The 60,948-nt window shown below is 38.5% G+C and overlaps 1 protein-coding gene across 1 annotated transcript; it reads left to right on the top strand.

Moving 5' to 3' along the window:
* The first annotated feature begins 257 nt into the window (after positions 1-257).
* Positions 258-29,298, top strand: LOC140241505 (uncharacterized). The gene is made up of 5 exons (XM_072321233.1): positions 258-381; positions 13,523-13,616; positions 22,347-22,505; positions 23,255-23,441; positions 24,970-29,298. The coding sequence occupies exons 1-5, from the start codon at positions 280-282 to the stop codon at positions 25,670-25,672; spliced, it is 1,245 nt and encodes a 414-aa protein (XP_072177334.1). The 5' UTR covers positions 258-279; the 3' UTR covers positions 25,673-29,298.
* Positions 29,299-60,948: the final 31,650 nt, after the last annotated feature.

The raw sequence follows: 60,948 nt of genomic DNA, 5'->3' as shown, positions 1-60,948 counted from the left end.
CAAGATCTTATCACATTAATTTATTGCTTTATTTGATTCTGAATCTATTGTAAGTGATGTCATGTCCAACTGTAAGGTAATAACTTTGTTTAAATATTCCATGATATTTTGTCCCTCTTTATCATCCCCTATTTTATTATAGTGGACGCGCCCGAAGCCAGGCAGGTCGATTTCGAAACGATCGTTGTGCATGCATAATTTGCTGCGTGAATCCATGCTGCTCTGAGAGCCTAGGAAGCTAACTTTGCTCAGCTAGCTATCAGCTGGCCGTGTGTGAAAATGGCGAGCTCCAGCGATCAGCTGTTTTTGTGCAGGATGCTGGGTGTACAGATCCCAACAGTCTTTCTAGCTGTAATTTTTCAGCTCTTCGAGCTATCTCAGGTAAGTTTATCAGTTTGAGATTATTTCAGTATATTTGCTTTCTTGTAGTGTACACTCAGGAGATTTCTATGGGAATATACTTGGGATTTTCAAACTTCGAGAGGCCTTGTCAAGCCCTTGCCTTGGGCCTTGTACTTGTACAACTCTTGTACCCACGCTCTGTCTTCACAGCTGGGACTAGGAGTAGGATCAGTTTCGGACCGTCTGTTTGGCGTTTGTTCTGAAGATAGCGAGATGTGTCGGCTGAATTTCATTGCAATCTAACTTATTGTACAGGATGATTGCTTTAGATCATGATTTTTTATGAAGTAAGTCACGAACACGGAAGTGACACTACTGACAGCAGCCAGAGCAGAGGGAATAGCAGAGCCAGAGCAGAGGGTCCATTGCAAGAAGGCTGAAGCGGCACTTCAAGGCAGCGATGATTGTAGTGTCTACTAATTATTGCTATTTAAACTCCAACCTCTTTGACATTGTACCTGGCTGAACTGAACAAGTGCGATGCACCCACTAGCTGATGAGCACTTCGTCTCTTATTTGACACTGATGATTCATTTGTAATGTGTGAACTACACTTGTCACTGACAGGGATAATGCCCATCTTAAATTTAAAAACATAGAAAATAGTTTTTTGCATGAGATCAGTGTTCCAGTTAATTTTGGACATTTAGACCTGATTAGTGATACATTTCTGTTTCTATGCCTACTTTGTCAGGAAAATTATATATCAGAACTCTAGCTAGATCTAGATTCTTCTCTCTCTAACGTTAAGACTAAGAGTTCGCGCTCTGTGAAATTGTGACCATAACTGCAGCCTTGGTCTGCATCTGAGACTGAACTCTGTTTCATTTGTTGCCTTTGTCTTCAAGTGTATCAATTTTACATGGCATATCAAGGGGTACCTAATCGAGGATGAAACGGCTGTAGCATACTTCTGGATTTCCATATTCCAACATAAAAAAATATTTATATAGGCCTATCCGACTTTCTGAATGCAAACATTCATAAATATTAAACCTCTATACTATGTACAGATCTACTACGCCTACTAGAAGTACATGTCAGGTGTGGGGGTGGGGAGTGATGATGGTTTGGGGGTGTTGACAAATGTGCATGTCAATGTTCATAGTAGAAACTTGTGTTTAGCAAATGTAACAGTTACATACCACAAGCACATGAACTTCCCATACACTGTATACTAAACTAGATAATCTAGTCATGTACTGTGTAAGCTGTTATTTTTGTGAAAATATACTTTCATGAATGAGGAGGTCAGAGACATTTTTGAAAGATGTTTTTGCGATTTTGATAATATAGGTTACATTTATGTATGTCAAATGCCTTGTCAATTTGAGATATTTTTGTGTGCTTTTCTATTCATGGTCCAACAGTGTTTTGCGAAATTTGTGAAAATAAAACCCTTGCAAAAATAGCAGCTTATAGAAACTCTACAGTATGTAGTACAGAAGTAATGATGCAATCATGATATTATACAGGCATACTTTCAGAGACAAATAAGTTTTTTATTTTTAGACATGAAATTACAATACTTTCCCTGTAGTACCATACCACATAGAATGAAATTGAACAAGTTGCATTGTAAGTAGTCTATATGAAGTCACTGAAATACACTAATTTCATGTGTAAAAACTGATATATATATGTCACAATATCTTTGCCTTTCAAATTTATTCATTGACTTGCTCACAAACCTTCACTTATGTAAAACAACAACAACAAAACATCAATATAGAAAGGTCTCCACAGTAAGTACATGTAGTTGGTGAATTGTGAGCTACTGTTGGACAAAGTAGCAATGATCACATGGGATGGGAAATGTGTTGTAATTGCTGAGTTAAAAACAAATTCTGACATGAATTTTCATAATGATTATGGTGTTAACCAGTAGGACAGTAGAAAAGCTATTAGTAAATGTGTCATCCAAAGTATGTTCATGGTTGTGACCAATAGCATTGTTCTGTGAAGACGGGTGAGATTGAACTGCATCTTTGTCTTATTCTACAAATTTGTATGTTGTGTTGTAGTGGGAATTCAGGCATTTTTGTATTTGAGAAGTTTGAAGGGGATTTTGTTTTGAGTCACACAATGTAATTTTCAAATTAGTCTTTGTTACCTTTCCACCCCAATTCTGTTACGTATAAAGTTCTCATTTAATGTTCTCAAGCTCCAGCTGAAGATTTTGTTCTAATGTTTGTATCAAAGTTCATTCATTGTAAAATACTGGTTCAAAACCAAATATAAAATGATATGTTAATGAAGTGCACCGAGAACCATAAAGTTCCTAATCTACAGTCTATTGGCCCTGAGCAGGCCATGGACTCTGGCCGCAAAGGAGTTTGCACTTGTGATGTACACTTCCCACAACTACATTTACACATGGTATCAAGGTTTTTCCCACCATGCAACATGCTAAGATATCACATTATTGACAGTTCTGTAGATAAAAGACATTCCATTCAAAATAACTTTAAGCCCATTTATTGGGGAGATAAACCAGCTTCCATATTCAGCAAAATGAAAATTGCAGCAGCATGTAAGGGAGAGAAATGGTGATGCATTTGATTAAAAAAAGGGTTCCTGTGTAGGGAGACAGCTTCAAAATGTAAAGATAAAGATTCGAAATACCGGTAGTATGATATTATGCATCTTTCACGTACTGTTCCTGGTCCCTATTTTCAAAATACACTGTTCTCTTAACATGGACCAAATAGGTAGGCCCTATTTTATGAAATGGACAGATGATATACAACCACATAGCAATACAGCCGTACAAATGTATTTCTTGACATGGATATGCCCAAGTTCAGAACCATGATACTTTTAAGTGTGCATCAGAATTGTTCATATATAGTGAGTCAGTGAAAATTTGTGCCCAAATCATACTTGAGGCAGCATATCGAATACATGTAGGTCTACTGTATAGATTATTTCTTATATTAATCAGTCTTTTGCTGGGAAACCTTTTTGACCTTTGAAAATGAAAAACAGGTAGAGAGTAAGTTTATGAAATCAATACATTACAGAGGGGAAAGAATGGGCAGATATTATTTCATGCACCAAGGTTCAAATGTACATTCACAAGAACATCATTTGTGCAGCAGTTTGTCAAACTGTTGTTCTGTACATGTGTTAGAAGTATGGTGTACACATATCCAGCCCAATATCACATTTATGTACATTCAAGAGGTTACAATGTAGTTTCCTTTAGTAAAGGTTTATTTTTCAATCAATTTGACCCAGACCTTAGTCCCTATATTTTTTGAAAGACTGTTAACTGTACTTGGACGGGGTCACAATTACTCAGCTCGTTAGCACTAGAAATCAGATCAGTCACAATAACTCTTTCAATCTTTTCTCTTTGTGAAGCAATTCTATGCCACTCCAAATTCATTCATTGTTTGCTAGAGTGGTGTTTTTAATACTTTTGTTCTGTATGAATGATTCATGCTGTTCTGTAGAGTAGATTTTGTGTGTGTGTGTGTGTGTTTTTTTTTTTGGGGGGGGGGGTAGAGAGGGAAGCATGGGGGGATAGGGAGGAAGGCATTTGTTTTTTCTTTTTTTATTATTTTTTATTTGTAGTGTTTGTACACTATGTATTGCGACTACATGATATTATGTGGTCATACAATGTGCATCTCAGCCTTGCTGACTGCAGGTCTTTTAATCATGATTGAATATTAGTAAATTCAAACTCAATCTCAACATATTGATTATGATGTAGCTGATATCAAGAAAAAGAAAAAATATGTTCTTTCTGTATATACACTGTAGGTGTCAGTGAGTCATCCAGTAGGGCACCTTATTCAAAGGTCAGAATTTGCAAAGGTGATTTAGATTATGTCTATGGATTACAGTAAATGCAGACTTTACACGGTAGCTGTGTAAAAGCATGTGACGTGTCACATGCACCAACAGATGTCCATCAACACAGGTAGATGTGATGTACATAATTGTACAATGTATTGCCATTTCCCGCATCTATGTGTGTAGAGTAATGTTTAGAAATTTAATAAACTGATGTATGTTTTGCTCTGTGAATATGGGTCGCTAAAATCTGCGCATCTTTGTGATGGTGATGACACTTATCAGAGTAGCGTTCGTTATCTGGTTTAATCAAGTAATTTCACAAATTCCATTCCTCACTCCATGACCTTGCTCACAAATTTCGTGAGTTAGGTGCTATTCGCGAAATTAAAGACACAAGAAAATATCGACTCTTTTCCCGATGTGAATGTGACGTACGTGTGTACACGTCTGCATTCAGTACAGGACTCCACAATCGCGAATTTAACCACTTGCGAAATCGTCGGGAATTCCCGATTCGCGAAAATTTAGACTCGCGAAATATATGGCGTATACAGTATATTATGGGTGTCATACTCTTGATTCTCGAAGAAGATGGGGGAATACGATCTTTTCAAATACAGGACTAAACAAAATTATCAAACTACAGTGTACTTTGTCATGTTACTTGTGTATCCCTGCATAAGAAAGGACAGCAATGTCGTGTCAGTAGGGACTATCCTACACAACTATGAAAGCTTATTAATAAGTTTCCATGTGTCCTTAAAATTCACATTGTACTTTCTTTGAAGACCTTCACTGTGATAATTTCATATGCACAACAAGGAGATTCAAACACAAACTGTGAAACATGTAAATGAGGCTAGGTCTTCATGTTTTGAGCTGAATCAAGTGGTGATATCATTGCCTTTTGCTACATTGCATATATTATGAGGATATATGCATATATTCAGTTTCACCATGCCATTTCGTGAAATGATATGATATGATGTGTATTTAATGTTCTATGATTCCCTCATAGCACATTTGATGGACTGCAAGGTGGCATTTATACCAATTGTTTGTATGATCTTTGAATGAGAAGTGGCCTGTACTGTATATATTGTTGTCATGGAAATGCCCCCCCCCCCCCCCAAGAAACAACAACAACAACAAACCAACAACACAAAAACAGGTGCAATGACAGCTTCGTGTCTGAGAGTCTCTGACCCCGTTTACAGTGCGGGGCTGGGCCAAGCCGCGGCCAAGCCCCGCAGTTTTGTCCGTTTACACTGCCAGGCTCGGCCGCGCTTTTAATTCAAACCTTTCAGTATTTTGTCGTAGTGGCGCTCTGCTTGTAAACAAACGCAATTTGGTATAGTCTGGTTTTCAGACCCTTTGCCAACTGGATTCCGTGGCGACGAAGTCGCCGTTCGGGCAAAAGGGTTTGCCGAAGGAAAAATCCTTAGCAGGACAAAACCACCTTAAACTATACTGGTTTTCGACGTTGAGGGGATTAATATCCTGAATAGCGAAATAGTACGGGCAGAGGGTTTGGAAGCCAGACTAAAATTGGCCCCGCATTTGGCCCAGTTTGCGTTTACACTGAGAAAATGCCAGGCTCGGCCGCGGCCGAGACCACCTCCAGAGCGTGGCCAAATGCGCTGCCAATTTTGGCCCCGCATTTGGCCTGTTGCGCATTTACGCTGAAATGAAGGCGGGCTCGGCCGCGGCCGAGCCGCGGCCAAGCCTCGCACTGTAAATGGGGTCTCTTTCTACTCAAGGTTTACTATACTTTGAATGGTATGGCAGCATGTGTAAGATACTTCCCAGGTAACTGGTCACATTTGCCAGTAATAAGCAGGTGCAAAGTTCAAGTGCCCTTTAACAGTCATGCTGCTAGATGTGCCAGATAGTGACCACCACCTCCCAATGTTTGATTGGATTCTTTTCTAATTTCAACATTTCATGCTGGAAACCAGTCACTGAGAGAGGTTAACACATTTTTGTATGAAGTGGACGTAATAATTTGTGAACTTAGGGAATCATAGCACATACAATAGGGCCTTTGTATCTTTCAGTTCTAACAACATTGGATAGTTTTTCATTTTTTTTAGTGTGTGTTTTTTTTTTTTTTAAGACTAAGTGTTTTAAAAAAAATGTTGATGTAGGGATGGTACAATGTACTTTGAATTACATGTGGAATAGGCTGATTTGACAGTTCTGTGTTTTTGTTATCAAGTACAGCATACTGTGTCAAATAAACAGTCATGTTCTCTATGTATGTTAGGTTGGAAGAAATTTCCTGTGAGCAAAGTTCTCTGCTTACACTCAGTTGAAAGATCAAATGTTAGATCTAGAAGGAATTGATTGAAAATATGATAACCATCTAATCCCCCTTCTAAAATATCCTATGTATCGTGTGTGTCATCTTTGGCCCAATGAAGATAATTGTGTGTGTACGTTAATGTTTATGTGTGATTTAGATAGTTTGCATCCTGATGGAACTAGGAAAATCTATTACATTCCAAAGAAAAGAGCCAGTGCTTGTTCAACAACAACAATGAAAAAACAACAACTAAATTATGTAGTTTTATGATACTCTGCTGTTTGCCTATCCTGTGTATAATGTACACTTACAGTACTAACTACTGTTAAACAGTAGTGAGCAGGGCAAATCAAATACTAGTAGACAACTGGAATGCTTGTATGGATATAGGGGGGTGGGACATCAAAACTCCCATTCCTACCACATGCAGAATGTCAGTCACTTGTTCTGGTCTTTGGTGCCAATGGGCAAAGGTGTCCACGTGAGAATGCACAAAGATGTACATCTCAGTTCTCTCATGTTGCTGCATTTGTGGGAGATACATTGTTTCAGGACTGCTTGTTGAAGAAGCCAGGCAGCTGGTAGTGTGGAGACTCCACGTGCGTGCAGTATTGCATCATTATCACTAAGCATGTTGTAATGTCGCACAAGCATGTTTGTGGTTAAAGTGTCACCTTTCTTTCAATATATTACCTTCTCTCTGAACAATAGTTGCCTCTACACAGGATACAGCAGTAGTGTTTATGCCCTGTAGAAAACAGGACCTTTAACGGTCAGTGACTTTTGTCCATTCAAATAATAGGACTCTAAGAAAACGACAACAACAAAAACCCCTGAATAACAGGTTACTGAATTCCCTCTCTACTAAGCCACACCCCCAAGTTGGGAGGCTTGGCCTCATTAGCATACAATCGAGCCCAGCTGTTGCTTGTGAGTGTGCGCAGTAATATCGAATGAACCATGCAAATGGTATGCAGACTTTGTCCAATCAAGTGTGTGCGTTGGTGCTTGACAGTCATTGGCTACGTGGGTTCAGTCATACATTAGCCAGGCATTGAGGAGATAGGCATATGAAGAGGGGGACCCTGGGAAATGATGGTCACATGGAGCTGTCTTGGGAACCTACAGAGGAGTCGGAGGTCAATGCTGTGACCGACATAGGCCTAGCTCCAGGAGTTTGAAGGCCTCTTTTATAAATCTTACAAGATTATTCTGAGAAAACGTTGTTTACTACATGATGTATCAGTTGTTCCCAGTATGACAAATGCATGTGAGCCTATGACAAGACTGAATTGGCTATGGCATCTAGGGGTATAGCTGCAGTGCAAGTATAGAACGTAGCTGTACATAGCGATGTTCCCTTTTGAGAAGCATTGCATGATCACCCAGTCCCATTGCAGTCAGAAGTCAGCCAAAACATTGTATCTTATGAATGAGAAATCCAAAAGACTTCTTTCTTTTTTTTTCACTCCTCACTCCTGCAAGAATAGAGTCCCACACTGTCACCAGATCACAACAGAATAAATCAGATTTAACCAGACAAGTAACATGACATCAGCTGTTATGAGCCAACATACATGTAGGAAGCTCCTCAGTACTTCTTGTTCAAAGATTTGTGCTGTTTCTGTTTTCTAGTTTATGCAACCCCTACAGACAACTTTTAGAATACATGTATTTGCTGTGATAGGAATCATAACAAGGCATAGGCCTACTTGGAGGCCGTCATGCTGCTTTGATAGTTGTTAGTAGACTACTTCATATTTTTTTGGATTTAATGTCTTAGGGCACCCTGTGAGTATCACAAATGTTTCTCAATGAACAACAACCTATGGCACATTATGTTGCGGTACAAACCATTCTGTATGTGAAGTACTTGTATCAAATACACAGCGATCATGTATTCAAGGATTTTAGGTAGTGAGCTGTCAGGACTGCTTGTGATTTACACAGAGAGCTAGGTTACCTTGAGATGCTTAGTGTCTTTTGTGACATGCATTTCAATAGCACCCAGATTTTGAATAATTCTATGTCATTTGAATATAACTGTCAAAAGGACAACAACTTGTCTACAAATAAGCTGCACTAGGAAAGGTCCTCCTCAAGGCCCATTTGGTATGAGGTTGGAAAACTTGCAACAAGATTATGTAAGACCCTTTGGTACAAATCCATTGAGCCAATAAAAGGGGGATAAGGCTAAACACTGGACCCTGTTGCCCTAAGTAGACTTCATGGACAGATCAATAACAGGGTAGCTCCTTTGTGTGAGGACAAGAGCTTGTAGTGGGTGTGCAACCCTGAATCCTGGCAGCTATGGCTTCCTGTCCACTGTATGACCCAGATGCTATCTCTCCAAAGCTTGCATGGGGGCCCCTGGCAGGGTTAGCTTTCTCAACTTGTGTGCAAGCTGTGTTCACCAGTATGCTCTGTACATTGTGCATTTATCCACTGGAACATACCCATGCATTGTTTTTCCCAAGTTGTGACCTCCCAAAGAAAATAAATGAACCATGTTGTGTAAGAGTATTGGATTGTTTGATATGATTGTGCTTCATGTAATTCTGAAACATTAATTTTTTTTTTCATCTTCAGTTGTGATCATTTCATATATGCCAGTGCTGTTCACCCCTAATGCAGTATAAAATTGGTCCCTTTCTCATGACTACTGTATCAGTCTGTACAGTAAGCAGTAGGGGAAAAATGGTAGTAATACAGGGTTTGTTCTTACCACACGCTTTCTGAAGTCTGAACACTGTATTGCAGAAGTATGCTGTTAAACACTCAATACATGTAGGCCTACATTGTATGACCACCTCTCCACCTGAACTCTGTGATAGTGTCATATTGAATACGGTAGGCCTATTTTGCTGAGCAATGCGACTTGTTATTTAAAGTTGATGTGTTTATAACTTCTGAGAGTGTCTTCCGTTGATGATATTGTACTTGTCTGTATCGTGTGAGATGCATACAACTTTGCTTGAGAAGAGTGGGTGAAAAAACAAAACAAAACACACTATAAACCAACCCATGTTGCACGACACAAGAAATTCGAAAAAAAAAAAAAAAGTAATCAGAGAATAGGCAGAATACATGCTGATCAGTGCAGATAAATTCATGGCCTTGTCCATCAGGTCTGGCTGATAATAAACATGTAGAATGTGACCACTGAGCAATTGGCACGTGTATGCTCATGAAGGCTAGCCCAAGTCACACAAGTGCTCAAACCATGTTGTGGAACCAGTGGATTTGAAGAGTGGTATTGAAAAGAGGTCAGATTGAACTAATCTCATGGTGAATTACTTTGCAAACAAAAGAGAGAAATGTGTCCAGTGGAAAAAAAAAAAAATACAAGTACTTCTAGGAAGTTTTCAGTGTCTGACCTTTCACCCAACAAAGGCTTTCCTGTTTTTGTTTTTGCTTTTTTTTTATGGTTGTCATTCCCATTCCTTTGTGTAGTCCGTGACAACCTTTTAACCTTTGATCAACCTACCAGAACCAATAGCCTTTTTGAGGTTGCAAGGATACATTTTGTTGGTAATCATGTTTGCAGTTATAGGCAGTTCATTTGAATTGGCCTTCTTGGCAGGTGCAAACAGCAAACAAAATTCCAAGCAAAGTATGAGTTGCCAATGTTCGATTTGATTAGAAAGCAATTACTGTAAAAGATGATATATTCGCAGAGCTTGAATTTTTTGCGAATTGGAGCCAATGGCCTTTTTTTGCGGCATGAAATTTTCACGAACTGCCACTGGCATTCAATGCAAATAGTGAAGACAAGAACTTTCGCGTGCATTTTAATTTCGCAAATCTTTGCGCTCGCGAAATTCGCAAGATCAAAATGCACGCGAACATTCCTTGTTTTATAGTATTAAGGTCCCTACAAGTTGCAAATGTGTGATTTTTTTTTAGATTGGGATTACAGAAAGTTGTTTGTTGTTCAATATCATTTAAGCTAATTTTAGTTTCACAGTGTACATGTAGGCCTACAGTGCACAATGTAGATCTATGCTTTTACTTTGTTCTGTATAGGCTGAGGGGCCTACAGCAAAGTTAGATTTCTTAAAGGACAAGTTCACCTTCATAAACATAAGGATTGAGAGAATGTAGCAATATTAGTAGAACACATCAGTGAAAGTTTGAGGAAAATTGGACAACGATGCAAAAGTTATGAATTTTTAACATTTTTGTTGTGGAACTGCTGGATGAGGAGACTACTAAGGCTCGTGATGTCATATCAGTACAACAGTATAAAGAAAATGTAAAGAAAATTCAACATATTTTCACTTTTTTCGCATAATAAAAAAGCACTTGACTTGCCTCTTTCTAAAGACAATGGGAATAATATTACCCATAACATATGTCAGTAACGAGTCAAGGGAATGTGTACTTTTTTCAAAATATGAAATTTTGTGAAATTCTCTTTATATTTTCCTTATATTGTTGTACGCATGTGACATCACACACTACAGTAGTCTTCTCATCCAGCGGTGACTGCACAGAAACTTCAAAAATTCATAACTTTTGAATGGATTGTCCGATTTTCCTCAAATTTTCACTAATTTTATTCTACTAATATTGCTGCATTCTCTCAATCCTTATGTTTATGAAGGTGAACTTCTCCTTTAGATGAAGTGGCATGCATCTTGCCAAATTGAAGGACTGAGAAGTGAACCACAAAGGTTTCTTAAAGGGAAGATAAACCCCAAGAACAATGTGGATTGAGTGAAAGCAGCAACATTAGTAGAACACATCAGTGAAAGTTTGAAGAAAATTGGACAATCGATGCAAAAGTTATGAATTTTTAAAGTTTTGGTGTTGGAACCGCTGGATGAGGAGACTACTAGAGGTTATGACGTATGAGTGGACTACAATATCAAGAAAATATAAAGAAAATACTACAAAAATCCATTTTTCATGAAAATTACAAATTCAATCAACTTGATATTGACATATGTTAAGGGTAGCAATTATTCCCCCTGCTTTCTGAAAGCGGTTGGTCCACTGCTCTTTCATAATTCTAGAAAAGTGAATTTTTGTTGAATATCCTTTATATTTTCTTTGTATTGTTGTCCATTCATACGTCATATCCTCTAGTAGTCTCCTCATCCAGCGGTTCCAACACCAAAACTTTAAAAATTCATAACTTTTGCATCGATTGTCCGATTTTTCTCAAACTTTCACTGATGTGCTCTACTAATGTTGCTGCTTTCACTCAATCCACATTGCTCTTTGGGTTTACCTTCCCTTTAACTGTGAATGTAATTTATGGTTGCCCCCGTCCCCTTTTGTTTCCCCCTCTTCCAGTTTCCATGCTGACTGGTGAAATATACAGAGGAAGCAGGGCAGTACTGAAGAACTAGTATTTTGTGTTCTAATGATGTGGATTCACAATAAAACACCAATAACAGTACAAGAGAAGTGGACAAAATGACATTTTCTACCTGAAAAAATGCACAAAAACATCTTGACGATGTTGTGTTTCTCTTGAAACTGGGTAATTTCAGAGATTGTCAAGATAAAAACCGTCTATAGAGTGAGTAATACAAAGTCCAAAAAGGTGTAGACAGTGCTGAAAGTCCAAAAAGCTTTAGACAGTGCTATTTGAAAGTTAAAATACAGAGCATTTGTCAAATTAATGAAGCGCTTGCTAGCATTTGAAATCTGATCAGTCTAAGATAAAACTGATATTTAAAGTTTGGAAGATTTCTTGGGATTTGGATTGCGCTGCTGCGCAGGCAATTTACAATGTAGTGACATTTTTTGACGACCATTCAAGCAAAAATCTCAAGATTTGACTCGTGATGCAAATCTCAAGATATTCCACTAATTGGTGTCAGTGTGTATCCCTAATTTGATGACTAAAAGCATTCTGTGAATGGCATTTTGCAGGCACAGGAATAGTTTATTGTACACTGACGATGCCCTATTTTTCTGTACGAGGAAAAACAGTTGATCAAACAGGTACAGTAGGTCAGTGTGAACCAAGTGTAGTGGTTTCCTGCCATCTGTTAACATCCTCTTTTGTTTTTCACCACCATTGTTTGTGTTCTTTCTTTGTGAAAGTCACACCAAGAAGACACAAAAGGGGTTACCAACCTTTTTATATGTATAGGACGTGTCATATATTTGTATGCATGAATTCTAAACTGTTCAATCATGTAATCAAAATTCATCCCCCAAAATGTGAGTAGTGAGTTTCAACCCTCCTGCAATTTCCCTTTCCTGATCATACCAGTTTGTGGTGATAGGATGGAAGATTGAAGAATAACATAAAAATGAGTAGATTGCACAAGGCTGTTAACCATAATTTGTCTCTGGTTTTATGAGTTTGCTGTTATTGTTGTTTTCGTTTTATGAAGAGCATTGTGGTACAGTTCATTGTAGATACTGCTGGTCAGTAGAAGCCTGGCCAGGCAGCCACAGAAGCCGAAATGATTTCTTAAAATATAAGGCATTTATATCCATGAACTCGAGATGGAGTGTGTGTGCCATGTGACTGTTCGGTACATGTAGCTTGTGACGATAGAGTGCAACTCATGATGTGGTGCTGAATTTCCTTTACAGATTGCTGTAGGAAGTTCCAAAGCTTCTAAAGTTATCATGATATTGAGATGTTCGAGATAAGAAAGAAAATCACTAGTGATCAGTAAGTGTTGGCAAATGTTAATGCTACTGTATAAGCTGTTATTTTCATGTACAGATATTTATGACGAGGTCACAGACATTTTCTTGAGGATGCTGAGATGCTGTTTTCGCGAATTATACCAAAGCTATCGCAAGTGCACTATTACTTTAGCGTATGGTGACATTTTCGCATGTTGTTAAATTTGCGACCCAAGAGTAATTCACAAAATTTGCAAAAATAACAGCTTATACAGCATTACATTAGATTTTGCCAGTTTATTTTGTTATTTTTTTAAATGCTGAACATGTGGGAATGTGTAAAAAATGCATTATGATGTATGGAGTAAAAATGTGTTTTCTGTATTTTGCTCTTTCTGTCCTCTGCAGGCAAGGGAGTTTTGCCAGGCAGAAGGCTACTGGTGCGACACTGGCCACTGCTGTGGAAGCGGAGAGTGCTGTACATATTACTATGAACTATGGTGTAAGTTTTCTCATCTTCTCCACCTAAATCCCACTTGGGTTTCAGCAGAGCTTGACATAAGTTGTGGCCTACGGCCACTAAAATTGGTGTTGGGCCACCAAATGGTGGCCTGAGCAGGCAGCTAAGATAGAAAATGGATTGTTACTTTTGCTGTTATTTCTGGCAACTACATATCTTTTTTTGGGCCATGGCCCTGTTTTATCAGAAGATATACCATCGATTGTAAATTCCCTAACCACATAAGCTGCCATAGACATATATGATAGCAATCAACTATATAATTGTAATCAATTATAATTCTTCATAAAACAGAGCCCTGAAAGTTCAGAAAATGAAATGAGACTTGCTATGCTATCCTTCAAAAATATTCAAATATCATATACCTCAAAACATGCTACATATTATCACAACCATATGAAATGAGTAATTTAGAAAGTGCTGTTACTGCAGTATGATATTAAGAAAATCTCCTGTAGACACAGGGTAATGGACTGGTTTCTGTGCACAAGTTATCACTGTTACTATATCAATGGAGTTTGGAGTCTTCTAGCTCCTAACACTGGACAATATGATGGAAATATGGTTATTTGATCAATAATTACAATGCCATTAAATGTGGAGTGATAATGTGTATGTGAATGTTGTCAAATTATTCATCTGCAATATAAAGGTTTAGTGTCTAAAGATGAAATGAGTGTTGCAGTCCAAGCTGCTACCAAGTGTTCAAATTTTTTGTTAAATGCTAGTGTACAGTGTACGTGTTGTACAATGTGTGGTCAGAATTAAAGGCTTGGGAGACATGATTGGGATACACGAGATGAATTCCTTAACATTAACAGTGAAATTGCAACCCTTCATGCCTGTACCCACTGTCACACACACACACACACACAAACACACGCTCGCTCGCTCCTGATCTACAATGTAGGCAGAATACAATGTTTCATGCCAAGGAAATGTAAAAATGCCATTATGATAAAAATGTCACATAATGCTTTTTTAATAGACTGTACATGACGACTGAAAATGAATGTCTTATCTAAAATGATGCAGTTGATTGCATACTGTGTTCCTTGTCATCATAAATTTGTAGTATCTTTCTCTCCTGTAATACCAGATGTTGTCTTTGTTGTATGATTAATAGTGACAATTTGTGTGGGTTGGGCAGATGCCAATGTGTACAATATAGATATCAAATATTCGTCATTACAGCATTTCTTCTGACAATCAATTGAAATGTTTAAATCAGAATTGAAACGATTGTAACTCATGCATTGTCCTTCAGCATCTGCAGTGAGCTAAAGATGTGTAATCGATGATAGCATATACTGTACATACTTGTAGTCCTTCATGCAAAGCTGCTACTTGGGCTCATTATGTAGCCACACCTTCATTAGAGCATTGACGTAGCAGTGCCAGCGTAAGGGTACCAAAGGGGGAACTAGCAAATGGCTTGAGATCACCACTGGTTAAAGGAAGGATGACATCTGAGACTGAGCATAACATGTTCTGTTGCAAAATAGTCTAATCGAGTATGAAATATATTTGAAGATAGTAAACTTCTCTGTAACTCTACTACAGTTGATTTAAATACACCTATTCCATGATATACCATTGTATACAAATTAAATATATCATTATCTACACTTGTAAGTCTCTTACTAAAGCCAAAGTTGATTTAATTGTAATTGTGTTGTGATACCATGTAGCGGAATAACATTCTAGTCTTAATAAACTTGACAAGCAGGAATGCGACTTATTAAATGATATGAACTTCTTTCAAAGTTTGCCTCCCCCCCCCCAAAAAAAAAAGACAGTGTTTGATGTTAACCTCATTATACAAGTACATGCATAGCCTACAATTTACCCAGTAGTGTGATACATATTCATGCGTATCTGGATTTCATCGCGAATTGAGAACGTCCCAGGGATGCATTGTTGATGGACACTTCCTCTTGAAAGCATTGTTTGTTAATGCACGGAGGATCTTGCTTCCCCAAGACTTCGTTTCTCTACTTCCTCACCTTCGGGCGACAGCAGGGTGAGGCGGTACACTTGGCGCGAAAAGACTGTTGAATGTGAACATGTCGTCTCACACCACCACAGCAGAGTACTGACTTGTATCAGCCTCCCACGATACACAACCATAAATGTAGCAACAAAAATTTGAATAAACTATTTGTGATATTGATGTACACGACTTGTACCAATGTTGCAAAATAAAATCACATTCAGGGAAACTGAAATAAGAGCTTAGGTATTAATGTCAAAGCATCTATCAAAAGTTGCAGAAGATCATATTATTATTTTTTTGTTGTTGTTGCAAGCACAGGAATGAAGCCATTCTGTAATATGTTTGCAGTTGAGGAAACAATAGAATCTCTTCCTCTTTATTCTTTTATTAGTTGCATTCATGAAAAAAAAAAAAAACTTTCATGTCTATGCTCAAAATTGATCAATGTGTACGGATGACAAATAAGCCCATTCTGAAGAAGAACGCAGCCTTTATGACTATGAGTGGATTGTTGTGAAAAGTTCCATGTTATTCGAGACTGCACGAGTGCAGTAGCATCCCTTTTATTCTCCAGATGGGGAGGAAACTTTAGCATGTCATCCAATCCACCAAAAACCAGGATAATATGTGATAGGTCTGATCATAAATCAGGGGCGTAGTTTAAAAATAACTTGGGAGATCGTAAGGGCATAGGCGAACTCCACTCACCTACCATGTTTGTTTCATCCAACAAGCTGGTTGCTAGCTAGGACTTCAGGAGGATCGAAGGTCAACACGGTGTCATTTTTTCTCTCTCCTTTCTCTCTCCCTCTCTCATTTTGTTCCTTTTCTCTCCCTCTTTTTTTCTTCCCCTCTGACTCCTCTGAAGCTAGTCTACCTAAAGGACATCCTGTGCTTTGTGCAAAACAAAATGTATATTTATGACCTTTTTGATGAGGCTTTGTTTTGGGGATATATGCAAAATGCATGTATACATTTGTAGCTCCCTCTGAAATTTGTGCCTAGTTACAGTGATCTTTCTTTCTTTCTTTCTTTCTTTTTTCTCTCTCTTTAAAGTACAGTTGTAGGCCTACATAATCCCTCCTACAGATATGTTTTGCAGTCAGTCCTGTCATTTGATAGGAGAATTTTACCAAAAGTTATTTTTGCAGATGAGACAAAATCTGGGACAAATCCATATTACCATGTACAGTATGTCAACCATCATGTAAAATGCAAATTGTTGTGGACAAAAACATTACAACTACACCTGGTAGTAAGGTTATTAAACATGTTTTGAATTGCAAATACAATGTATACATGTAGATACATGTAGGAAAACATCTTTCATATGAATGTTGCTTTTCCTCTATTGATGTCACCAAAATCAATACTATGTTCACAGTGTTGAGTGGCAAAAGTGTTTCTGCAGAAACCCACACGTGATATATTACTATTTAACAGACCATACTCTGTATAATGCAAGTGGGAGGCCCTTATGTCAGCACACAGTCCATATATGCATAGCTCTGAGACAGAGAGGTCCACTCTGGGAATTCTGATTTGTGTATTCAAACATTTCATGCATGAAAACATCACAGCTAGTGTGTGGACTTGCTGAAATTTCATTTCACCTGCAAACGTTTTGTTCCAGTGATCAATGCATCAACTTCATACAGCACATTCCCCCCCCCCCCATCTTTAATTACCATACTGTAATTAAGTCATTTGAAGAAGAGGAAACTGAGTTGACTCTTTGCAAAAAAACACCCAGTCGTTTACAGTTTGTGCAACAAAATACCTACAATGCACAGAATTGTGATTGTACCTACATGTAGTTTTTATCCTCCTCCTGTGATGATGGTACTGTAACTGTCCAATAGGATGATGGAGAAATAAAGTTTTAGGCCTACAAAGTGATTTGCCTTATAATTAAGACTAAAGATTCTTTTCATAGCATTTGGGGACTCAGTTTCTGAAATGTTTGAACTTCGCTGACTGATGAATTATATCATAACGATCTTCAAATGCAAAAGAAACCTACATTGTAGCATGCACGTGTACACAAGTTTTTAGACGTACAATGTAGGCCTATAGACCCTATATGCTGGCACTATCGAGAGAAGAACTTTCTATTGCCTTGCCAAACCACTAAATGGTGTCTGTATACTTGAATAATGAGCATGATTGTAGTTCTTCACAGATTTTCACTGTAACTTTTGAAGTATTTTGTGTTTATTTTCAGCCATCTATTTTTTTTTTCAAAACTTCATTACTTAGTAGATCTGCACAATACTTCTTTATTAGAGACACTGGTACTTAGTGGTACCAGGTAGCATGGGACCACGTGCCTGTATGTAAAGGTGTACACCCTGTTTATAAATTGTAACTGAGAATGTCTGTACAAGATGCTTCACAATAGGGACTTTTCGATTTGCACGTTGAGCCAGGCGTCACCCTGTTATGACGTAGTTTTTACGTACTGCGCATGCGTGAGTGTCGACCCTCGGCTCATCGCACAAATTTCGAACGCGTTAACCCCGGTTATCACCGTCCACCCAAATCGGTTGCGCCGCGCTCAACCCACCTTGCTATGACGTCACACTCCTCTCGGGTATCGTGCGGAAGAGCACGATGACTCTCGGGAAATCCGTGCTCAGTTCACCTGTTTTCCTATTTCTTTCGAGAGAATATTTATATTCTAATTACATGAAAGCTTATGATCTTGATACGTCACAGCAGCAGCGCTTACATGTATACAAACTACAGCCTCTGGTACCTACTTTATTTGTCCGTAGTCCCACACATGCATTTACACGTAATGCTTTACCCAAACAGATCTTGGTGCTTTTGGCCTAGCTAGTGCAGCAGTGCATTTGCCTAGTAGTCTTACCATGCATCATGTTTTAAAATCCACATAATTCCTCCCAGGATACGCATCTAGTCAAAGACAAAATAAATATTACAAGTACAGAAACGAGTCACAAATTCCGCATACTAGTATATGCACGCAAGGCACAGGTTGCCTCCTGCACACACCACGCACGAGACGTGACGCCGGCGCCCGAAATCGAAATGTGTTTTAGCAGCGGGTCAACGTACAGACGTGACGCCTTGACGTACGGTTGCGCTCGGCGGCACGTCCTTCTCATTCACCCAATCGAAAACTCCCTAATAATGGCAAGTGAAGTGCAGAGTACTTGATATGTACAGTGATGTAGGTACAGTGTATGTCTTGATTTTAGCTGCCCTCAAGTAGCCTAATTTGGGTAATGCCTTTGACATGTTCAGTGCAAGATATAGAAAATAGAATGTCACACTAACATTTTGAGCATACGTAGATGGCTCTCTGTGCTGTCCAGGCATTCCCTGCACTTGGCCTTCACATCCCAGCATATGGCAGTGTGTTGGAATAACAAACATGTTATCCACTTACATACAGCCGAGATGGAACAACCTAGTACCGGTACAGGGTCTACCATTAGAGCCTGTTATACTCTTTAGCATGGATGGGTACAATGTGTACCAAGAGAGGTAAATGTTGTGCCAAGGACTACTGACTGTATCTGCAGGGTTCAAACAGGAACTGAGGAAGGCTAGAGCAGGAATAGGCCCAGGCCATGTTGGTTGAATGTTTGTTGGCTGTTGCACATTGGCAAACATGTGATGTTTTTATATAGTGTTTCTCATATTTTTCAAACATAAATAAGTAGCATACCAGGCACTCTTCTGTTCTACTTCATAAAGATTTAGGGGGAAATGGTGTGTGTTGGGGGGGGGGGGGGGATTTACACACAAAATGGTAGCAGAGATTACCTGGCCAGGTATTGGTAATTCATTTTTTTTTTTCCCTGTGAAATTGTCTGTTGTATGATATATTATATCCTTTGAATAGGAAAAATCATTTAGAGTAGAGCTGTCATGTTCTTATGTTTAAATTTCAGCTTCATACAGTGATCTCAGCAAGTTATAAATGTCTTTCACATAAACATGTAGACCTACTAGTAAGCATACTCCATAGATTGATAATGTATGTAATCCAACTTGTGCTGTTGACAAAAGTAAGGAACAATTGAAAAGCTGTTGGCATAGGCCTACCATTGGCCGCCAATGTACAATTCTATTCAGAGTTTTTGTGGATTCTTATTTTAAAAGAAATTGTTGACACGCTTTCATAGTGCATACCCCCATGCTTACTGTGTGCAAGGAAAAGGGCGATCGCTAGTTCTAGGATTTTGCCCACATGGGAAGGAGAGGGTCATGGCCAAACAGGCTGCCATAGCTCAGCCATTGTTGTTTGATGCAATGCAAGGTGACAAGGAGATGGCATTCACCTCCCCTCTTCCTGCCTTTTAAATTCTTGTAGTCTCCCTGATGCAGTCTCAGTATCTGCCTCACACAGCTGAAGTTCTGTGTTTCTCTGTCATGAAACAAATGTTGCATGCTTTGTTTACCTCGGTACTCTGCTGTGAAACATACAGTGCATCACGAAATTCTCAGAAAAGCCTGTAGGCCTACAGCCAATCAAGTGTTAACTAGCAGTGAAGGTCATTGTGCCAGAGAAGCAAGGGACAAGGCCATAGCAGTGTTGCTTATGACCATCTGCTTTGGTAGGGGCATGAGTAACTATCACAGGTGATTTGATAGCGAATCTAACGAGTAATAGATAGAGGCAATCCTTTGTTTGTGGTTAGAAAGAACACAGCAGTGAGGAGGAGCCCCTGGAGTAAACCTGCTGAAAGTGGTTTCCTGGTTCAGAGACTGCTAGTCTTTAAATGCAGACTCTATTGTAATCCTAGGACTATGCATGCCTTCAAGGAAAGTATGCAGGACACATACAGTATACTGCCCCATCTATACTGGATAACATTCATTTTCTCAGTCCTGTTTGACCATATTTCTTTCCTGTAGGATGCTTTCTCATCACTGAAAATGGCTGTACATTTTTCGTAGTCTGTCACTGGGTGACAATTTGATTGTAGCCATCATCTAGTATTTCAACTGCATTGGAGACTGTATACTAGCTATGTTGAATCATTAATGTGTACTGAACATCTCCATGAGGGGTGACTCACAAAATTTGTTATGTCGTAGTAATGTGGAGACTGTCCTCCATTATTCATTTTGACTGGGTATTTCCTCTGTATAAAGATCAGTACATTGTAGGTGACCTACATGTATCATGCAGAAGAGATCTTGTGTTTCTTCTCAAAATTTTCATTGCTCAGACTCGTAAAGTCAGGATTTGTAGTTTTATCAGCATCTTTTTACTTCATCACAAGCAAATGAACATAACATTACAAAAATTCTGTCTTGATTCTATTTACAAATGTACGTGTATGTATTTTCTTACATAAAGGCACTGCTTTGTGTAATATAATATACCAGGTAGTCCTGTTGGGCATAATGTATAAATATACGAAGAGAAAATGGATTTATTTTCAATGACAGAAACTGATATTAAAGTTATGACGTGCTTCTGAAATCAACACTTACTAGTCAGTGGGCTAACATGGCATAGTTTCCAGTATGCCATACTTTGCACCAAAGTTGATTTTGATGTACATGCTGAATTGCTCACCCATATTTTTGTTGATGTAATTAAAGTAAGATGAACTTTGATTGTTTGTACATTGTACTACTCCCTTTACATCCCATGATTAAATTGCCACGATATGCTTTGCAAGTAGGTGATAAAGATGAGACTGATGTCTGATGTGTATTGGGCATGTTCACTGGAATTGCAAATGGGAGCAAAGTTTGCTTGCCAGGTGTGTTGATTTCTATTTAAGAGCTTGGTAGACATACACATGGAAAAACTTGGCTCTGTTGATAATCATGACGAAGGAAAACATTTAATGTACAGTTTGTACACTGTATGTAGTATTCATTAAAGGACAAGTTCAACTTATATACATGTGGATTGAGTGAAGGCAACAATGTTAGTAGAACACATCACTGAAAGTTTGGGGAAAATCCGACAATCAGTTCAAAAGTTATGAATTTTTAAAATATCTGTGCAATCACTGCTGGGGGAGAAGACTACTACAGTGTATGATGTCACATGCATACAACAATATAAGGAAAATAAAAAGAGAATTTCACAAAACTTGACTTTTTGAATAAAGTGCACATTTCCTCGACTTGTTACTGACTTATGTTAGGGGTAATATTATTTCCCCTGACTTCTGAAAGAGAGAAGTCGAGTGTTCTTTTATTATGTGAGGAAAGTGAGAATATCTTGAATTTTCTTTATACTTTCTTTATATAGTTGTACTCCTATGACATCACAAGCTATAGTAGTCTTCTCATCCAGCCATGACTGAGCAGAAACTTCAAAAATTCATAACTTTTGAACGGATTGTCTGATTTTCCTCAAACTCTCATTGATGTGTTCCACTAATATTGCTGCATTCACTCAACCCACATGTCTATGAAGGTGAACTTGTCCTTTAAGGAGTACAGGTTTGTAGGTATGCAACTGTACCTGATATGGTTTGTAGATGATAATGGTATGATGCCGAAGGGTGGGAGTCGGTATGCAACTGTACCTGATATGATTTGTAGATGATAAAGTGTTATGATGCCGAAGGGTGGGAGTTAACTGCAAACTTCATCACCTTATGAGGGTGAGATGGCATATATATATATATATAATAAATCCTCTCAGTTGCTATTGTTTTGTTTTTTTAAATGTGTAAATCCATCTTTTCTTTGTTGTTTATATGTTTCTGCAGGGTTCTGGCTTGTGTGGTTCCTGATTGTATTCATCATTGGATTTTGTGTGTGGCAGAGGAAACGCTTTCACCCATGGAGAGACAACCGCTGCGAACGCACCTGTTCTATCCAGGACATGTTTCTCGGAAGGGGCTTCAATTTCTCAGACATCACACCGAGTAAGTGACGTGATAAGCTTGCAGCCTAGTGTAGCAAATGGGATTGATGGAACAGTGAGAAACATGAAACATGATTCCCTCAACCATTTAACTGTGTCACCTAAGTACATATGTCATGTGGTTCCCATTGATAGAAATATAACATGTATGATAGTGACATGTTAAAAGAGATAAGAGTTGAACTCTTAATGGTGGTACTGCTGCTGGCAGTGCAACTTCAATTTGTATACATCAGTGCCAAGACACTGTCTACTCACTGATTTTGAATATCTGTAAAATGTTCTAGCCAGTCCTTACTTCCCTCCCCTTGTTTATTAAAAGTTGATTGGAAAAAAAGCTCAAACAAACAAACAAACAAACAAACAAACAAACAAATGACTGAAGGCTGCAATATGGAGAGAATATGAGATGCATATATTGCAACAAAGGTATATTTCAAGATATGATTATTTCACACAGTTTCCTTGGGTAAAAAGTTGTGGAGATTAATTTTATGTTTCAAGAGTGCAAACTTGGAACCAACACTTTTTGCAAAGATGTTAATAACAATTGAACAGCAAAATGAGTATGTCGGAAAAGGGATGCAAACACATTGAGGGGGAAACCTGTAGATATTCATAAGTGAAGATGCTATGTTAATTGGTATAGAATACTGGGGTAGACTTGAAGAACATTTGTTGAATGATGCATGTGAAAAAAAGAGGAGAACAAGTAAATAATAATTGGTTGTAATTGTGATTGATTTGCAGTACCACCGTGCAAGCTCCCGTCATACTCTGAAATTGGAGAGACTGTGTCGTACGACACACCACCACCTCCATACAATGTGGAGTCTGCCCAGCCGGCCTGCTTGGGCGAGGGGCCCAGCACAAGTCTTCCAGCAGGGGAGTGCCACCGATGTCCCCCACTCCACCGTGGCCTACAAGCAATAACTCAGTAAGTAAAGTAACTTTGGAAAGCACAGCACAGGATGTGTGACCCGTGAGGGAGCTAGGAGCAAGTGAAGACGAACTTATTGTGTAATCAAAGTGTTCAGCTAATGGGAAGTGGGAGGTTGGTGAAGACGTGACTGATATATTTTCACAAGTTACTAGCCTAATGAGCAGTCTTCCTTGATGCTCACTAAGCAGCATCTGCACATGGCCATGAATTCGGGGGGGGGGGGGGGAAACACGTTGGTGACAGAATCTGTATTACTTCGCTCCTAACTAATCGAGCATGCTCTAGTTTTTGTGAAACCTGCAGGAGTGTTTTGTAGAATAGAGCAGAAATCCTGCACAGTGTCTCCATGTGTACACGAGTGTTGTGAATCGTTATGACTTCCACAGCCAGCTGTTTACCGTGACACCTGTTTCCTCCTTCAAAGAGCAGTCCAATAGTTTGTGACGCTTCCTGGGTCTTTCCCCACTCTTTGCAACAGTTTCAGTGGGTAGTTACACTCGGAAGACTAGCTGTTAGATAATGCTAACACATTTTGACAGGTTTTTGTTTTGTTTTGTTTTGTTTTGTTTTGTTTTATTTTTTGGGGGGGGGGGTGATGGGGAGGAGATTTTGTCAGCTGATAGTAAGTTATCTACGTTGATTTATCTGCAACCTATGTTTAGTGTTAAGTAAATACCTACAGAGGTATTGGCACAGGCTCTTGAAAATCAGCATAGTGCGGTGACCCAACTGTTGGCTGTCTCACCTGTTGCCAATGCTCAGGCTTGTCATTGTGGCAACCTGTTGCTAATCTCTTGCCTCCTTTTCTGTGGCTCGGCAGGCATGACAGGGGGGTATCTCATTGGGTAACTATAGCATGTCTGGATTTAGTTCAGGGATTCCAGGAAGCAAAAAGTGCAATGGCATGATGCAAAGTGATTTGTAATCATCTTCAACTAACTTTACCATGTGTGTGCACTCTACTTCCTTGTCAAGTGCAGTTTAAACATGTGCAGTTCTTTCCCTTTTAATTGGGGGGGGGGGGGCAGCAAAGCTGGGAAAGTTATTTGCTTAATGATTAGCCAAGTCAATGTTAGTGTTACTTGAAGTGCCAAATGTAATGATATACTGTATACGCCATATATTTTGCGAGTCAAAATTTTCGCGAATCGGGAATTCCCAATGATTTCGCGAGTGGTTAAATTCATGATCGTGGAGTCCTGTGCTGAACCAAGAAATGTACACGCGTATGTAACATTCACATCGGGATCAGAGTTGATGTTTGCGCGTGTCTTTAATTTCGTGAATAGTTCCCGACTCGTGAAATTCGCGAAAATAAAAACCTCGCGATATTTGGCGTATACAATAGTAGCTTTTTACAATGAGGATGTTTTGAAATGTACTTCTGGTAATCTAACAGCAGGATATTGCACTAACTGTTATTGTTTGCTGCCGGTAGATGTGAAACAATGGAGATGACTCCTTTTTCTTTGTGGTTTTGATTAACATACTTCTCTTATTTGTACTTGTTTGCTTGATACAGACATGGCTCATCCCTCAGCAGTTTGAACAGTACTCCAAGCCCATCAGATGCACCTCCCAGCTACTCCCAAATCATCACAAGTGGTGCCCAGTTCTTCACCTCGATGCCGAGCACACGAATCTTGTCACAACACAGACCTTCAATGGGGACGCAGTTCCCGGAGCAGGGCCAGTCACAGCTTGTTCAGCAGCAAAATCAGAACAATAGCGGGAGCAGCACCACCCTCAGCTCTTCTCCCTCGACGCCAGGGAGGCCGCTGGGCTCCGTGTCCCAGCTCACAGGGATGGTGGCTACATGTGCTTGCGGCTCTCCCCTCAGATCACCAGTTATCACACCTCACGCAAGGATGCTACCCCCCACTGTTCCCCCGTCGCCGAAGACAACAGTGGTGAGCATGGCACAAAGACCGCAGCGCTTTCTGAGTCCCCAAGGTTCTCCCCAGCGATTCACAACGTCAGTCGTCAGTTTGCCTCAGTCTGCACCATGTTCAAACCAGAGTGCACAGAGTACGCCAAACTCTCAGGTGGGACGTTCGCCGGCCTCCTCAAGTCCAAGAACGCCAACACTTCCAGGAACTGCAGTCAGGACGAGTTCCTCTTCAAGAGGAAGTCCCGGAACTGACTCAAATAATACCCAAACAGTTGTTGACATGAGGACTTCCAGAAGGGGGCTTGGCTTTTTGTCAAGGTTTCATCTGAGATGAAGCGATTGTTGGCAGGGCTGATGATATAACTAACGCAGGATCTTGATTATGGTAGCAGTCCAGGGATCGCAAAGCGTTTTCTGCCGCTACGTGCTGTAGGCGCTTGTATGTCGCTTTGCAGACTTCAAGTGACAGCAAGGAAGTGATTCATCTTGTCACATATATGTGATGATTGATGATAGGATTGAGGAGTTCCATGGAGAAAAGAAAACTGGGGTGCATGTCCTTGCTTTTCGTTTCATGCCTTTGATAAGCAATGTCCTATCTGTGCTATGTTGTACATGCTTTCATGCCTGTCATGTCCCCTGAAAAAAAAAAAAAAAAAGGAGACATGAGATTGGGAATATTTATTTTTCTTAGCAACTGCACCAATGCAAAGCAACCGTCTCGGTGCACCAGATATACTTAATTTCAAATGTGAGGCTGACTTAAATCTTAGTGGCATTTTAGTCTAGCATGCCATGCTGATGAAGATGATTCAACACTGCTGTAAACACCAGTGAAATGTTCATCAGTGGCAGCATGCAGGTATTTCCCAAATTATATGCTCACTGAAAGTACACTGTAAATATCAACAATATGATAGTATGAAAGCGAGTGTCACCTCCTGTGCAACAAGGTGAAGGTATAGACAACTACAACACAGCCCACCTATGGTTAGGCAGAGGTTAGTTGGCAGGAGAGCTGTATTGACATTGTATGGAAATCAGCAGAGCTCTGTTGTAACACAGTTCTATGCACAATATATTTCATCGTAGGCTTTAGTCATTCTGTGAGCAGCAGGCCTGTAGAATTCGTTCTGGTTCAGTCTCGTTGAGCCACAGCAGAATTTGTGCCTTCGATTAGACATACCTGTTACGTCAATTGGATCATATTTGGTCTTCGTGTACTGTGTATCAATGTGCGTTTCATTACCTCATTTGTAAGCATTCAAGTTAATGTTCTCAGGCTGTATCACATTACTAGATTAATTGAGGTTTGATTTGCTGGATCACAGGCCTTAGAATATGATTTACCAATCAGTATTTCACTTCTTTCTTTACCGATGTCAATCAAGTGTTCAGTCACCAACTTGCATGTTCCAGATCTGCTCCCGAGAAAGTATCTTATTTCTAACATCCCCTCCATGATCTGATAAAGCTTTGTGCTTTCTGCACAAAAATGAGGCATACACTTGGAATTTTGGATCCATTACAGTGTGATGTTATCGGTGTAATCAAATACAATGTAGATTGGGATTTTATGTACCGGACAACGCCAATTGTATTTCAGTTCTCATTTAGAGTCACTAGGAAGATAGCTGGTGTTCACTCTACTTGTTATAGACTGTTGGAAAAGAAAAAGAAAAACAAAAATTGAACTGAAATTCTAAGTTTTCACAAACTACCTACAAAGATTGACTTGAAGAAAGATTCTTTTCCTATATTGTCCACAGAAGCTGATGAATATAAGCAGAGTACATAACCTTGACATGCGAACCACTTTTCAAGTTTTGGTCATGTTCATCTTGTGTCTGGATTGAAACTTCAATTGAAATGTTGAGGACTTGTCTTTCAAAGATCTACAGTGAACACACTTGGGTAAAAACAACTGAAGTACAGAGTAAGCATGTGCTGAGGTGACTGTCAAAGTGTCAAACTGCTCACCAGATTGCAAATTATGTAGTGTAAGTGTAAGCACAAGAGCAGTAAATGTCAGGGGAAAACAGGAGGCATGCATTCATGCTACAGTGCTTTTACACTGTGAGAATGTGTCCTTTCTGAGAGGAATACAGCAACAGGTTAAATACATGTTCATTGATGTCGCCTCTCTCTAGCTCTGAATCTCCTACAATCTAGTGTTGTAGATCATGTGCCTTTGCATTCTGGGACATGTTTACTCACATTGCATTCATGGCAGCTTTCTCAAGATTCCATGTTGTGTGCAGGGGCTATTGGCACCACATGTTTCCTCATGCTTGATATTCAGGCATATTAATTTCGAGGTAAAAGTTTTGAACCCCTATGATAAGTTTCAAGTGCTGGATGCTCTGTTGTACATGTACCTGGTATTAGAGCTACTTGAAATGGGCAAGCATGTACACTACATGTATACAGTTCGACCTTGATTATCTGGCCTCCTCTTATCCGGAAATCTCTATTATTCGGACGCGTTCACGCAGTGAAGGACTTTTTTTTTCATCCCAAAATTGAGAAAAAACAGTGACTTTCAAGGATCTATTTCACTTATTTCATAAGATGTGCATGATAGGTTTCTCAATATCTAATGAGGTAAAACATGTATGATTTTCACATAAAGATATACTTTATTTTTGTGAAGAAGAGACTACAGTTTTGCGCAGGCTAGCATAGATTACACCACCGTTGCGGGGTACGCTACCTGCCTAGCTGCCATTAGTGCACTTGTACGGCAGCTTGGGCGGCCGCTCTATACATTAACATTGTGTCTCCCATATCCGGCCAATTCGCTTATCCGGATGAGCGCCGGTCCCGACATGGCCGGATAATCGAGGTCGCTGTATGTACCAACTAGAATCTGGCTAACCTTGCCACCTTGTCCAAAATGTGTTTTTACCATTTTACCTTGTCAGTGATTCTGTGTTAATTGTGTTGGCTGATTTTGTTTGCGTTAGTCAAAGCATAATGCTATGCTTTCAGAGAATAACTGACCTTGCTGCAGAATAAAAGTAGTCACTATACAATTCTGTAAAGTACCTGTTTAAGAAAATATAAACACCTTTTTCAAGGGGAATGTCAATGTTACTCTAGGGTTAACGTTGATTTCATGTGTGTAACTCGAGTGGAAAACATGTAACGTCTGTATCATGCTATTCACATTGTGTGGTGAACCATGGCATGGACTTGAATATTGCCAACATTTAATGTAGTACATTACTACCTGACTTGTTATGCTTAGATGTATTGAGGCTGAAACTGAAGTTTATAAGCACAAGCCAGAACAGTGCAGATAGGCCTAAGAAATTTTTGCATAGTTGAATATCCCTGCTATTTAACGGGGACCTATTTTTGCTGCATGTCATATATCATATGGCAACTTGATACATGTCGAGAAGTATTGAGGATAAATTTCTCAAGAATGGAAGGGTGCTAGGCGTAGTGTTTTGAAGAAGTGAAAAGCAGTGTAAACCTGTTTTGTGTTGATTTGTATTGATTACTCTATGATGGCTCTCTGATTTTTGCACCAACAGGTTTGGTCAGAATCAGGGCTTGACAAAGTCTTTTAACGTCACTGTCCCCAGGGTGCTGGGACATTTTTTTTTTCCGTGTATTTAAATCTGTCCTGTCAAAGAAACAATTACCACTCTTGCAACACTTTTGTATATGTTTGGAATATTTTTAGTCTATGATGTAGACTGTAATTCATTGTACATGTGATGCTTTTTAGTTTAGAAGCAAGTACATACTACGAGCTCATAGGGTCTTTGTGATAGCCTAGCAGTCCACTGTAATAACTTGTCCGTTTTGGATTCATGCATGTAACATGGATTGAAGACGTGATATACATCTTCATTGATCGCATGTATCGTAATTGTTGTGAAATAATTACTTTCACTATTTTGAAAACCAAAGAAAACAAAAAAGGTCAATAAAAATTGTCAAAAGGTACACAGTGGCAGTTCATCTCATCCTTCAATGTCATATGCAAGAAATTAATATGCATAAAATGTGTGTGTGTGTTTGTGTGAAAGGGATTTGCATACCTTCACATTGTATTATAAGACACAAAAAAATTGTACTAATTGTCCTCTAAAGATGGACATGTAAATACAGTCTTTCATGATCAATCAATATGACACTGTTTGGACAGCAATGAGGCCACCGAGTTCAATTCATTAACAGGCAGTTACAGTACTCTTGGAATGATTGTGCGTGTGTGTTTGAGTTTGTGCCAAGAAGTCACAAATACGTGTGAACTATGAAAACGTGAACTTCCACCACTCATTGTCTTGCCCTAGATCCAATTTGGAATAAACTGTTACCATTCATTCTGTTCGGTTGTACTGAAGGTTAAATTAAAGCTTCCTTGAACATGGTGTGAAAATGTATACTCAAATTACCACCACATCTAACCACGTGGAAAGTTTAAGCAAGTTTTGAATAATACAAGACACAATTCATTTTGCACATTGTGTTGCATGATTTAATGTCACTTGCATTCACGTACATCTCAAGATCACTTATCCACAGACACACAGAGAAAATTAGTACTGGTATATGACCCTCCATCATAAAATTGACTAAAAGTCAAATGATAAGGTTTTAAACTTAAGGCCAAATCCTGCAAAAGATTATTGGCTTCAAAATGATGTACAATTCCTCATGACTGATGTTCTTAACCAATCAAAATCAATGTTAGAAACACAAACAAGAATGCTAGTTTTATGGGTGTATTTCAGTATACCGATACATCCATTAGTATGGAACATAACCAGTCATATAGGTTGAAATTTCCAAAGTTAGTTTAGATATACAGTTAAACTCGCATAAGTCGATCTTCTCGGGACTGAGCAAAACGCATCGACTTAGGCGAGTTTCGACTTGTACGTAAGTCGAAAAAAATCGACTTAAAGTTACACCACACGTACATATGTATAATGTACATGACGTATTGTTGTCTACTCTGGAGCCGAGAGCTGGAGCGGTGTGCCCGATATTTTCCCTTCAGCAAGACACCTTATCCACATTGATGCAGGCCAGGGCTCCACACTAACTTTTATTTTGGTGGCCCCAAAATGATTGATTTTTATTTTTTGGTGGCCCGAAAAAAAAACAAAAAAAAAAAACAAAAACAACAAGCAAAACTAAATCGGTCCTACGTTCGGTCCGAAAGTTACCGTTATTTATTTCTGATTGTAAAAGCAATCATCCACCATTTACAAGTATTTTAACACCTTCCGGAGCCGAATGTTGCCGTTAATCATTTTCAAATGTAAAAACAAGCAACCGACATTCATTCTAGGATCTTACGGAGCTGAATATCATCCTTATTCATTTCCGAACGTGAAAGCAAACATCCGCATTTTTGTTTCATCATCTAAATGAGCCGATTGATACCGTTAATCATTTCCAAATGTACTCTCTAAAAAAGATCGAGTGAAAATATTCACTCTTGAAAGAGTGAGTACAAAAAAGAGTGAATTTAGAGTGAAATTGGAGTGAATTTTGAGTGGAAATGTTCATTTTCACTCATTTTGGAGTGACCTCAGGGATCAATCGAAGATTTTGGAGTGATCCCTGAGGTCACTCGAAAACGAGTGAAAATGAAAATTTTCACTCAGAATTCACTCCAATTTCACTCTAAATTCACTCTTTTCTGTTATTCACTCCGTCAAGAGTGAATATTTTCACTCGATCTTTTTTAGAGGGTAAAAGAAACAATCTGTTATTTATTTTAGCATCGTACGGAGCAGAATATTACCGTTATTCGATCTCCAAATTCAAAAGCAAACACCCGACATTTATTTTATGATCGTAAGGAGCCGAATATTACTGCTGTCCACTTCTGAAAGTGAAATGAATCATCTGACATTTATTTTGGCATCTTCAGGAGTCGAATGTTACATGCTATTTACTTTCGAACGTAAAAGCGAACATTCGGCATTTATTTCATCATCGTACGGAGTTGAATACTATTGTAATTCATTTCCGAACGCCAAAGCAAACATTCAACATTCATTTTAGCATCTTCCAGAGCTGAATGTTATTGCTATTTACTTTCGAACATAAAAGCAAACATAAGACATTCATTTTATCATCGGACGGAGTTGAATACTATTGTTATTTATTTCCGAACGTTAAAGCAAATATCAAACATTAACTTTACCATCAAATGCAGCTAAATGTTACTGTTATTCATTTTGAAATTTAAAAGCAAACATCCGACAGTTATTTAGCATCGTATGGAGAAGAATATTACTGCTATTCACTTCCGAACGTAAAAACAATCATCTGACATTTATTTTAGCATCTTCTGAAGCCGAATGTTATTGCTATTTACTTTCGAAAGTAAAAGCAAACACCCGACATTTATCTCATCGTCGTACGAAGTTGATTATTATTGTTATTCATTTCCGAACGTCAAAGGGATAATTCGACATTTACTTAAGCATCTTCCGGAGCTGAATGTTAATGTTATTTACTTTCGAACGTAAAAGTAAACATCCGGCATTTATTTTATCATCGTATGGAGTTGAATATCATTATTTTTCATATCCGAACGTCAAAGCAAATATTCGACATTTATTTCAGCATCTTCCGGATACTTTTTTTTTATCCTAATTCATTTCCGAACGCAAAATCAAATCTCTGACATCAATTTCAGCACCGTACGGAACTGAATCTCACCATTATTCATTTCCAAAAGTATAAGCAAACATCCGACATTTATTTTGTACTATACGGAATCGAATATTACCGTTATTCATTTCCAAAATTAAAAGAGCAAACATCTGACATTATTTTATTCAGCATCTTATGGAGCCGATTGTTACCGCTTCATTTCCAAAACTGAAGGCAAACATTCGGCTTTTTTGGTGGCCCGGCGTGCGTTTTTGGTAACCCCGGTCGCAAATTAACCATTCGCGAAATCGTGATTCGATTCGCGAAAAGACTCCGCTAAATATAAGGCATACATCGCTACACTCGGCAGGGGCTACGTCGTCCTTTCACCAGGTCTCGTTACAAAACCAAAATCTCGCGTGAGTTCTTGCGTTACCTATCGTTAATGTTAACGAAACATCGTTAATTTGCGCTAGGGATCGTTACTCATCGTTGCTACAAACGTTAATTTTCCCGATCGTTAGTTTGCGTTACTAACGATTCAGGTGAAACCGCTTGCGTTAACGAAACGTTAATGTTTATTTACGCAGTTTCTTTTTGTATATACTGTATGTAAACAAAAACTGGCGTCTCGTGATTTTGACAGTGATTTATTACACAATAAAATCTTATTCGACTTAGGCACAGTGAATTCAATGGTTTTTCCGTGAAAGTGCTCTTGGAATTTCATCGACTTAAGCGAGTATTCGACTTAAAAAATTCGACTTATGAGGGAATTAATACACGTAAGTCAATGGGGAAAAATCGGGACTTTTTAAAATTATCGACTTGCGCGATTATTCGACATATGCGATGTCGACTTAGGCGAGTTTAACTGTAGTCCATGGATTATGTAAATTTTGACTGGATAAACACTCAGTTGAATGAAAGGATTACAATGCCACAGCTCAAGTCAAAGTAGAACCATTGGGAGTTACCTAGGAAGAGCTGCCAAACCTCCTTAGGTGCGTTAGAGCGCTCTCCTAGAGCAAACCGAACTGTACCAAAGCCATGCCAGAGGTCCAGAGGAGCACACGAACGCTCCGTAAGTGTACCCTACCAAACCCATGACAGAGGAGCCCTTGAAAGCTCCTAACGTGTACCATACCAAACCGAACTGAGCCAGAAGTAGACCACTTCCTGATGTGCTCCAAAAAGGGTACCAAAACTTAAAAGTTTCCATGTGAAGAATATGCGTAAGACGCACATGCGTCATAATGTAATGCAAAGAGTTAATTCTCTCTGTCCGGGACGTCTGTTAGTAGTATAAGGGTGCCAGGTGAATGACCCCGTTGCTACAAAATGTGTGACCCCCTCTGAAAATAACTCATGAGGTATGCTTTCTCCAGAGAGCGCTTGAACACTCCAAATCTGGCACAGAACGGTATGGTTCGATTTGGTTCAATTCACTTCGGTTTGCTTTTGCGCACTCAAACACACCCCTAACTTGACAGGAGGTTTCCTGAATAATTGAGTATACCGGTACCTGTTCATCTCCTAACAAAATAATATATATTAAATTCTCCCCAATTTCGGAACTTATTATCATTCATTTTAGCCTACTGAGATTACGTAACACACTGGCATCTCCCTGATTGCTTTTTTAATAGCGTCTCCCTGATTTTGTTGCATTCATGTTGGAAGCCGTGCCCTGGGGTTGAAGAAGGTCACTTTTGCTTACCTAAGAATCTACTTCATCAGAATGGGTTATTAAAAAAAACCTCAAACAAAGAAAGTTTGATGTGTTTTTTTGTTGCTCATGGATGGGTCAGTGTTGTGTTCGCTTTCATTTCACAATTTTATAAGAATTGCACGTAATTCTGTTGTTAAGTTTCCACTAAGATATCTTTCACAAAACTGGGACAGCTTTTACACGGACAATTATAATCCACAGTCAAATGTACAATCACACTGCAAAATCAACATTTACCACATTTCTTTGTGGACCTTGATGAAAGATTCACTGTACTGCATTTCCTCTAACTCATTCTATGCCCATGACTTTGGACAGTGCATACATGCTAAAGGTTTCCTCTGCCAACAGGTACTCAAAACATACAAAGGATTACATAGAGCATTAACTTATTATGCACCCGCAAAGATTTTTTTTTCCCCAACAGATTTTAGTAATCTATCCCAGCTTAAAGGGATGGTACAGTATTTGGAGGAGATGAGGATTGGGCTTTTAACTTTTTGTGAGATACCAAGAAACCACTTATGATATAATACAGAGTGACAATTTAAGAGGAATTCAAAGTCTATAAGATAAAAATTGGTTTTGGAATGGCTGCAATATCCAAAACTAAGTAAAACAAAGCAATCCTACTGAAAGGTGGGTCCCATCTTTTACTAGGAATGCTCTGTTTTGGATATCTCAGCCATTTCAAAACCAATTTTCATCAATAAATGTTGAATCTCTCCTGAAATTACATGCTCTTTCATATTTCAAAAGAGGTTTCTCATTACCTCACCAAAAAATGTTAGAAACCTCAAGTTAGGTCTCAACCAAAACTATAAAATTCCTTTAACCAAGTTGTCGAATAGTAAGTCTACTCCAGTGTAGCATTAAACCTCAGTCCCAACAGGAGTCCAAGGTGACACAGTATGGAATAAGCTCTATTCATTGACAATTAGTTTCCAAGACAACTGTGCAAATCAGCAAAGAAATCCTCCAGCTTGTGTGCCAATACATTTTTTTTTTCTAAAGTACAGCACCCCTTAATTACAATACCAAAGATTTATACAATATCCTCATGTACCATGACATTGATGATATAATCCCCTGGTATTCATTAAAAAGATTTGACATTTGGAACATTCATTGCAATTATCCCTCATGTCACATAAATGAGCACACATCATCAATACACTTTTACTGGTGTTCCTTCACCAGTTATATACAGACATCATCCTGATGACTGCAGTAATTCTAAAATAGATCATTCTCACTCTTCATTCTCAACAAACAATCAATATACAACTTATTTTACATTCTTGTGCCAAAGACAGAACATAATGTATTCTTTGTAAATCTGTGCAGGCCAGCACAGCATCAGACACTCCTTAAAGTGTCTTTTGACTTTCAAGATATGGGTAACAGAGGATATCTTACATATATATCATATCTGCATAGGGTTCCTGGGAACTAGGCACTACCAAGTTCCGCAGATGTCAGCAAACTTTGAAGGTTTTTACTTTTGCGAATTTTGCGATTTGGGTGCTGTTCGTGAATTTAACAACATTATCAACTCTGATCTTGATGTGAATGTGATGTGCATGTGTACATTTTTCCATTCATTACTGTGCTCCATGATCACAAATTTACCCACTCAGGAAATTGTCGGGAAGTCAGACTTTGCAAAAAATCAGACTAACTAAATATAGGGCATACCCAGTATTACATACCTTTTTGCTGCCATTTGATTCAGACATTTATATTGGTTTCAGTACATGGGACACACTCTTCCTAGTCATAAATGGGAAGAATAATGACAATTGGTAGAACAATCACCTCACATAAGTATTACACAACTGAGCAGGGCTCCAGAACAAATCAAAAAATTACTTTAAGATTGATACACATTATATGAACTCAGAAAGACCTTTGATCAATATGAATATGAATATGACTATGAATGTGAATGTGAATGTGAATGTGAATGTGAATGTGAATGTGAATGTGAATGTGAATGTGAATGTGAATGTGAATGTGAATGTGAATGTGAATGTGAATGTGAATGTGAATGTGAATGTGAATGTGAATGTGAATGTGAGTATGGACATGGACATGGACATGAACATGAACATGAACATGAACATGAATATATCTAAATATTCTTGTGTCTATCACATACAAACTTGTTAACAATGGTGAGATGTATAGATTCATAATATCTTGAAATCAACACTGCAGGATATAACTTATGCAAAGGAAATACTAATCTGGAAGAATTTGAAAGACCTTTAGGACACTTGTTAGAAAAATATCACAAGTTTTGAGAGTACTGAATATTTCTTTTTGTAACATCACAACATCACAAACAGTTCATTAAACTGCTGCCTACCAGGTACGAAATAGGATGAAGGAGAATGAAATCCAAATATGTGTTTTCAGGGGTCGCACTTAACTTTTTTTTTTTTTATTTTGATACTGAAGCAATATTTTGGCTAGCCAGTCGGACTAGTAACTTCAGAATTTTATGATTTTTAGCTAGTCCGACATGATTTTGGGTGGCCAATGGCCAGCGGACCATCGCCAATTTCGAACCCTGGTTTTTGTGTGTATGAATTGAGGGAATGCTGCAATTTTAGCAGAACACATCAGCAAAGTTTGTGGAAAATCAGACAATCCGTTCAAAAATTAAGATTGTTTACCAATTTTGGTGCAGTCATCAGACTACAACACTTTGTGATGCCCTGTATGGAAAACCACATACAGAAAATTCCACATATTTGCACTTTTCTAGCACGATGAAGCACTTGGCCCACCTCTTTCAGAAAGCAGGGGGAACAATGTTACCCTAAACATTATGTCAGTAACAAGTTGAAGGAATGTTTTTTTTTTTTTCATAAAGAAATTTTTTTTTTTGTAAAAATATCTAAGTACATTTTCTTAATACCGTTTTCCATACATGACTTCACAAAGTATTGTAGTCTTCTCACCCAGGGATGGCTTACCAAAGACTTCAAAAATTCATAACTTTTACATGGATTGTCTGATATATTTTCCTCAAACTTTCACTGATGTGTCCTTCTAATATTGCTGAATTCACTAAATCCATGCATATCTTCAGGTTTCATTCCCCTTTATGAAGACAGATCATGACCACGCTCCATACATGAGAAATACTTTGTGCTGAAACTTCTTGCCACCAGAGAGTGATGTATTCTTATCACTGGACTGCTACCATGTGATCAGGCTTGCTACACATCGCCATGGAAACCGGGCTTTAGAGGGCAGCCGCTGATGGTCTTCTCCTCATAAATCAGTGCTGTGGAGAAAAGCAGAGGGTGCCATCTTTTACAGTCATGTGATCAGTGACAGGGTGGGAAGCAGCTAAACCACGTTGCAAGAGGGACGAATGTTACCCCAGGTAGCATGTGCTTTGAAACCAGTACTTGCGAAAATTTAGATAATTTGCTCTGCTTGGTCGAGTCTACGTTACACAAACAGTTGATAGAACTTTTTGAAAACAGTTGAGAAATTACTGGAGTGGCGAGGCGAGGAAATCATGCAAAGAAATCAGTTTTATGCGTAACTCATTGGATGGTCGGATACGGGAATGATTATGTAATAAGACAAGTGTTTTTTTCCAGCCAGTTGTGAAGTTAGATGAAGAGAAAGAAGAGTTGGATGATGGGGATATCTGAAAACAACCTTGTGAAATCATTCAAAACAAATCTTGTCCTTGGCATGAGGAGTTCTGCAAAGGAATGTTTGTGGAGAAAATGCTACCAGCCTGTTCTCAGTGTCTACAAATTTTACAGCATTATGTTTCGGGACTTTACCTAACAGCGGAACAGCAATTCCCCCCCCCCCCCCCCCCCCACTACAACATAGGAAACGTCATAAAAATGGAGCATATACTGCCTGCAAAGGCTTGATATGGAAAATCATTGATTTCTATGACTTTCTTTCCCCATGCTTTTTTTCTCTCTCTCTCTCTCTCTGAATGATGAAGGCAACTACTGATAACTTACATAAAGCATTATTTAAAACTGCATCTAGTTGCTCTCCCTTCTACATGATCAAACATTGTCTAATTGGAAAAGGTTGCTAATCTTCATGCCTTGTGACTTTGTAAACTGCACACAGCTCACTTGCTGATAGTCACTACACCATTTACTTTTGACTCTAAAACGTCATCTTGCAGTGATTAAAAAAGTACCTCTTTAATGACTGAGGATCAGCAATGCTGTTACAAAATATCCTAGGATATCCACAACGGATAGAATTTAGGCGAATTAAAGAAATCTTATGGTAGCTTATATACACATGCTCTAGCAATGTAATCTTTTTACGTTACAACAGCATACTGGTATAGCTGCAAGTCAGAGCACACAAAGCAAACTGAAAGCTGCGTGGGTGTAAACAAAACTGCATGCTTTGTGCATTCTGTGACATGAATTCATCAAAGAGATTAATTTTCATCAAAGAGATTCATTTGCAGCCTATAATCTTTTTATGTCACATCAACATACTGGTATAGCTACAAGTCTGAGCACAATAAGCAAACTGAAAGCTAAGCTGATGCACTGTACGCACACACACACAAAAAAAGAAGCTTGGTTACTGTCAAAAGTCTTGCCAAACACTTCAGTGCAACTTTTCTGGTCCGAACACATACAGGTAGTTTGAATCTAGTCCATGAATAATGCAAATTTCGATGGCATTAAAATGCACATAACACATCATAAACAGCAACAGGCACCAAATAAATAAAGAATGCATGCTCACATTAATGCATGTGCAAGGTATACTGATTTCATCCTTGTTTAAGTCCATGAACCAAGCTTCAAACATGGATTTGAGTTAATTGATTTAATGTTCTTTTGTGATTTCCAGCCTCTCTGCATGTATGTTTACCATTAGCATTTAGTCAGTGCCTTTCTAAATGATGAAGTATCCTAGGTAGGTATGAAATCTTCAGCTATAGTATCATTTCCTAGTACTACTATATGTTCAAAGCTGTACCCGCCATGGAGAAAAGGTATGAAACATCAATCTATGTGCCTTTAAAAAGCCATGCAATGAAAACTTACACAAACCCTTGGTCAATCCAATCAGATTCTTGTAGTTCTGTCCTGCGTCGCAGTACGCGCCGGCAATCTGAGAGATGGAGAACGCCCTCACGAGGCAAGAATCGGCCATCGTGGAGAAGGTGAAGTCCAGGGTGTCATTGTAATGTTTCTCTAATGTACGGTGCCAACCCTTTGCATAATTGTAACAAATATAAGATAAAAGCAAAAATAAAAGCATGTTACAAAACATCAAATGAGTGCACATGTTGATGACTCAACCACAGGTAAAGTAACATGCAACCCATTCCATGATCCAACCGACTTTGATTATAATCACAGTGAGGTGTAACAAAAGAAAATGGTTAATTTTCATTGAAATCAAATACAAAATAGGCAAGATCAGTATTTTGCAGCTTCAGATGTTTTCACAGTGTGGTGATATCACTCACAAGTGTAACCACAGAGTTTCAAGAAGCTCCTTGGTGTGAACAATATGCAAATTAAGTGGATGAAATTTTATTGCCTCGTAACTCTAATATTGGTTTGCACACTGAAGTGTACAAACATTCCAAATTTCTTTGTAAAAAAAAAAAAAAAAAATTCCAGAAAAATAACAGAACCTGCAGCCTCCTATATGTTGTTTGAAAGTTATTTAAAAGATTTAATCATATGTAATTACAACTCTAGAATGATTTGATACAACAAATACAATTTCTTCTCTTTGAATAGATATACAGATATAGAAATTTGTAAAGGATTGCATGAAGACAGATGGTACACTTGTTAGAGCTTGGCAATATCTCAACTAATTTGTAACATTGTGACAGATATCACTACTTTGGGAAAACATGAATTATCAAAATTCCATAATCTTTTCCTTTTTGGTCAAACTGAATGATACACTATTTTTCACTTATGATATTATTGCCAAATACAGTGAACTTGATCAAGGAGCACACCATGTCACATTTGATTTTTGTTTTAATGTTAAATCTTTCTCCTTATGTTTGAGTCACCAAACACACCTGATTGTGTGAGATGGTTACAGTCACATGAACATGAGTCTCAGTTCCCAGGAATACTCACTCATACATGACAATTAAATGATGTGTGGTGGTCACGCTACATAAAAGGTTTATAAGCTGTTTTCATCATGCACACATACACAAACAACACATGCATGTACATATGCACAAATATTTACAAACACACATACACACACACACACACACACACACACACACAAATGCCCTTACACATTTACTTTTTTCCCTAGTAATTTTTGAAATCAAGTTCCACTTAATTAATATGTAAAATGAAAACATGAATGTACACACACATACACATGCAAACACAATTTTTTTTTCAAACAATATTTATGCACTTCCAATCAAACAATACAAAGTACATCAATTCTCTGTGGTATTACTGGACAAACATAAAGGGAATAACTGTTTTAAAGATAACTGAAATAATTATACATTTTCATGTTTCAATGTGACAAATAAATTTGGCAATAGTAAAGCAGTGACAGAAGGAAAAAAAGAATGGAAGTATAACTCATCCCCTAGTTAACCTCACTATCCTTCCGAACCATAACACACACACTTTACACACATACACAATCTCTCTCTCACACACACAAACCCAAATTGTATACATGTCTAATCCTTGGCATTTGAACAGTCTCATGATATCCCTCCACTTGAACTAAAATTTTACCACAGCAACATTCAAGAAGGCATGAGGCCAAATACTAGAAATCAATACAATTTTGAAAATGGACACAGCCAGGTGACATACTCTGTTAATATTTGAATATATGTACATCCCTCACTGCTACGTGAGCACGCCATTAACCACACATCTGTACATTTAATACAGCATGGCAAAACAAATATTCGGTACAAAAAAAAAAAAATAGTATGTTTGCACAATCAACCTGTCACGTATGCAGAACTGGAAGTTCAAGCGTATGGAACAAAATAACAAACACCCTTTCAAAACTCACTATCAAGTTTGTTGTGATAGATAATAGTCATGAAATTATGAGAGTTAAAGCTGCATACAGTGTAATTTTTTTCTTTGTCTGCATTGATATGTGACTCCTACGCATTCTTTCATTTTCAAGTCTACATATCTGACAGCTATCTCTGATAAATTTCCCATGAAGTCAGGTTTTCATATTATTGCATTTGTTGTGCTTATCTTATAAGGAATATCCACACAAGACTTTGCTTTAAAAAATACCCAATAAACTGAAAAAAGTGCTTTCAAAATTTACTACAATCTTTAGAGTTTGTTTCAAGCAGACAGCACAAGGGTCAGAACATATCAGAATGAAAAAAGGAAAGACTTTAGAATCGCCACATAAATTGTTCAATTTAAAGATGGATATTAAAGGACAAGTTCACCTTCATTAACATAAGGATTGAGAGAATGTAGCAATATTAGTAGAACGTTTTAGGAAAATCGGACAATCCGTTCAAAAGTTCAGAATTTTTGAATTTTTTGTGCAGTCACCGGTGGATGAGAAGACTACTGCAGTGTATGATGTCACATGCATACAACAATATAAGGAAAATATAAAGAGAATTTCACAAAATTTCATCTTTTGAAAAAAGTACACATTCCCTTGACTCGTTACTGACATATGTTATGGGTAATATTATTCCCATTGCCTTTAGAAAGAGGCAAGTCAAGTGCTCTTTTATTATGCGAAAAAAGTGAAAATATGTTGAATTTTCTTTACATTTTCTTTATACTGTTGTACTCATATGATATCACGAGCCTTAGTAGTCTCCTCATCCAGCAGTTCCAACACAAAAACTTTACAAATTCATAACTTTTGCATCGATTGTCCAATTTTCCTCAAACTTTCACTAATGTGTTCTACTAATATTGCTGCATTCTCTCAATCCTTATGGTTATGGAGGTGAACTTGTCCTTTAAAGGAATACACATGGATGGCAGCAGCTTAGACACAAACATACATCTACACACACACAAACACATAAACACATACCAGAAATAAATGTGAAGGAAAGGAAACCTATTCTACATATCAGTTTGAAGCCCTGGCCTAAAAGACTTCAAAATCCGATGAGAATATAAGGCAAAATTTGCAGCCTCCTCAAAAAAGAGGTTTCTTGTCTGTTTATACAGCTCAGGCTACCCACCCAAAACAGGCCGTGACTGGCACTGTTTCATGGTAACCAAGTTTTCTTCCGATAATGATAATTAATAATAATTAGACAAATTTGTATAGCGCAGCTACTATGTGAATATACTCTACTGCGCTGGGATGTAACAGAGATCCTAACATTGCTACTGATTAGACAAAAAAAAAAGTAACAAATTAATCAGAGGCTTCTGAAAAAAGGTATGTCTTCAACAAAGATTTGAAGACAGCAAGTGATGGGGCCTTCCTCATTTTCTCAGGTAATTCATTCCAAAGTGTTGGAGCAGCACAACTGAAGGCACAACCCCCCAAAGTTACTTTTGTTTTTAAGTGAGGTTGCTTTAGAAGCAACTTATCCTGTGTACTTCGTAAATTATGCGAATATGAACAGAGACTCCAACCCCAAGCACCTTCTGATCTGGAGATTCTCCCGCCTGAAACCCCTAGCAAACGGGAGACTCCAACTTGGAAGCTCTAATGATTAGGGTTCTTGGTGCTCTCTCGTGCTATCTAAGGCTTATTTTTCAACATACGAAGACAAAAAGTAAGAAATTATTTCAAGCGGGAGACACAGATCCAGCGCGGGAGAAAATAAATCTCAAGGGGGAGAACAGGAGATTTGCAAAAATGGGCTTTCAGCGGGAGACCTCCCGTCGAAAGCGGGAGAGTTGGAGTCTCTGTATGAATATAATTTTATTGATATTAATCGTGATAAACAACCAGGTGCTTGACCATGGAGTACTTTATAAATAAGTAACAAAACCTTATACAATTAAATGCAATTCTCTGCCTTACTGGCAACCAATGTAACTTCATCAAAACGGGTGTATTATGTGAAAATTTTGACCAACTGGAAAAAAGTCTCGCACATGTATTCTGAACACGCTGAAGTTTGGTTATCTGTGAATCTGGCAAGCCAAACAATAGCCCATTACAATAATCAAGCCTACTGCTAATGAATGGTGAACGAGAGTTTCAGTGTCTTCCTGGCTCAAATATCTATGAATGTGACGCAAGTTATGCAACATATAAAAAGCAGACTTACTTGTGGTCAATATATGCTTCTCCATGTTTAAACGAGAATCAAGCCATACACCCAGGGAGGTGGAAGAGAGCTCTTCCACCTTCATGGATAAACAGTGCAGGCTTTTTGAATCAGCAAACATGATCGAATGCAAAAGTGTGCAAGTTGTGCGGCGTTTAGAAGTGGCGGTCCATCGGTCACTACGGCTGGCTTGTTTTACATTAGCTGCCCATGACCTTCATTGATTAACTTCTGGATTGGCAAAAAAGCTGCTTCTCGAAACCCACAGCATTTATACTGCAGCCGAGCTCCCTTCGAGACTGCTGCAGGAGGCTCTGGAACCACCCCCTGTAGGCGGTTTCAGAACCTGATCTGATCGGACCTGCTTTTCTGAATCCTGTCTCTTTAAACTGAGCTGAAAGGCTGCTCACAGCTGCTGGAGGGGACTTCAAAACCCACTGAGTATAAATGGGGTATGATATATAAAATCAACTTCCATGACAAGAGACTCACCATGTCTCAAAGAAACAACTGGTATCCATAAACAAAGGAAGCGCAGCATAATGTCATGAATATGCATCAAACTACACACCATGAGACTTGTTAATAGGACGCATCGTTTGTAGGATGATTGATGCTCTTGGCAATATCTTAATTGCATGCCTCATTAGCTGATGCTCAAAAGACTATCAAGCTGCACCTGTCAGTAGAAACAATACATGAAGTGATGATTACAGAGGACAGGAGAAAGGCCAGCGAAAGTGGGGTAACATTGACAGCTAGTTCAGGGAAAAGGCTCATGGCAGTTTATGCACAGATAAACATCACATCTGCATCGCCCTTTACACAGAGTAACATCACTGAAAGTCAAATACCGGCGAGTATCGGATTACCACAAGGAGAAGAGACAGTGACCGTTTTCACATGAGCTGAGAGTGCATCATTAGAATGATTCCATTCTATTCATGATCACGAGAACCATCATTTTGGTCATGTGTTTGCAAACTAGAATAATACCCCGCGTTCACCATGGTCCCCGTGACGTGGGGAAAGTCCCGCACCATGGGACTTTCTCCTCAAAAACCACAATGTGAACACTCACTGGGACTTGTCCCCTCGTCCCCGTGAAGCAAGTCGGGTACGGGGACAAGGTTTGGAGGGGAGAGTGACCTTGGGGCGCAATTGATAGCATCCAGCTGTGGTCATCAAATGTGCGCATGCGCTATGCCTGGTTTCAAGTGGCTGAGCTCGCTCCAAGCCCCAGCTCGGGGACAGATGAGATATCAGCGTGAACGGTCAGTCGTAAAAAAGATAAGATCTCTTGTGGCTGTCCTCGCGTCGCGGTGACCAATGTGAACGAAGGGAATGAGAGTAATTTGAATCAGGCAGTTCAAATTACAATCGGAGGTGTTTTCCTGTGACGATTCTTCCGACTGACAGAACGAAACAGTCGTGTGTAGAGATTGACTACCACATTGTGTTTTGGGGGCAGAGCTTACCACTTCAGCAGAAAGAATGCGCGCCTCACATGCACGCGTTGCATGTAAAGTTGTGCAATTGTGCCATAATATGAGCGCAGGAGGCTGAACCTGATTTTTTGTATCATCAAATCTTATTGCAATATGTATGAATGTTAAATTTGCACATGACCCTTTTACCTACAATGTGTGTTCACAAAAGAAAGGATGACACATAAAGAAATACTGCTGTCAGTAAAATGAGAGTCAACTCGTATGTCCTACTACCACTACTACTGCGTCCGGCCGAAAAGCAAAATGAGAAATTCAAATTTACCACTCATATGGCATCGTGAGCTCTGTTCAAGAGTGATTGATGGGTACCTAGAAAGAAGCCACACCTACAGTCCTCTCTCTGAAATGCGAAAACGCAGAATCCACGAAGCCTTCCTGGATTGTGCATACAGATGATAATTCTTATAGCATAATTGTAATTCCGCAATGGAATTAAGTTTCTCCGCTCGTGTGAAAACAGTCAGTGTCAACACAATAACAACCCGAAGAAAAACAGAAACTCAGCATCTTCCGTCAAAGAACAGCACCTCACACTTCCTTCCCCATATACTGCATGAGCAATGTTAAAGGGATCGTACAGTTTTGGTCAATTTTGGGTTTCTAACATTTTTCGGTGAAATAATGAGAAACCTCTTATGAAATATGAAAGAGCATGTAACTCTATGAGGAATTCAACGTTTATTTGATGAAAATTGGTTTTGAAATGGCTGAGATATCCAAAAAAGTCTAATAAAGTGTGGGACCCACACTTTTTTACGTTTGCTTTGTTTTACTTTGCTTTTGGATGTTTCAGTCATTTCCAAACCCGATTTTCATAAAATAAACTTTGAATTCCTCTTAAAATGGTATATGCTCTGTACTATATCATAAGTGTTTTCTTGGTAACTCGCAAAAAAGTTATCTCCACCAATACAGTACCATCCCTTTAAAGGACAAGTTCACCTTCATGAGCATGTGGATTGCTAGAATGCAGCAATATTAGTAGAACACATTAGTGAAAGTTTGAAGAAAATTGGATAACCCGTTCAATATTTATGAATTTTTCAAGTTTCAATTCCGTGATTGCTGGATGTGAAGGCTACTACAGCTTGTGATGTCATATACGTGTAGAACGATATAAGGAAAATATAAAGAAAATTCAACATATTTTCCCTTTTCTGTCATAATATGAGAGCACGTGACTTGCCTCTTTTGGAAGGCAGGGGGAGTAATAGTACCCTTAACATATGTCAGTTACAAGTTGAGCGATGTGAACTTTTTTTTCAAAAAATTTAACTTGGTTGAATTCTCTTTTTTCTTTCCTTACATTGATCTATGCATGTGACATCTTCAACTGTAGAAGTCTTCCTATCCAGTATGGACTGCACAAAAATTCACAACTTTTGAATGGATTGTCCAATTTTCCTCAAACTTTCACTGATGTGTTCTACTTATATTGCTGCATTATATCAATCCACATGTATATGAAGGTGAGCTTGTCTTTTAAAGGTGAGAACTTGTTAATGTAGGATTGCTGCATTAGAATCAAAACCAAATTGGACAATTCCACACAGGTTATGATTACTGGTATTTAAAACTTAGCTAGAAATAAAAAGTCAGCAATTCATACAACCTGGGGGTCATTTCAAAACGCTGTTCGTAAAGTTACAAGCGACTTATGAGCGACTGGTGATCAGTTCTTGTGCTGAATTATTGAAATTCTGATAAGTATAGCACATCAGAACTGATCACCAGTCACTCGCAAGTCGTTCATGACTTTACGAACAGCTTTATGAAACAGGGCCCGGGTATTCTAAGGACAGAACTAGTCCTTGTAACGTGACCAGAGTCCAATTTCTGACGAATTTGCACATTGCAATTAACTTTATTTGCAGTAATTGTAGCACTGATTGAACAATCAAGAGGTGATTTGCTGTGGTGAGGCTGTTACCACTCTCTACAAAAAACTGAGTGAAAATATTCACTCTTAAAGGAGTGAATACAAAAAAGAGTGAATTTTGAGTGAATTTTGAGTGAAAATGTTCATTTTCACTCATTTTAGAGTGACCTCACTCAAAGATTTTGGAGTGATCCCTGACGTCACTTTTAAACGAGTGAAAATGAAAATTTTCACTCAAAATTCACTCAAAATTCAATCAAAATTCACTCTTTTTTGTATTCACTCCTTAAAGAGTGAATATTTTCACTCAATTTTTTTTTTTTTTTTTTAGAGAGAGCATGTTAACTGCAATTACTGCGGGTTATCATGGCATTGACTGAACAACTAAGAGGTGATTGGTTGTTATGAGGCTGTTACCAAGGTAACTACAATAACCACAGATTGCCATTGTTGCAACAACAAAAAAAGAAGAGGAAGAAAAGAATGAATGACGAGGTCCAAGAAAGCACTTGATGTCGGCTTCAAAAGTAATCTTTAGTACTTTTATGCCCTTAGTTTTGTGTACAAAATACCAACCGCATGTTTCCTTTGTCTTCATTTGAAGTGGACAAAACAAAAAGGAGCACTACACAAGCAGAGCCACAATCACATGATAAAGACCGGCTAGTTTCCAGGCCCAATTAAGGACACCATTTTGTTCTCTGTTTGTTTTCATGGACTGTACTCTCCACTCAAGTGAGAACGCCTTGTTAGAGCTGCATTACACCATGGTCCAGTTTGCTATCTTCGAGGTGTTACAGTTTACCATAAGATTAATCACAATGTAATGGAAAGATACCATTAAAGGGATGGCACAGTTTTGGTTGAGATGGGTCTTGAGGTTTCCGGGGGGGGGGGGTTGAGGATTTTTGGGGATAATGAGAAACCTTTTATAAAATGTGAAGAGCATATAATTCTAAGAGGAATTCAAAGTTTATTTGATGAAAACTGGGTTTGAAATGTCTGAGATATCAAAATAAAGTGATCCAAATGAAGGTGGGACCCACCTTTCATTAGGATCGCTTTGTTTTACTTTTTTGGGGGGGGTACCTCAGCCACTTCAAAACCAGTTTTCATCACATAAAGTTTTAATTCCTCTTTAATAGAATTGTATGCTTTTCAACATTTCATACTTAAAGTGGTTTTTGAGTATCTTGCAAACAAGTTAAAAGCTGAATTCTCACCTCAACCAATACTATACCATCCCTTTAAAGTAAAAGGTATATCATATACTCCATGATCGGGTTGACTTCTGCGAATAGACATAAATCTAATGTACAGAACATTTCTTTCACACAGGACAACAAATCAGATATTAAAAATTAATGAATAAATACTTTTCAAGTTTACATTTCCGAGAACAGTGGTATAAATCAGAGTCATTTATGGAAATTAGGTGATGTAGTGCCCTCACTAAGTCTTTTACTTCCTTGCATGCACATCTCTCCTCATTTCTTCTTCTGATGTGATTAAAAAGAATAATCCCTTTGTTCTGGAGTGGTAATCAACTGGCACATATCCTTGTGAATTGAAAGCAATCATTCTATAAGCATATGGCTTCATGAGATTCTTGTGTTCAAAACAATGTGACCATAGTGAGGGAAGAGATCAATTATTATCATATCTATTTTGCATAATTAATTTGACTGATATCAATGTTTGCAAACATGCCGAACTTCATATGATGCATTACGTTACCCCGGGGGTACCACGTTGTGCAGCGCCACCTCACGTCCACTCGAGGACAGGCGCAGGGAAATGCATGCACTGTGTGTACGTGTACATAGTCATTCCCATGCCACTGCATGTTATACCATGCATGCGTGGCATGCTGTGCTAGCAATAGCGTGTACTTCAGTACAGTGCGCAGTGCAATGCAGTGCAGTGGCTAGTGCGTGCTAGCTCCAGCACCAAAATAATTTCCACTTTTTGGCAACTCAGGGTACAACCTTTTTAAAAAAAATAACAATAATTCAACAAAATGGCTGATTTTTATTTGGTACCCCGGGATACCATTTATGTCAGATGTCATATATTCCATAACTTCCATATTTTGTCCAATTTTAAAGAAATCATTGCTGAACTATTTGTTTGACATTATTTTGCTGTAGGTACTTTACCCACACATGCCGCAAGGAATTTCCCTCAAAAGAATATCATCCAAGGTGCCTGCTGATTTTGTGTAAAAACAAAAGGCAATAAAACCATGATACTACATACTTTAGTTCCTCTTTCCCGTCACCCTCACTTTTCACCTCTCCCTCTCTCATTATCTTTCTATCTTTCCTTTTCCTTATCTAGTTCTGATATTTCTTAGCATTATGAACTTAATATGTTATACACGTAGCAGTGGCGGATCGAGGGGGGAGCGCACCGGGTGCGTGCCCCCCTTTATTTTTGATTGAAACAAAAGAAATAAAAAGAAAAAAACTGGGGGAGGGGTGTGTTCGCCCCCCTTTAATTTTGTAAACGTATCCCCTCTTTACGGAATTCCTGGATCCGCCCCTGCATAGTGAGTCTATTTTTTCCCTTTTTTTTTTTGCGAATCTAGACCTCCCACTAATTTCGCGAGTGGTTAAATTTGCAATCGTGAAGGACACTATTCACTAATGAAGAGAGAAATGTAAGCGCATGCATCGGATTTATGTTGGGATGTGAGCTTATATATTTTTGTGTGTAGTTAAATTCATAAAAACAATCTTCGTCACATGAAAATAAAACCCTGCAAAATATAAGGCAGATACAGTAATTAGGTTTATAGGATGATTGCAGCCATATCTTAAAAATACTTGAGTGACTCTTAATGCATGTACATGCCAATTACCACTGAAGGTGAATTTAAAAATTAAAATTATGAAGTTGAATAAAAAAAATAACTAAAAAAAAAAACTCAAAGTGCTTTCCAAAACATGTTACAGCTTGTCTATGAATGGCTATATTGGGGTTACTTTATAGACACAAAAAAAAGAAGAAGAAAAAAAAAAGAAAGCTTATTCATTCACAGTATGACAAAGGGGAATTAAGACATTATGGGGTGGTAAAATCCCCCCCCCCCCCATAAAAACCCCAAACAAGCAAACACACAACCACAGACCACAATATGACTGCAGAACTACAATGCAGCTGAGGAATATGATTAACATGTGAGACATCTAATTCAATGATAGACTGTATGATGGGCTCTATGACAGAAAAAAAAAAAAAACTATCTTCTATGAATCCAGACTTTAATTCAGCCAGATAGTATGATACAGCATGTATTTAAGTTTGTTCGAGTGGTTTTACTTGTAAAATATCACAAGCCAGCTGGTCAGAAATGAAGAAGTGATTCGGACAAGTCACATAACTGTACTCTCCATGATTTTCATAAGTAAGTCCAGTTGATCAGATCTAATTCAGTATTGTTAAAACTTATCTTCCTTTTTAATACATTGTCATAAGTGAAGCTACTTTTTCTAATCTGGTACCATGTTCATTACGATCCTCGAGGCACCAATCACTTTGCTGAAGATGTATAAAATGAACTGAAATGCCATTATACCATTCTCATGTGAGTGTACTTCTCATAAAAAAACGAAATTTTGTTGAATTTTCTTTATATTTTACTTCTTTCTTCACTGAAAACTAAGCTGTATGAGCTTTTAATTTGGACCGCAAAGACAAAATAACAACAACAAAAAACCCTACACACACACACACATCAAAAAACAAAAAACAAACAAACAATGCGTGAAGACAAAAATATCACTCTGTGGCAATCTCCTAAAATGTGCTATCCTGCTAGGATGTAACAACATCCTAAGGGGCTATCTCTGCATCTGTATGTGGGCGATGGATGAATTCAATCATATAGGGTAAATATACATGACAAATATTGAGACTTTTTTCTCTTTCTCATTAGCGTGTCATGGCAAACTTCACCCAAAGTTGGAGAAAAACCACTCTTGTTTGGGATCTTTTTCTCGCCATGTTTTGGTTGGTGTTTGGAGCAGTTGCCTAGCAACCTTCTCCCAAATGCCGTAATATCCCCAAATGTCAAAAGTTTTCACTGGTAGTATGCATGGCCCTAGAGAGATACAAAGTTAAATAGTGTCTTGCTCAAAGACATTATAAAGTATATTATAATCAATAAAGTATAATTGCCAGTCTTGAACCCTTGTCTTTTAACTCTCTATGTGCCACGGTGTAAATCCCCCATGTGCAACATTATTCTGAGACAGCAAATGTAGTCATGCTTTCGGAAAACATTCTGTTTTTCAAATCTATATACCTTTTACAGTTTTGTTTTGTTTTGTGTTTTGTTTTTTGTTTTTTGTTTTTTGTTTTTGTTAACTGAGCAAAGTTGTAGAGAAAATGCCAAACCTTGCTTTGATGTAAACTGTATGGCAAATTTATCTTTACTGTAAAAGTGGATATTTTCGTGGGACTAATTTTTCACGCTTGGTCGGTTAAGAAGAGTTTTGCATGTTTTTAATTCCGCGGAATGAAGACAGTAACCATTGGAGCATATGGCAAGCAAAAATATTCGCATGCTTTTATTTTCGCGCTAGTTTCTGGTTGTGGAAATGCACGAAAATTTTAACACTGCGAAAATTTCCACTTTTACAGCAGAAGATTAGTAGCAACATCCTTGTAGAGGCATGATTTCTGCACACAAAACAGTGACAGAAACTTTGAATTTACTCGCAAATCCTCTGTATCAAACCACGGCACTACTACACAGAGATCAAACCATGCCACCATTATGCCATTCTTTTATTTCTTGATTACTCCCACAAATAGATATGTGCAAATAAAGTGGTGCTGCCATATTCATATAATTGTAGCGTATCTTTGACAGCTGTTTGCCCACTGTAGCTTTTCAACAAAGAGATATAAGTGACAAAACACCAAAGCCATTCGTAAAACAGACACCGACATGAGGGTGGCACATTTCTCAACGTAATCTGACAAATGAGAGGAGCCCCAGGGCATCAAAGACGCCATTTGTGAAGTGGAAGATTTGAGAAATGCTTATATTTGTGACCAAAGATCGACCGTCTGCTGTTTGAAAGAAAGTGATAAATTGATCGCATTAATGGACATTTCAAGATGAATTCTATGATGACTGGGTGACGCTAGAAAAAACAAAACAAGACAAAACAACAAAATGAGGGTCAGACACGAAATTTAAAGGGAACCAAGTTCTGTGTTTGGTGACTCTTTTGCACAAATGCATCTTGCCAGCACTGATTTCTGGGCAAGCCACATGCCCTAACTTGTTTACAAATGTGATGAATGAGAGAGATTCGGCGGATGAATGGAGTGGGAGATTTGTGGCCAATTCCTTTTCAAAGCTGCAGAGGATAAAGGTGCATTGACGGCTTACCTGGGAAAGGTACCTCCCCTGTCTTTGTTTGCTTGTAACTTGATCTGCACAACCAATCCTAGGTCAGAACAGTAATTCTGTTTATTTCTGGGTGTTATCTCCTCAACTTTAAAAAAAAAAATACTAAAAGACTCCTATCAGCGATTATGTAATATCTTGTCTTGTATTTTTTGCCTCTTTCTTTTCTTTTCTTTTCTTTCTGGGACTCGGGGGGGGGGGGGGGGGAGGGGGGAACACTTAACCATTCTAAAATGTAAATCAACAAAAATTCCAAGCAAATAAGTGACCTGTTATGCGATGCTACTCAGATAATGTTACAAATCCAATAACACTGCACACAAATGTAATATGGGTAAAAAGCACAAATTTTGAGTTATTTTTTTTTTTAAATCAAGGGCCCATGTCTTACCTACCTCCTGATAAAATGTCAAGCTTCATAGATGTTTTCAAATAGAATAGTGCCAACTTTTTTCTTTTTTTTTTTGGGGGGGGGGTGGGTACATGTTGTTCTTGCACTTGTCAAAAGTTGACCTGAAGTTGGAGCAGAGGAGATTACATCAATGAAAACTGCTCGAAGCAGTCATACAATCTATCACAATATGTACATCAACAGACATATGTTTCTTGGTTATCAATATCTGAAAGAAATACTACACAAACATTTTATCTGTGAAAACAGTGGATTCTAGCAAGATGTATTTCTTTTTTTAAAGATGTTTTTGGACCTGGATTACATGTTAAACAAACATGGCAATTTTCCTTAAAGCTGAGCCTAAGGGGTAAACTGCTATTGTACTGTTTGTGTTGCTGTGCATGAATTAAATCAAATCAAATTACACGTCATTAGATAGTTTTACACATTGAGACCTAATACCAGTATGAATAAAACGAGTCAGAAAATGTATCATTTGGTGACCTACAGTATCAGGTTGTTGTGACGACAGGATATTCAATGACGGGATTATGTGATGTGATGTATGAAATGTAGGTCACTCAGCAGACGGTCAGAGGCAATCGTGCATGGGTCACATGATTGATAGCTCAAATCCTTTGTTTTCATGGCAGATTTTGTCAGTTATATATTCTCAAAAAACATCTCTTGGGGACAGAGCATTCATTGCAGGACATTCATGGATTATTGAGTGATGATCTGAGCCATCAATGGTCATATCCACCCAATCACATCTCTCATGTTAGACGCATGTACCCGGTAAATACACTGTCTGGAAATCGGTAAAGGGGGCAAAAGGTAACAACAGCAACAAAACTTTTACAGATTATCAATTGGAAGCAAGGTAATCTGAAATACACCAACCCAAAACAACAACACAACATTTGCTCCTGCCACAAGTGCTCCGGTCTAATTTCCCCCAAGGACTTAGGGTTAGGACTGGGGTTGTGAAAGGGTTTTAGGTTTAGTTTGACGTGAGGATTAGGATTATGGTTAGGGTTATGTTGGTGGGTAGAATTTATGTTTGGCTTAGTGTGCATGCAGATATTTCATGGGAGCAATTGTCACAGGTTCAAATGTCATGGAACTGCCAAAATAATGGGAACCCAGATTCAAGTGAATGAATCGGTCACCATGAATGATCACTATTTCTTCAAACACCATTGCCATGGCAGCCAGTACCCTTGATAGGATATACTACATGAATGTTGTACCTATACTTAATGTCTACCGTATGTTTAGGTGGTATCTCTTTAATGCATGTACCTGTGTATCATAAAACTGTACAATGCTATTCCCACCAGACAAAATGCAAGACTGATTGTACTTGCCCCAAGGGAGAAACTTGGCTGCCCTGTAAAACAGGCACGAACACGCGTAAAACCCTAAAAACGGATTTATATGGAGGCAATTAAATTTGGAAATACATGGAACATTTCGGCAGAATCTATATTCTATATGGAATCTGGAGCGCGCACAGCTAAAAAAGCAGGTCACAGTTGATTGTAGCGTTGGCAAGGATATATACAAAGCTGATTGAGTGAGGATTTCATTTCATTGCAAGCATTCGTGTGGAACTGGTTCTGAAAAATTGCCTCCGACCCCTGCTTATTGTACTGGCTTCCACTGGGGGGAGCACTTGAATAGCAAGTGGCAACAACTGTCATTTCTGCCTGCATTCACACAAATTGAGATGCACTGAGGCTTGAATTCTTTGTGCACAGAAAGCATCATTCAAAAATATATCATCACAAACACTGACCTCCCCCCCCCCCCCACACACACACATACAAACACACCTATTATATTTCTCTTGCACATCATATTATAGATATACCCTTTGAACAAGCAAGCAGAGAATACAGTGATGAGTTCCACTTTCATTTCGGAATTTCATGCACCATAAGACAGAATAATGACACGGGTCAGCTAAGGTTTAGCCAGGATGAAAAAAAAAAGATATAAAAGAGCAAAGACAGAGCAGAATTTAAAGGTAGTGTTTACCATTGGGAGCAGAGATTTAAAAAAATGTTTGAGTTATCACATTTGCTGCATATGTGTGGGTTAGTTGTATCACAAAACATTATACCATATACAGATTTTGCAATAAAGCCCAAATTATAAGGAGATATCACTATTTTTCTAAATGAACCAGACCTGTAGATAGTTTATTCTAGAAAAAATTTTACAGCTATTGTTCGCATTTTGTATATTCAAAAATACTTATCATTGATTGTACTGATTACCATTTTTACATTGGTTGTTTCTTGCCCTAACTCACATTTTAGAACTATTTTGAAGTACTAAAGCTGGGTTTTTGTTTCATCTGAAAATGGTAAATTATGTCTTCAAGCATTCAGAGAGGGCAGACCCCTGCCAAGCAGCTCATTTCCAACCACAAACACACATTTATATGATGACATAAATGGTATCTCGGGGTACCAAATAAAAATCAGCCATTTTGTTGAATTATTTATTTTTTCAAAAAGGTATGTCATTTACATAATGCTAAAAATAGCCCCATTTCCCAATCTGGTGTCTAGCTCTACCTTAGCTTCATGCAGGGTCTCAAGCTCGAGCTCAATGCAGGTATGCACACTTCAAATATAGGCCCATTTACACTTGCTTGGAAAAATCAAGATTTTTCTAAAATCGCGACATTTGGGTGCAAGTTGCTAAGCAACTACACCCAAACGCCCTCGAAACATCGCCAGAAAAATCGCCAGCCAGAGTGTGATTTTTTGAAACATTGCGATGTTTGAGGCGAAGTTTAGTGAGTGTAAACCCAAGCTGCACAATTATCGCGATTTTTCATCACGTGACTATATTGTATATGAAAACTAGCAAGAAACCTGAAGTTCTCCAACCAGGTATCATCACCCCATAACGACTTAACAAAATAATGTTCTCCCAGAAATGCGTTGATTTGGGAGTGCCCATACTGCTCTCGGTATATCTACATATGTTGACTTTGTGGAATACAGGAGTACTTAACAAGTGTCAGTAAAACAATGGTGAGTTCTTGCTGTCGCCCGATGAAATAACAGTCCTAACTTCAAGTCCTACTTCCCACTTTCGTCATATCGGCAAAATTTCATGATCCTCCTGAATGCTACTTTCATCAACTTTCCCATACTAAGCTGTTCAAGTTTTACACACCTGCTACGTATGTGATCTAAGATAGCAAGCTATATAGTTTTACCGTAAGTTTATACTCTCATGAAACACAAATGTATGTGTGCATTGGACTGATAAAAAGCCCTGGCTCAACGGTCCAACTAGCTATCTAGCTGTGAGTAAAATAGACTGCACTGCAGTGAATACGAATAGCCCGCACTTCCACTCGTCTACCGTGTTGAAGAGAGGTAAATTACACATGCGCACTACCGACCTAAAAATTGCGATGTTTCGTGAAGCTCAAACTTTGCATGCTTTTGCGCAAGTATAAACGGTGGAACCAAAATATCGCGATTTTAAAAATCGCGCTGTTAGTAGGTGTAAATGCGGCTTATGTGCAGTTTGAATTTCCTCATTTGCTGGCCCTACATATATTTCCCAAGGATTCTTTACAAAAATTTGAACAAATTCCGTGATCCGACAGCGATCCTGATCACTACCAATATTGAATTATCTGTTTCCTGTATCATTATCAACTTTCCTGTAAGTGTCATCCAAATCTGTTTCTAACTTTTTGAGTTAATTGATGATTGAGATAAAAATGCACACTCTCATTACATATTAAAAACAAATAGTTGAACTAATAGTCTTGAACAATCATACTTTTACTAGTTACTTTCCTGACATAAGGTAGGGGATTTTGTGTGTGTGTGTGTGTGTGTGTGTGTGGTTTTTTCATGCTTCTTTATTGCATTTTCTCACTCACAAGAATCAGAATAAAATATTGAGATGTACAACATAGCACAAACTTCACATGAAATATTTTCCTGACATCCTGTTCCATAACCCTACATGTAAAAGGGGAAAAAAGAATGGGATAATCTGTCTCAATGCCATTGGCAATGATACCACAACAGATATTTAAAAGCACTCAGTTTAAAATCCTTTGTGTGCTTTGAACGCCAATTAGCACAGAAAATCCCATAGTATTGTACACAGTGTCCAAAGTCCATGGCACAGAAAGACTTATATTGGACTTGGTAATCCTGAGTAGGTGACGGGAAGTTCTCTCCCATATGATATTGTGCTAAAAGGCCAGTGAAGCAGTCAGTAGAAGTGTTTGAAAAAACAAACAAAAACAAAAACAACATGTTGGAAAGTTGTGAATTTTTACAATAAGGGCTTAGATACTGCAATAAAATGAATGAAAACTTCATGCCAATTTGTGATTTCATACCAGTAACACACTATAATGATAATCTGAATGGAATTTCACAAGATCATATAATTTTTTTTTCTAGGACCTCAAAAGAACAGTCTATCTAGCTCCTCTACAGGACATGGATACTCATATTTGTTTTAATGGTCTCAATAACCATGATGAGAATTCACACTCTTTACAAAACATTAACATTTTCTGAAATTGCTTCGCTCATATTTTCTTAATATTATGATACCACTCTGCCATTACAATGAGTGATTGTGAAGTAGCAGGCATGTTGAATATTCCACTTTACTTCTTGTACAGAGACGGATGCAAACCCGGTTGGGTAGCTTTCCTTCCCCACCCCCCACCCCCCATACACACAGGCATAAACACAAAACAAAATGGGGGCGAATGAAGATTACCCCTTGGGCTACCGTTCGACACATTTTATTACTGAAAAAGAAGATTGACATTCCAAAATTCCTATGTTTTCTAACTTTAATCTGCTCTGCATTTGACACGACTCTCCTAATTTGGGTACTTCTTCTTTATTCGATTGTTAATCTCACTGGGTGTGCTCGAACTATCAATAACAGGAGAACTTGATTTCAAGAATTTTTTTATCCAAATATAATTCATCATCGCAAGATGTAACAAGATGTAATTATGCAGAAAAGTGTAATAAAACAGATTACCAAAATCTAGAAAGAAAAAAAATTAAATGAGCACTGTACCCATAGTAAACATTATTAACATCACGCCAACGACTGAATACCAGTCTTTCTTAATACACACTAACATCAGTGAAGTTTAACATTATTGACAGGCGTGAGATGAAGGTATACTAATATTTCATAAATTTCATTCTGGTTGATCAAGGTCATATCAAACACCATATTATGCCCTCTCAGGTAAACCGACCGTGTCATTTAGTGCAAACAAAGAAGGTTCATCATTTTGTGGAGGACAGCAGCCATAAATATTTTGCGTGGCCAGCAGACAATGAAATTTACCCCATCACGTATTTAACAAAACTGCACCATGGGGGCATCACCAATTCTAAACTCAGTCATACTTCCATCACAGATATTTTTGTCAAAAATGACAATAACAATACAATTGTTTGTTTTTGTTTTACATGCCTGGATAAAAGGCTATTTTTCCCCTTTTTTGTAAATTCTTGGTGAAAGCAGAACACAGACACACTTCCATCCATGGAAATGTGTAACTATCAGATTATCCTTTATCTTCTTCAATCTTCTAATGATCCACTGATCATCATCATAATTATTGCCTTAATCATCATGGCTATGATAATGATAATCATGATGGCATTAACAAAAGAATTGTTACATTCATCCGTATCATCATTATAATATGCACTATTGTCTCATTACCGGTACTGTAATTGCTACCAAGTCTTGCGAGCTTTTGTTATCCTAACTATGACGATATTGGTACAAGCAGTGACAAGGCTGCACGCATACTGCATAACAGTATCAATGCATATACAGTGTAAATCAGCGTTGTGGCCATGGTAGCTGGTGTTTTTCTGCTGCATGGGACAAGGAAAGGGCCACTTGCCTCACCTTGAGAACAGGGCCTTCCTTCCCAAACATTTGACGCAGCCAGCCGCACAGCTTGACTTTGAAACAGCCCTTTCAGATTGCCACACAACTCATCTGGTCTGTACGCCCGCCTGAGAACATAATTTCAGGGTGAACGGGTGACTTCTTTTTCCTTCTGTTTTTTCTTTGCACACGTCCAAAAGCAAACTCGAATGAAGTTGCTCCAAAACAACTCGACCTATCTCTGTTGTGTATCTGAGAACATTTTAGGGTGAACAGGTGACCTCATTCCTTTTTTCTTCTTCTTCTTTGCACACGTCCGAAAGCAAACTTGAATGAAGTTTCACCCAAACGTGTGTCTCTGTTCAAGTTTGGTCAACTGTGGTCTCAAGGTGTGTTCCAATTGTCTTCGACCTATTAGAGGAGCCGGCTTGACCTTTGATTTACTTCCACAATGGGTGTGTTCATACGGGCTAATACTCTCGCTTGGAAGTGGGTGGAGAGTCGAGTTGTGTGTGTAATAGCTCCTTGGTTTGAGTGACAGGCCACAGTATGCCGTGATAGTGGAATTGTGTGAAAAAAATTGTTTGTAGCTAATGGCAAGTGAGGAGACTCCTGCAAGAGCTGGTCTAAACACTTTGAGCATGTTTGGAAACATAGATTCCAGAAATGAGAAAGAAAACAAGTTTTTGTGTTAGTGTGAATCCCCCCCCCCCCTCCATACAAAACAGAAGATAAGAAACATTCTTCATCCATAGGTAAGCCACAGGAGAGAGGGGAAGAGAGATTCAATTCAATGCACTGTGGCCAAATGATCTTACAGTCGAACTAGAACCATTTGCTTCCCTGATTTACAATTCAAGATGATACATAGCACCTACATTTATTTACTACCAGGGGACTTGGAAAACTGTGGCACTATGACCTACTTTCTGACCTACTTTCTTCCCGCTCTGTTGACAAGCACACACGAATATAAGAGTTCATCACTTTTCCCCCAAACCCTCCCCCCCCCCCCCCATGAACGACTGGGTAGCATGGGGGATCATGAAGTGGGAGCTGAATCGTATGCTTTATCACTGATCTCTAATGTAAGTACTGTACGAGCTGAAATTTTCGCGAATTTCGTGAATCGCCTTTGAACTGCGAAAACAACAACACGCGAAAATAACAACGCGCGAATAACTAAGTTCAGGTAGACCCACGCAACCGCGAAATTAACAACACGTGAAAATGTCCGCCAAGTAGCAATTCGCGAAAATATCTGTACGCAAAAATTTCAGCTCGTACAGTATATACATTGCTGAAGAATCTTGACTGAAGTCGACTATTATTGAGGAGCATAATTATGCTACGATGTACGTATAGTAACCTTTGACCTTGACCTTTGATCTATAGCCCCTATCATGTTCATGCCAATAATTTGTCACTTCATTTCGACTCTGTCCAACTTATATCATCACAGGACATTCCTGTCTACAGCAATGATTGCAAAAGACTTTGTTTTGCAAAAGTGTTGAGATAATCGACCTTGACCTTACGTAGAAATAACTGTCTTTACATTTCTATCTTTTTTACCCATCTATACTGCCACTGGAGGCTCCTTGAGGATACATGGAACTGGAAAAAAAAAGTTTAGCCAAAGTTTATTGACCTTTATCTCATTAGCTCATCATCATCTTTTGTAGCATACCTTGGCCAGAAACCGAGAAAATATATACTGACCAGTTTTTTTCTTACATTGTAAAAAGTAGATGCAAGAGGGACAAACCAACATTTTCATTTTTGCATTTGGCATCCTTTGGCCAAACCAAAACAAAAACAAAGCAGAAAGCATGTGAGTCATATATGTAATAATACCATCATGGAATTTTCCACTTGAATTCCATTCCTGCCAGTGATCACAGTCTCTTGTACTTTATACATGCTAGCCTTGCTTAAAGACCCTGTATCATGGAGAGACAACAAAAGCCCTATTAAGTCGATCAGAAACCATGACTAGCAGTAGCACAACCCACCTAGAACAGAATTGCCTGTCAGCAAATAAATGCATTGAATGTTAGAGGCAACTCGCGAAAATTTCATGCCACGAAAAAGGCCGTCAGTTCCAATTCGCAAAAATTTCATGCCGCGAAAATATTGTGTTTTATAGTATTCGGCCACGTGCGTCCTTAATTGAAGATTGGTGATAAAGCTGCACACAATTCATTAAGGGGATGCCGCGAAAATATTGTGTTTTATAGTATTCGGCCACGTGCGTCCTTAATTGAAGATTGGTGATAAAGCTGCACACAATTCATTAAGGGGATTACCGAATACATACGAATAACATCAGCTTCCCATTGCACAGTGTCTCCATGCTGCCGGAGTCTTCAGGGAAAGAGGCGTCATTTCTGGAAGGTCTTGCCTGAAAGGGTGAGGTGGGGTGGGGTGGGGTGTGGTGGGGTGGGGTGTGGTGGGGTGGGGTAGGGTGGGGTGGGGTGTGGTGGGGTGGGGTGGGGCGTGGTGGGGTGGGGTGGGGTGGGGTGTGGTGGGGTGGGGTAGGGTGGGGTGGGAGGAAGGGGAGAGGGGGCTGCACAGAAGAGACATACTGTAAAAGTGGATATTTTCGCGCAGCTAATTTTTCGCGCTTGGCCGGGTAAGAAGAGTTTCGCGTGTCTTTAATTCCGCAGAATCAAGACATCAACCACTGGAACATACTGTATGGCACGCGAAAATATTCACATGCTTTTATTTTCGCGCTAGCTTCTGGTTGCGCGAAATGCAGGAAAATTTCCACTTTTACAGTACAGTGCACTCCCATTTTTAAAAGAATAAGGTTATAATGAAAT

Source organism: Diadema setosum, chromosome 18, assembly GCF_964275005.1.
Source record: "Diadema setosum chromosome 18, eeDiaSeto1, whole genome shotgun sequence".
In the NCBI taxonomy this organism is placed as follows: Eukaryota; Metazoa; Echinodermata; class Echinoidea; order Diadematoida; family Diadematidae; genus Diadema; species Diadema setosum.
This window is presented reverse-complemented; position numbering and strand designations above follow the sequence as displayed.

Coding starts and splice junctions, on each gene's coding strand:
- LOC140241505 (XM_072321233.1), top strand. CDS start 280: ATGGCGAGCTCCAGCGATCAGCTGTTTTTGTGCAGGATGCTGGGTGTA. Junction 13,617..22,346: donor ATATTACTATGAACTATGGT/GTAAGTTTTCTC, acceptor ATGTTTCTGCAG/GGTTCTGGCTTGTGTGGTTC. Junction 23,442..24,969: donor GGCCTACAAGCAATAACTCA/GTAAGTAAAGTA, acceptor TGCTTGATACAG/ACATGGCTCATCCCTCAGCA.